Source organism: Tetrao urogallus (genome assembly GCF_951394365.1).
Source record: "Tetrao urogallus genome assembly, chromosome: 13".
NCBI lineage: Eukaryota > Metazoa > Chordata > Aves > Galliformes > Phasianidae > Tetrao > Tetrao urogallus.
Genome location: NC_136826.1, coordinates 16,354,240 through 16,425,832, shown reverse-complemented (window position 1 = coordinate 16,425,832; position 71,593 = coordinate 16,354,240). Strand labels below are relative to the sequence as shown.

Sequence of the window (71,593 nt, the reverse complement as noted above, 5' to 3'; positions counted from 1 at the left end):
AGTGAAAAATACTCAACAATGAACTAGCTTTTTGGGTAATTAGGAGTTGGAGTCACCATAGATAATGCATTATTGAAATGGCCAGTTCTATAAATATGTTAATAAAATTCAGAAGTGCTGAAAATCAAACTAATGAAGAATAAAGGCCCAACTGTTCAATTGGCCTCAACACAGACCCTAAATCTGTGTGAACAAATGGTTAGGAGTGAAATTAGCCCATTTGGCTATACAATCTGTGCATTCTGTACTTGCTTTTGTTTGCAATAAATGTGAACAAAAAGCATGATATTCTGTAGGCAAATCCAGGCCCTAATTCTGTAGCATATTTATTGATGTATAATGGATATTGGCACGGAGGCCAAACTTTAGACCAGTCTTTGAAACAGGTGAACTATAAAACAGTGACAAATCTGTCAGTTCTGGTTTCAGAAGGTCCCAGAAAGAGACTCAGCTTTCTCTGACAGCAGTAGGACTGGAAATACTTGGAAACCCAGGGCTAAGCACTCTCATTCCCAGTTTGATTTGGGAGTAACATTTTGTTCAACTGCAAACCTGTCATCTAAATTCAGTTTTGTGGGTGTGCAAAGATCCAAAGGATTCTTGAGTATTTCTCAGCTAGAAAACTGAGAAAAAGGAGGATTTTGTGGATCCATCCTGTCTGCTTCCCTCCTATTTGAAAACCAAGACAGAGATGGAAAAGGTGTGCTTTCGAATGTCAGAATGACAGATTTGATTTATGCTGAGTGCAAGGCTAAAAGAGTTGGCCGTTTTCTAACTAGAATTGTCATTTTCTGGTAGACAGTGCTGTGGTTGATTTGCTCCACATAAAAAGAATGTCATTAGTTTTATTTTTCAGCAGCAGAAAATACTCAAGGAGTTGACCCTAATGGGTCAGGATTTTCTGCCAGTGATTCCCATGAGTCAATCCCCTAGCTGACTATTCTTGAGAATGATCTTTCTGCAACATGGGAAGTCTCAATTATTGTTTTCAGCACAAGCTAAACAAGCTGCTGTCTGGAAGTAATAAACTGAGCTCAGATGTATGCATAATCCTACGCAAGCCTCTGGCCTTGGATGTATGCAAACTACTTGATGTACTGTGATGCTCTAGGGACTGTTAAGTGAAGAAACATTTCTTTTTGTACAAAACCGGTGTGAGTGATAAATGCCAGAATGACAATACATATGTGTGGATTCACATGTATATGGATGTCACATATTTGGGCTTTTGAATGTGCCATTTTCTATGGAAAGCATCAATTCCAAGTAGACTGGCAGACAGCAGACAACACAGTCGGGAATTAGTGTTGTTCTGCCAGAGGATAGAAAGGCACTACAGAGAGGGACCTGCATAGACTGGATCAATAGGCCAAGGCAAAATGTATGAGTTCCAAAAGGGCCAAGTATTGGGTCCTGCATTTTGGTCACAACAACCCCAGGCAACCCTCCAGGCTTGGGGAGGAGTGGCTGAAAGCTGCCTGACAGAAAGGGACCTTGGTGTGCTGATGGACAGTCGGCTGAATACGAGCCAGCAGTGTGCCCAGGTGGCCAAGAAGGCCAATGGCATCCTGGCTTGTATCAGGAATGGTGTGGTGAGCAGGACCAGGGAAGTCATCCTGCCGTGTATTCGGCAATGGTGAGGCCCCACCTCGAGTGCTGGGTTTAGTTTTGGGCACCTCAGTACAGAAGAAACATTGAGGTGTTGGAGCAGGTCCAAAGAAGGGCAACGAGGCTGGGGAAGGGCTTGGAGAATATGGCTTGGAGGGCTATGAAGAGTGACTGAAGGAACTGGGGCTGTTAATCTGGAGAAGAGGAGGCTGAGGAGAGACCCTATTGCTGTCCTCAAATACCTGCAAGGTGACTGCAGTGAGATTGGGTTGGTCTCTTCCCACTGCTGACAAGTGACAGGACGAGGGGAAATGGCCTCAAGTTGCACCAGGGGAGGTTTAGGTTGGATATCAGGACAAACTTCTTTACAGAAAGGGTTGTTAAGCACTGGAATAGGCTCCCCAGGGAGGTGGTTGAGTCCCCATCCCTGAATGTGTTTAAAATCTTGTTTGGATGTGCTGCTCAGGGACATGATTTAGCAGAGGGTGGTTTGAGTTGGGGTAGTAGGGTTAGATTGCGGTTGGACTCGATGATCTTTAAGGTCTTTTCCAACCTGAGCAATTCTATGATGCTGTTATACACCTTGGGCAATGATGTCTGCAATCCCAGCACTGCCACAGAATCAGAAGGCAAGGCAGAAATCAATGCAAGCTAAATAAACTTTTGCAAAGTACTGAGGACTCTTCCTTAGTTGAACCATAACTAACTGCAACACATTGAAAAAAAACGATCAGGTAATTACTAGAGAATAATAATGTTGTTAGGCTGCCTGGGCCATCCACCAAGGGGCTGTCAATCACGGTTGTCATGAAATAGCACAGCGTTTCGATGCTGTCTGTCATAGATGCTTGTAAAAGCCAAAGGACGTTAGGAATTGTTACGCCTGAATCCACCAAATGCAGAAATAACAAAAGCTCCTGAGTCTCATGCAGACTGATATTACAGTTTATGGAAAATTTCTTGCAGGAGTTTATCCCCCTATTCATCTGAAACCATCATATAAAACATTGGAAACTTAGGCTTATTTTTTCAGCTAGCTGCTTTTTTCTCACTGGCTTTTTTTTTTTTTTTTTAAGGCTTCTTGAATGTGTTAAAGCTGATAACAAAAAGTAACTTGTGTTGCACTCCTTTGCTGTAAAGCAGAAATGTCAGAGTTAGCAAACAGCAGAGAGCTGGTGCTGGAGCCCTTCGGTTTTCTGGGAGTTTCACACATTTCTGCACATCCAAAGCTCTGCAGCAAATACCAGCTGGAGAATATAAAAGGACTTGGGAAATCCTCAGCGTGGAGGTACTCACCCAGAGATGCTATGAGATATGGTCTCTAGGAGCCTGAGAAAACAGAGAATCATAGAATTGTTTTGCGTTGGAAGGGACCCTGAAAGGCCATCTGGTCCAACTCCCTGCACTGAGCAGGGACACCCACAGCTCCATCAGTGCTCAGAGCCTCATCCAGCCTGACCTTGGGTGTCTGCAGGGGCACCCAACCCATCTCAACCTGTTTATGAAACCTTGTGTCTGTTCACTTTTAACAGAATCCTTGAACACATTAACTTTCCTTATTTATACCAAAAGAAGGAATGGTTCGATTTCATTTATTTATTTATTTGTTTGTTTATTTAACCAAATTGAATTGTTTTATAGAGAAAAGGGTTTTTTGATTATATCTTTCTGTGACTTCCTGGAACACAACCTGTGTTTCCAAAAAGGGAATTTCCCCGTACTCTGCAGCCACCCCATGGTTTGTCTGAAGTGTTCTGGGTTGGTTTGGACAGGGAGGGATGCAGAGCACTACAGTAGGTCATGCAATGTGTAACTGAAGCTAGGCAGATGCTTGTGCCTGTACACTCAGCGTTTGCAACACTGTTTGAAAACCTGTTTGTTACTGAATAAATCATGGCCTTCTGCTTTGTTGAAAAGCTCCTATCTGGGAATCAATCTCATCCAGTTTTATCCCAGAAGACTGCAGTTTTTCTAGCAGATTTCTTGCTTCTCAGGGCCCTGCAGGAGCCTTAACATTGATAACCCTGGCATTATGCCCTGCTAAGCATTGAATTTTTACATGATTTCTTATTCATACCGAGAGCTCCACTTTACCAACACAACATCAGGAGCACATTTCCCAAGAGCTGACGCCTTCACTCCCTGCCAGCTCTGCTCTTTAAGGTGTCAGCAGCTATTGCTGCAGCGATGACCTCGGTGTTCTGTTGTGATGGGCATTTTATTAAGCACTGAGGAACAGAAGGAGGAGAAATAGGAGAAATGCTGGGCAACCTGCTCTAGGTGCTCCTGCTTAAGCAAGGGGAGCTCCCTTAGAATCCCTGAATCCTTTAGGTTGGAAAATACTTCCAAGATCATCTAGTCCAACCATCCGCCTACCGCCAATATTGCCCATTAAATCATCTCCACAGTTCTGGAACTCCCCTCTGGGCAGCCTGTACCAATGCCTCACCACTCTTTCAGAGGAATGTTTCCTTCAACTCAACCTGATCCTCCTCTGATGCAACTTGAGGCCATTCCCTCCCATCCTTCTGACATTAATTATTTTATAGTTTACTCCCTGTTCCAAACGGTTCACATTTCAAAAGGAAAATAGGTTAACTTACCCGAGGTCATCTAGTGAGCTCAGAGCCAATCCAACTCTTTGGCATTTGGATGAGGTTTGAGATGGACCTGGAACTATGCTACCTCCCATGGTGATGTGCCCACCTACCACAGCGATAAGCATCCTCTCACCAGAGCAGAAGCACGACTGGAAACTAATTCAATGATTTCTTTAAAACAAATGTTAATAATTAAACTCAAGTAGTTAATGAGTTTTTTTGAGGGGGAAAAAAAAGATCAAATTATACTCTTCAAACAGAGTTAGAATTTTGACTAATTAGAAGAAATATGTTTTTCCGTGTCGGGCAGTTGCTGAAGTGACAGTTTGGAGATTGTTGTGACAGCATTTGCAGACAAAGAGGAGAGCTTTTTTAGCATCCCTGGTAGCACAGTAGTTTCATTTGAAGGCATAACTGTGGTGCATTCTTTGTGAAGTTCATTAGGAAGAGAAAAACAAAAAGTTAGTATTCCATGAGGTTGGAATTTGTATTCCATGAAGTTGCTGTCTGCATATTTTTGTCCTAGCATGGGAGAGGAAAATATGTTGGATCCAAAGAGCAGCATGGTGTCTCTCTCCTTTGCTGCTGGCCTGAGGACATGGCCAGAGCCATTTCCAATATGGAACTATTTTTGCTTCTGCTATGATCAACAGCAAAATGAAAAAAACAATCTTAAGCTTCAGGATTATTGTTGCATTCAAATAGTGTGAATCAAACCTTCTGTATATTTTTGGCCAGTCCTTTCCATTGAGGAATGCATCAAAATTCTTCCCCCTCCCTCCAAAAAAAAACCCACAAAAACCCACAAACATTCCTGTGTTGGTGTAACACCTTTTTTGGCATAGAAGACGTTTCATGGAACGATTTCCAACCAACTCCAGCAATAAGCACACTTTTCATTGCATCTTAGCAGTTGCAAGCAAAACAAGTAAACAGGATTGCCAGAATTTATCAGAAGTGTCGAGATAAAGCAGATTCATTTTCTTCAAGCATAAGCAAGACAGCCTTAATGGCCAAAGATCATATGAGAGAGTAAACAATCTCTGCTCATCGTTAAGTGGATGCAGCAGAACGGAGCCCTTTCGTATTTGCAGAAGCCAGCAATTTACTTGTTCACACTCCTGCTTTCTTCCTTTGTGCTGTGGAGGAAGCCTGGCAAGTACAACTTGGTGTCCATAAATACAGCCCAACAGCAGTGCATCCTGTTGGATACGTTCTGAGTGGTTTAGCTCCTGTTTCAGGTGCACCCTGAGCTGCTGCGTGTTTTGTCCAAATACTTTGCAGCATCGACCTTGAAGCTGAGGGCGCTCTTCCAGCTTGCAGGAACACATGGTGAGAGCATTCTCTGGTTGTATTTTCTATCTCTAACTGTATGCTGTGGACTATGGAGGTAACACAGTGCCTGTGCAGTGTTTGCATTGGAAGAAGCCTGGTGGTACTCTGGGACAGCCAGCAAGGAGAAGGAAAAGGTGCAAAATTCTGTTTTTTCCATGTAGGAAGACAACGCTTGCCTCCGAATTCTGCCCTTAGCCCTCTTCCAGGAGCACAGTACATAACAGCAATTTGCAGCAGAGGTTTGTGGTGGCTGGAAAATAACACCAGCAGAAAGGCTGAGGGGAAAGAACACACACACAAAAAGCCATAGGAGGACTTATTCAGTCTTCTGGTGAAGTGATTTGAGGGCCATTTGTAGGGGATCCTGATGACATAGCTGTGACAGTTCCTGCCTGCTCAGCTCAGCACTAAGGCGGAAAAGCAAAGGATCTCCCTTCCAAACTGCTTGGATATAAGGAGTGCAAACAGATGAACTTTTTACTTTCCAGCCTGAGCTGTAAACTGGGGAAAAATCTGGCTTTTCAATGACCTTGGCAGGGCCTAGGCAGTGTTTTAGTAGTTCTACATCTCAGGAAGCAGCGCAGAGCTCAGTATTTGTGGAAGCTGATAAAAGCATCAAAAAATCTCCTTAAAATAAGGGATGGTCCTGGCAAGGAGCAATTCCCTGGTGGTCTGAGGCATGTTGAAACACAGAGGAAGAGACTGAAGTGCCCAGCTGCTGTTCCTCATAAATCAGGCCATAGCTCCTAAAAAATCAGCACACCTGGGGATGTATGGCTTGGTTTTTGATAACTGTGTGAAGAGCACCAGTGCAACGATGCTCCGTGCTGTCTGCATCTGTAGAGAACTTCTAAATAAGCAAGAAAAGAGGTAGGAATGTATTTTAATAAAGGCTTTTCTTTCCTTGTCTAGGCAAATTGTTTAGGAATATAGCTTCGCTTGTGGATAAGTTGTGTGCATTTGGTGTTTCTAAGAGCCTCTGTATTCTGCCTGTATAAAAATATGGAAATGGTGCAGTCAAGTGCCCACTGCTGGGGAAAATGTGATCAGGTGGCATAGCTTGGTGGGCTGAAATGGTGCAGTCTTGTCTGCTTGTTTATCAGCCCCTCTGTGTTAAGGCAGTGTGCCTTTTTCATAGAATCACGGAATCATTCAGGCTGAAAAGAGTTCTAAGATCCCCAAGCCCAACCTCCCCCCACCATGCCCATCCCCACACCCCTCAGTGCCACATCCTCACAGTTCTGGAGCACCTCCAGGGATGGTGACCCCATCAACCCCTGGGCAGCCCTGTGCCACTGCACTGCCACTCTTTCTGGGAAGTTTTTCCTTTTCTTGATGGAACAGTAGGGCAGACTAGGATTCGTGGGGTTGTTTTGGTGCCTATAGCTTCTTTCAGCCTTCTGTTTCGTACGGAATGTGTTTGGTTTATGGTTATGTGGATTATTGCTCTTTGGTTTGTGCTAAGTTCCTGCAGTGCTCTGTAGATGATAAATAAAAGCTTTCTTGTGAAAATGGGATCTCTTGGCACTAGCAAGGAGGGCTCAGATCAGGAGGGCTGTGTGATCCCCAACTGGTAGTTTGACGTGAGCTGGACAACGCGATGAACACTTCTTTTCCCACTCTGAGTAACTCACACTGTTCTTACTGGACTGACTGGACTTTGCTTTTACGGTTTAGGAGAAACAAATTAAAAATAACTCACTTAATATCAAGCAGCAGCAAGTGGGAGCAAGGTGCACCGTGTTTCAATGTTTGCCAGAACTATTTATGATAGGGAATGTCTCCCTGGGATATTCTCCTGGGAATAATCTGAATGATTTATTCAACTCTGTAAACTTTTGCTTTTCACATAATCCTAGAATGGCCTGGGTTGAAAAGGACCACAATGCTCATCCAGTTCCAACCCCCTGCTGTGTTGCAGGGTCACCAACCAGCAGACCAGGCTGCCCAGAGCCACATCCAGCCTGGCCTTGAATGCCTCCAGGGATGGAGGCATTTCTCAGTCTTGTTTGGTTTTTTTGTTTGTTTGTTTGTTTGTTTTGCTTTGGCTATATTGTGGTAACAAGCAAACCACCAAAGTATCTCCAGTTCTCAGCCCTGTTCTCCCAGCTCTCCAACCCTGCCCTCTCAGTCCCATTCCTCAGTGCTGCCACTGCCGCCTCGTGGCTCGTTGGCAGCTGGCTGAGGAGCCCTGTTCTGTAAGCACTCAAAGGAAGAGATTTTATTTCATTTGCCACATGAAGTAGCAGAAGCTGCTTTGTTCTCAGTGGGCTGCAGCAGCTTGCTGAGCAGGATCAAGGGGAGAAGCGCAGCACCTTGTTTCTGAATGAATCAGCCCGTCTGATTCAGAGCTGAGTCCTGCAGTGTTGTGGAGTTTCTGCACTGCAGCATTTGATATTTTTGGGAGACTAAAGCCCTTCAACACCCGGATGACTACAACGGTGCTTTTATCTAGAAAGTACAAAGTATTATGTCTTTCAGTTCTCTAAATGAATTTAATGCTGCAGAGGCCTCAGATGTGAAGAATTTGCTTGGTGCTGTTATGCCTTATGAAACCTCAATGAAGTTACAATCTCTAGGTTGTGGTGGTGATGTTTGTTGGTGGTTTTTTTTCTGCTTTCTTTCTCAGATCTTGAACAACGTCTGTCCTCCCACACAGCTTTGCTAGGGAAGTGAAAACAAGATTACTTTTTCTTCCTTCCAGAATTCTTCCCTTCTGGGCTGTGTTGCCTTCAGGCTTTGTGGGGCTTGGGCCCCATATTTAGCAAAGTTATTGAACCTTAGTAAGGCTCCTATGGCATCCTTTAACTTTAGATGATCTCTTTGTCCTCAGATAACATGCACTGGTACGGCTTGTCCAGCAATGAAACAGCTTTAGCACAACATGCCTTACCTTGTCCTTCTCACTGGCTCAAACTTTGTGTTCAACCTATTTTTTTATTTATAGAAAGACAAACTACTGCAAGACTTCTCTGGCTGCTTCAGTTGTACTGAAGTGAGTTTCTCCAATGTTTTAGAAGTGTTTGGTGTCTAACATTTTTGCATCTCAGCAGCTCTCCCAGCTGTATGTATGCTCTGAGACAGCAGCTATGTGCAAAATCTTCTGTTTTGCTAAGGAACTGCAAACTGGAACTTCTGTGCAGTGTGTTTAATGGCTGCTGGCTGCCTTTCAGTCCCAATGGTTTGTAACTGCAGCACGGTGCTCACACTTTGGTGAACGTCTTCCTTCTGTCTCCCTCCTTCCTGCTGCAGTGCTGCTGATGGGTTTTCCCAGGTGTGTTTAGGCTTGGTCTGGAATAATGCTCAGGGACCTCCTTGGTCTGTTTTTTGTTTTATTGTTGCTTTTTTTTCCTAAAAGTTCTTGCATAGTGTTGCCCAGCAGCACATCACCAGCATCATGCTGTCTACTGGTGGTCTTGCCCAGAATGGCTTTCTCTAGCAGAAAACACAGTCCTGTTTTGTATCAGATTCTGCACTGAACACCTTAGTTTTTTGACAGCTCAGCCTTGCACAACAAAGAGTGTGGGTAAGATTTGGGTTTTAATGACGCTGAGAGGTCTGTTAGTTTTGGAGCAGGGCATATCTGCCTAAGGAAATCTGGAAACAAGGAATCTGCGCACAAACTTTTCCTCCTGAAGGTCCAGATGTTCGCATAGCTCTGTGTTACAAGGATGGCAGATTGTGGAAGATCATTATACAAAGATCTTGTATCAATAGGAATGCGTTAGTTTTACATCTGAGAGTTACTGAGCGAGACTGTTAAAGGGCCTGCAAGCAGAATTGTGCTTTCAAGTCCATAAACAACTACTGAATTCCTTCCCTTTTCTTTGTGCAGCCCCCATATTAATGCTCATAGAATCGTTTGAGTTGGAAGGGACCCTTAAAGACTATCTGATCTAACTCTCTGTGCTGAACATGGACAACCACAGCTCCATCAGTGCTCAGAGCCCATCCAGCCTGACTTGGGTGTCTGCATTGATAGGGCACCACCACCTCTGTAGACAAAGCTGTGCCACTGCCTCATCCATCCCTATTGTAAAATACTTATGAAAAACTAATGCCTGTGCCACATCCCCAAGTCTGAAGGTAGCAGCTTCAGCCCCACAAACTGAGTGCTGTCACACAGCAGCATCAGTGGGATGGGATGTGCTCCTCTTGACCCCTGTGGACAAAGCTGGTTTCAGCCTGGCTCAGTATCCAGTGTTTCTAATTGCTATTTGTGCTGCTTTCATGTCAAAAAACTGGCAACTGAGAATTGTGTTTGTTACCACATTGGCCTTAGAGTGCAAATCTTCCTTGAGGGTCAGATGTGTATGAGAGAAAGAAGATGTCAGTGTAATTTAAAAATTATACTGTGAAATTTTTAATTCATCTGCACATGGAAGTCCATTACTGCCTCTTAATTAATGCAACTAGCATAATTGCTTCTTTTCCAAGTGCTGCCATTTATCAAAACGTGTTTGCAGTTGTTTCACTGTTGGGTGTAAAGTAACCTGAAATATTAGGCGAGCTGGCCTGATGCTGCTTTTTCTGGAATAGCCCTGCGACCTTTTATTGGTTGGTGGAGGTTTTACAAAAATGAAAAGAAAGTGGTAATTGAACTGTCTGAACCAGAGAGGTGTTTGTCTTGTCACAGCACTGACATACCCAGGCTCAGTCTGCGTTCATTCCACGAGCCAGAATGATACAGTAGGGAAGCCTTACCCAGAGCTGGTATGTGCAGGAAAAATGGTCATATAACGAGATCAGAATCCAGATTTCTGGTTTCTGCTTTATAACGTCCTTTCACTCCTTGTGAGACTGAATAAAATTCCTGCAGAACTGGGGTCAGTGGCAGAAATTCCCCTTCGCTGATAAGTGCATCAGCATCCAGTGTGAGTTTGTGGTGATACTGAAGCTGTTGGAGATGAGAAGTCAGGAGTAATGGACCTGCTCTGTTATTTTGGATGGAATGTTTTCCTCTTGTGCAGGGCTTGTTCTTACCACAGCAGCCTGGCTCCTGCTGGAATTATTCCTTTTTCAGGTGTGCTTTACCCACAGGAATAAAAAAAAGAACATGTTTTTCCTCACTTTTGACAATTGATGGATTTTAAATTCCTTCACTCTGAGCTGTTCACGTGGATATTACCTTGCTGACAAAGGGAAAGAAATTTTGTAATCGCTTTCAAGAGAAAATGACTCCATTAGAGTTCAGCTACCTTTGTTCCAGCTATTAAGATGCAGACGCTACCTGATTCGTGGATGAATTGTTTTGATAGTTTCCATTATTTTTCTCCAGTCAAGTTGATTAAAATGCATTTGACCAGCTCCCTCTGATGCTCAGACTGTGTAGGGAGAGATTGGTCTCCCTGTATCAGCTGCTCAAATCCGGATGGCTGTCTTTGGTTTTCAGCATTATATACTGGCCCAAATGCAGCAGTCGTTCACAGTCTGGCTGGAAGATGCTGCTGACGTGCCTGTCCAGTGTTACCCAGATAGGAGGTAAACATACAAAAAGTATTCCTTTAAAAAAGGAAATGGCTGCTTTGAATGTTTGAATGATGTCACTTGCTCTTTGCAGCACCAGAAACTTGACTGCTGTCTTTGCTGCAGTCCCAGCATGTATCGTGCACCATATTGGTGAGAGTATTTGAACTGCACAAAGTCCTTCTCCATCTGCAGGTTCGTAAAGAGAATCAGATCTGTACAAATTGCATTGGGTTTCACAGACCTCCCCTACCTTTCACGTCATGCTGGAAGCTGAAGTGTTTTCCATTATGTTTTGTCTCTTTTCCCTTCATTTCTCCTGACTCATTTGTTGATGTCGTAAATGACAGCTTGTGTCACTGCGATTTGCTTCCATGGAAATGACTCCTGCACACATGCACGTGGCATCCAAGTCCTCTCTCTTCACTTCTTACATAACTCGGGAGCAGTCACAGCTCTATCCCAATGTGCCCATCTGTCTATTCTCTCAGAGTTAATGAGCCTTTCCCTTCTCGCCTCAGGCATATTACACACCCTGACTCATTCATAGATGATGTCTATTAAAACAGTCAAATGCTTTAAAAATTAAATGATTACTCTAAATGAAGAGCCTGCTTCTGATCCCATTGAAGATGTTTCAACACCATTGGTCTTTGTCTAGTACAAGTCAAGGGAGACTATACCGATGTCTATCCGACAGATGATTAGGCCTTCTTGTTTCATGGAAGATGTTTATGATTTGCTTTAATGTAAGAGCTCAGAATCTGTCCCTGTGAGCTGTAGCAGAAGGCAGATGTTGCCCATTATTAGGGAATAAGGCATCCAGGAGTGGTCAGCATAGGGGATTGTTGGCTGTTTGCTTTCAAAGGGGGAGAATGTATGGGAGAAAAACTTGATGTTAATTAATAGATTTCTTAAAAGGATGGAAGGGAATTAAAGTGAAAGATCTACAGTTCATAATGGAGCTACTAAATAACTCTAAGGATAATTTAATGTGAGTTACAGTGAGTATGAGATAGAAGGACATTATCTGAAGTTATAGAACAGTAAAGCAAGTAGGACAAAAGCTCAAACTTACACAGTTGTATTCAGAAAATAAATAGAACCTTTAATTGATATTGGAATATATATTTTCCCCGGCACAATTTTGGGAAAAAACAGTCATAAGATTTTAATAGTCAATTTTTTTTTTTTTTTTTAATTAAATTAACCTAACACTGATCAAACATCCTGATTTCTGTCCACTTTTTCTTCCTCCCCACTGAGAGGGAAGAACCTAGAATAAAAGAAATGGAGCAACTAGAAAAAAAACAAGCTATCAAGATTTTGTTAAAGCCCAGCTAGTAAGATTTAGTCAAAAAGCCACAACAAATAATAATTTAAAAATAATTTGAAAAAAATATTATACTGACTACATTCAGTGCTGACAATGGAAAGCAGGCTTACAGGATGACTGCATATGTGTATAAGGTTGCATCTGATCAGAGGGAGAAGAAGGGGAGAATGTAAAAGGAGTGAAACGTTGGGTTTGGATCTTGGCCTGTGGGAGCAGTGCTGCTGGGTGTATCTGTGGATCAGCATCCTTGGAGCAAGGCTGGGTGAGTGCTGATGGGAGGGAAGGGCTGTGGGGTCCTCAGGTGCCACCCCCTAGTGCTGCAGGTTGGGAAGGAGCAGGACGGAAGGTGGTGGGGTGCAGCAGAGCAGGATGTTTAACGGTGTAGGAGTGAGGAAGAGTGGACGAAAGCAAATTGGCACATAGAAAACCATGCAATCACTTAGGTGCTAAAGGCTATTTGGATGATTGATGTAGCTGAAGAAGAAAATGTTCTTTAGTGCAAACACAGAACTTACTTAGAAAAGCACAGGAATACTTGGAATTCAGGAACGCTTTATGGGAGGCATGGCTGGGCTATTGCAGCACTGTTTGTGAAATCTCATTATTATAAAGCAAGACTTGTAGATATGACCGCTCCTCAAAAAAGCCCATGGAAAGAAATGCAGTGGGGACACAGAAGTGGTGGAGATGATCACTCTCACTTTGGTGGAAGCACCCTGTGTTGTCCCAGTGTCTGACCAGGTTGTACAGGCTGAGCCTTTTCCTTTTTTCATCCAAGCTTACTCTCTTGTTCTCTCCCACAGACAAGTGCAGCTCAACCATGCTTGCTTTGCCCAGCCTCTGAGCTTCTGGGTGTGTGCTGATGCTGGTTTGCATGCTCATCACTGTAAAGCACAGCCATCCTTGTTACTTGCACAACTAGTAGCATCTCGTTGCTGTGGTGGTTTCCTAGTGATGCCCAGCTAGGCTCTGCCATCCAGCCCCTAAGCCATCCAGCTTCTCCTGGCTGATGTTCCTGCCTTTCCCAGTGTGAGTGATACCTCCCAGCTTTGAATGACGAGTACATTTAATTCCCAAAGTAAAAGTTTTATCGTGATCTCATTAAAAGAAAAAAAAATTAAATGACTGTCAAACCTTGCCAATCTCAACAAGCAACTCGTTCCCAATCCAGGATTCAGTTTTTCGCCCTGATCCATTTTCATCTCTATGGTGGTTTCACTATCATGCTGTTTGTCTTTTTTTCTGGAGGACACCTGGTAATTTCCCTGGTGAAACCACATCAAGTGGTGTAATGAAGTTCATGTAAATTAGATGTGCTTGTTTTTTTCCTTCTAGAAAATGGGGTATTGGAGAGCAAGCAAACAAAATCCCAAGCCATCAAACCAGGCCATTACAAAGTATGTTTGGGAGACTCGTATTGCATTTTATGGCACTTTCTGTATATATCTTCATATATTCAATTGAAAAGAAAAATCCTGTTCTGAAATTTTGCACTCTGTAAGTTCAGCTTTGGAGGTTTACAGTTTGGTGGTTCATTTTTGATCTTTAATTGAAGACATCACAGAGATGAGTTCTTCCTACTATTTCTGTCTGATGTTGTTCTTTGTCTTTTTTTTCATACCTGTCATTAAGAATCATCTTTTCTTCCTACTCTTATTTTTAGGGTTTCCCTTAGTTCTCATGTACCAAAATACCCATCTGTGGTATATCTAGACCAGAGAAGTGCTGTGCTAACAGTTGTGCCCTGTCAGGTCCATATGGATCAGTTCTACTGAAAAGAATAAATATTAGAAGAGGAGGAAAAAAGCTGCATTTTTGCATTTTCTTTTGTGTGTTCTTATGTGTTTGTTTTGTTTTCTTTTGTAATTTATGAAGTTATTTAAATCATTTATCAGCCTTTGTCCTCCAACATTCCTAGGATCCAGTGGATTCCTTCTATTTTAAACAGCCATGTTAGAACCTGACGACAAAAAGAAACACAGTTCTCCAGTTTGTTAGGAACAATCTTTGTTATAAATATCTTCTGTTTTTCTTTGCTTTTTGCCTTGCTTATCTGATACTGTGATCTCTTGAAGCTCGGGAAGCGCTGACAGCAGGAAGGATGCTCGTACATATTAATAGTGCTGCTTTAGGTAGGAGACCTCTACTAAACAATTACTGCTTAAAATAAATACCTCTCTGAGCTTTGAATTAGAAGGTTCTGCAGGCTCGTGTGCTTTCTGAGAGAATCAATGCCAGGAGAACCAATTTCAGGTGAGGAGCAGTGACGTGTTGGTGATTTCAGCCGGCCCACATGGGGTCCGCGTGCAACAGCAAATGGAAGGTTCTCCTTGGATCATGGATGGCACGTGGAGCAGGGTGTGCCCCAAGTCACTGCACATTAAATCCCTGTTTCTTCGTTAGTAGATGAGCAATGATACAAACCTGGCATGCTTTTCTGAAGGCACAAAGATTTGGGGTGGAAAGAACGCTATAAATGCAACATCAAACCAGTTCTTGCTTGTTGAAGAAGATGACCTTCTTAACAAATAGATGAGTCACCACCATTCTCCCAAAAATGGGCACACGTTTGACTTCATGGTGTGTGCTCATTCGTGGCATGACTCATGGTTCTGCCCTTGCAAACGCTCATGTGCTTCCTCTCCAAATTGAACTGCTGCTCCCTATTACTATTGCAAAATATATACAGTAATGTAAAGCTGTTGGTTTCATTTTTATTGCATATGAGATGTCCTCAAAAACATCATTGGAGACCAAATCATTTCACAGTCTTCTAAAAGTACATATATTTCCTTGTGTACCTTTAGGTGTGTGCTGCCATGAGTGCATACATACAGGTAATGATTGCCTCGTGTATTCGGCACAGCCTGGGGTTGATCACTCAATGCCTATAGCAAGGGTTGGCCTTTCAGTGCTGACATGCAAGGCTTTCAGTCATCTATCAATAAAGGGGGAAGCAAAATGCAAATTTTAGCTCAAGTCTATGCACAGTAGAAGATAAACATAATGCTTGGTGATATACAGAGGAGATGGAGGGATGTGCATCTGGTTTTTTTGCAATGGTGAATTTCAGCCGCTGGGGACAAACTTCCTTTTTTTAAAGAGAAAAGATTACAACAATGGGGGGAAAAAAGAAAAAGGAGGAAGAAAATTTAATAGAAAAAAAAAAAAAAAAAAGCAGTTTGGTATTATATCTCCTTATAGAAAATGTGAATAACTACTTTGTAGTCATTCCATGAATATATGTATACGATCAGGCTCGGATTTATTCTGCTATGGTATTTCTGCCAGTTTATCATCAGAGGGAGTGATGGAGTATCTGCACCTCCTCCTGAGTTTCTCAGGTGCTCTTCCACCAAGGGAAAATAAAAAACAAGGCTGCTAGTCTGGCTGCTGGAGGGTAGATTAAGATGTCTGCTGTGTGCTTGTATTTCCTTGAAATGTCTTTAGAAGAAATGAAGGCCTTCCTGACTCAGTATGAGAGAAGTGGAGGAAATTAATGCTATTTGGTTTTGGACAGAATGGTAGTGATTCACTATTATGGCCTTAAAGAATGTAATTACTTGAACTTGTGTCTAAGAAAATCCATTTTCCTCTTGCTGTGAAAAAACATGAAATATGCTTTTTTCAGTTTGCAAGTAATTTAGTAGTGATTTTCTATGTTGGGATTAAAAACAGTGGCAAGATCTGTGTTTGAGGAGGTTTCCCTGAGGCTTTATTAAATGTTTTGTTTTATTTTATCCCCTGTGCCTACTGGGAAAAAATCCAGAATTTCTTGTATAACAGAAGAGATGCTATCGGATATTTCTTTGGAAAGAAAGTTCCTGCCCTTGTCAGGGGTTGGTGATGCAATCCCCAGTTCAAGAGCAGCTTTGGAAAGTATTTAAGTGCCTGAGATTTGGCATAAGCACTTCTTTGGACTGTGCCTTCAGTTAATTTTCGAGCAGGTATCTGCAAAATAATCATTAGGTGTTGATTTTCTTTTCCCACTGGAAAGATTGTGAAAGCGTATTACTTGGGCACAAACACTGCTTTCAAAAGACAGGCAGATTCCCTGTCACTGCCAAGTGCCTGCAGTGAAACAGGGCTTTCTTCCATTGCCACTTCTCAGGAAGCTCTTGAACTGTACTTTCCCCAGACTCCTACAGGTGATCAGAGGTTCTGAGCACAGAGGAACAGGTGAGGACACAGCGTTGTTGTGTGTATCTCCACCATGAGACAGGGGCATGTGTTGCTGGAGGGCCCTCGCACCCTGTTACGGAGTTGGGAACCTCGTGATGATACGGTCACAACCTGGCCACATAGGAGGTTAACAGGGAAAAGAGGTTCATGTCTTATCCTTGGCTTGAGTAGGGATGAATTGGACAATTTTCCTTCAGAAGGACATCCCTGATCCAGCTGTAGAATTATTCAGGCTGGAAGTGATCTCTCAGAGGTCCCTAGTTCAACTCCATGCTTAAGGCAAGACTAACTTCAAAATTGGATCAGGTGCCTCTACAGTAACCCCCAGCTGCATGTCAGCTATCTCCAAGAATGGAGACGCTAAAACTTCTCTGTGACCCGGATTGTGGCTCTAACAACATTCACCATGATTTTTTTTTCCTTTAATCTATTTTTTTTTCTTATGTGTTGCGCATAATTTTAGATGACCCAAGGAGGCTGTGGATGCCCCATCCCTGGAAGCATTCAAGGCCAGGCTGGATGTGGCTCTGGGCAGCCTGGTCTGGTAGTTGGCGACCCTGCACACAGCAGGGGGTTGGAACTGGATGAGCATTGTGCTCCTTTTCAACCCAGGCCATTCTAGGATTCTGTGACTCTATGATCTTCTCCAGCTACAGGCAGTGAATACATCTGTTCTCTGCCTTTTCCTCGGGCTGAAGCAATCCTGATGCTGAACCAAACCCACTGTTTCAGGTGCTTCTGCCTCAGACACACTGATGGTCTCTGTCGGACTGGCTGGGCTCTCATAACACCATCACAAATAGGTCTGCACAGAAATAGTTGTGCTCATTGTGATGCGACAAAAAGGAGAAAGATTAGCTGTAGATGCCTAAAAACAGAGATCTGTTGCAATGAGAAATGGGAATGAATTTAGCACCAGTTTAAAAAGGATAAATAGGTAAAGGCGAGAGTAATGGGGAATATGGAATTAAAGGTGAAGAGCAAAGCCTTAGATCTCCTTCCGGAGCATAAACTGTGTATCCTGTGATATCATTTAAAGTTATTTGCCATTCTGTAAGTATCTTTGTGGAGCTATAACCATTTACACCAGCTGACTCTCTGGCTCACATAACTGTGAACTATGTGCAACTGTTTTCCTGTCAGAAATGGCAGTACTCGCAGTTCAGTGTAATCAGCTTCAGATTTATTTTTAACTTGATGGAAATCTAGGAGGAAGTTTTTCACACACAGGGTGGTGAGGCACTGGAACAGGTTGCCCAAGGAGGCTGTGGATGCCCATCCCTGGAGGCATTCAAGGCCAGGCTGGATGTGGCTCTGGGCAGCCTGGGCTGCTGGTTGGCGACCTGCACACAGCAGGGGGTTGGAACTGGATGAGCACTGTGCTCCTTTTCAACCCAGGCCATTCTAGGATTCTATGATCTACCATCAACGCCAAGGTTGAACAAAAACGTTTGGCTTAAAAATATATTTTGAGCGTTAGCAGTTTGTGGACGTTGATCTCCCTACCAATGAAGCCTGGATGAGGTTCAGAGAATTCTGTGGCACTGGTAGCTGTAGGACAAATGTCCTTTGAGGCACTGGACAATGCTTATTGTCCTGGTGAGGAGGGAGCTGCTGAAATTCATCACTTTGGATCATGAGGTACTCCCGTTTCTTTTACTACAATACTCTCTAATAATTAATACGAGAGGGCTGCTCCGAAAGTAATGCCTCCTGTTTTATGTTGTTAGCACACAGTGTCAGGGATAGATAATGGTGGGCTGGCAGCAGAGGTGGAACCTTCCCACCAATGTTATGTTACATTTTTGTTGCCGTGTGACAGATGGCAGCAGAGGGGCGGTCTGGCAAAATAGCAACAGACATGGCAGCGCAGATGAAGCAAAGGGGTGGAATTAAATTCCTCCATAAGCAAAAAATTATGCCTTTTGATGTTCATCAGCGCTTGCAGAATGTTTATAAAGCCCAATTGGTGGATGTGGGTGCTGTGTTTCAGCAGTGATGATGGTGGGGCATCTTGTTGGTGCAGATTTTTACAAGCTGCATGAAAACGCACAGCTTATGGTGATGGCGGTGTTGAAAAATAATGCTTTATAGTTGAGAATGTGCTCTATCAAGCTGTGATATTATGCTCTTTATATCTGCTGTTGTTTCTATGGAAAAAAAAAATGAGGAGGCATTACTTTTGGAGCAATCTGCATATTATTCTCCTCTCAGAGTCTTTGTGAGACTGCTGGCTCTTTTTTTTTTTTTTAAGGCTAAATGGCCATTCTTGATTTCTTACCCAATTTTAAGCTCCGAGTCCCAGAGAGTTGGAGCAGAAAGGATTTATGGGAGCTCGGCAGCTCCGTGGTCTGGCTGGGGGCTGCCGAATGCCTCGAGTTGCTCAGCAGGCAGCTGATTTTCTGTAGCAAAAAGAAAAACAAAAAATTGTTCTGAGTGTTGAAGGGTAAAATCGCTAAAGATGAATGCATTTAATTCGAAGGAAAAAAAAAAAAAAAGTTTTCTTTCCAAGAAAGTGGTATTTTCTTTTCTGTTTTTCCTTTTAGCAATAGAGCAATAGCAGTACATGCTCTCCAAGGTGTGTGAACCCCCCCATTGCCCTACCAGTAGAGACTTATGAACTGCCATAGCTTTGGTTTCCCTTTGACTTCTCATTCTGGAGTATCTGGAAGTGTTGGTGTACCCAACTCCTGCTTTAAATAATGCATGTGGGTTTGATAGAAGGGAAACAAGAGCTGTTTTCTAGCTTTGGTTTATCCTAAAACGGACTTGAAGACAGAAAGGAAAAGCCCTGCCCAAATTACTTGCTTCTCACCTCAGTCAAAGATGAGGAATTCAGCTTTGGCCAATGTTTAAATTATCATCTTAAGGGCTGTCACTGGTAGATTGAATCGAAATTGATGATTGATCACAAAATTTAGCATACATGCTATCAAGTTAGCTAGCGGAAAAATGTGTGGTAGGCACAGATTTTATTTTAAAATTATGGAAATATTCCTTAAACATACCCAGAATTCATGAATAAAATGTGAATTATTTTTCTGGTACAGTAATGTGCCTAGAAGGCTGTGGCTGATGGAATTAGTCATATAAATGTAACTTGTGCAGACTGTGATGCTGTGAAAAAGAAAGCTAATGACTTCCAGTCAGAATCCATGTAAAAAAATAAAATTAAATGTACTAATGGAGCAATAAGGTTATTAATTCTGAAGGTGGAGCTCTGTCTTCAGCATTGGTGTTGTGAGACTCTCACGTATCATTATTCAAAACGAATACAGGCAAAATCCTTCCTCTATTGATTTAAGGATGCTTTTCTTTCTCTAAATGATAATTTATTTTTACCGTTGTAGTCTTGGATAAAACCTGTGCCTCTTCTGAATGCTCTCATTATCCTGATCGCTCTGGTTGTTCTGGCTACTAGAGAGCCTGATATTGTTCTGGGATGAATAGCAGCAATTCTACAGCCAGTAAAACTGGAGCAAGGTCAATATCTTCCATCCACATCAGCCATGGCTTGGGGGGCTGTAGGGTAAGGCAGAGCTCCTGCTAGTTCACTGCTTCTTTTCCATACTTCTTTTTCTGCATGTGTATACAGTTATTCATGGGATTGCACTTTGGATCTTCCGAGTGCACACAGGAAAATGTTTTTTTTCTCAGGTGCCTTCCTGTTTTCCCTCTCTTTTGCTTGCTCTCTATTGGCACATGAATGGGAATGGTTCTCTTTGAGTCACTCTGAACAGTAGACAGGTGAGCGGGCCGGCTTTTAAAGTAAGTTCTAATTCCCGTTAATAGAAAGGACCAACTTTGCATTCTGAGATTCATTTCTGTCCTCACAGTCCTAACTCTGAACGTTTCATTTCTGAATGCCGTAGCGTAATTCTACTCTTCCATGTAGAACACGTGCATGTCAGGAGCATGAGGATGAGGATCACTGGGAAATGTGTTCATTGTTAGAACAGTGATTTCTTAGCATGCACCGGGCCTGCAGAACTAACTTTGTGCAGAAACCATTTCCTCGAGTTCAGACATGATCTTTCTTCTTGCCCTGCCCAAACCATTGGTGTGACACAATGGCCCAAGAGCCAGAGAGCCAAAGAGAGAGCATTTCTGGATACCAATGGGGGTTCCCATTGGGGCTGTGCTGCACAGTACAGCTCAGGTGCTACGATGCTGCTCTGTGCCCCCAAATCACTGTGCCAAAGTGAAGGAAGAGTGTTTTGTTCACAGCTTTGCAGCGATGGCTGTGTTCTGAAAAAGATACACCCAAGTCTTTGGAAACTTTCTATAGATTTGTTTTAGACTGGAGATGTTGGAAAAATAAATGGCCCAACGGTTACTCTCTAATTCATCCTCATATGCAGCTGTGAAATTATTTTCTGTGCACATAGTGCAAAAACTTCTTTCTAAATATGAGGTTTAGAGACCCTTGGGGAGTAATTAACTATAATGCAGAAGCAAATCTGGGTTCATTGTACACACTGCTCATTTAAGAAACGTTTTTCTGCGTGAAGCCCATTAGTAAGTTTCCAAAACCTCCATAAATGTTAAACATTTTATTATAGGACTCTGAACACTTCTTATTTTACGTAAAATCTCATGTAATCCCATACGTTGCATTTAGCTTTTGATCCCTGAATAGCAAATTGCTGTGTAACGCAATGTAATCAAGGAAAGGGCTAAAATCTGCCTTTATATATTTGTTTAGTAATGACAGAGTCTCTTTTCCTGTGGGTTATACAAAAAGTTCAGGGGGATATTCCATGCTATTTGATTTATTCTACCTCGTGGCCTTCTTCTATGCAGTGCACGTTTCCTTCTTGTGCTCACTGCTCTCCTTCTGTGCTTTGGGTCCTACTCTGTACACCTCCAAGTCTTCCCCGTTGTTGGGATCTTGGATTCTGACGTGCTGGAAATGCACTGCTGTTTTCATCTGTTGAATGCTATTGGCAGCCAAAACAGTTGTGTTCCTGAGGATGTGATTTAGCCAAGGCTGGGAACACACCCTCTTTACGTTATCTTTTTGTTTGGAGAGGTTGGCAACCTCTGTAACCCTGTAACCCTGTAACCTCTGTAACCCTGTAACCCTGTATGCTGTCACCTGATGTATATTGGCTTTTCTGTACCGTTTGTTTCCAAATAAGACAGAGTGTGGTCTTCATTATTATGGGAGAGTTCATCTCTAACATCTGAGTGTTCTACAACAACGGTGTGTTTTTTCCTCAAAATATGCAAAATATATCCAACCACTCCCAGCTTAAGATGGTTTACCCTGTGCTGTACAGTCTGGGTTGGTTGAAATTTCATGCAATTACTATTTTACACAGTGGCAGAGTATCTGTGAAGTGGCTATCAACTGCAACATATTTTGTTTTTCGCATTTGCCTTTGCAGATTTCACAAAACATTTAATTAGTGATAATCAGCTTTTAACCAGTCAGAGCACACTGATGTGATTCTCTCCTTCTCTCCCCCATGATTATAGGCATAGTCTGTACCTACAAGATAAATTACGTGCAGTCTGGAGAACGTCCTAGCCAGCAGGAAGAGAGAATAAGAATGTCACTTGCATGAGGATTAAAAAAAAAAAAAAAGGTGCTGTATGCCCTGTGATTTCGGTTAAGAATGCAATTTTTCTTTCCTTTTCAGAATGGTGGACCTGGGATTCAGCTGGAGATTGCAAAGCCTACTGCCCCTCAAGGCTGTTGGTCAGCCTTCCGCAGCTCCCAGGGGAACCAGAGGAGCTCCGCGCTGACTTCTGTAAGGTCTGATTCACCATGGGAGATCAAATGATTTCCTGGCTCAGGTTTTGTGAAGTTCGACGTCTGCTTTGGACCCACAATTTGGAAAAGGGATCGCCTCTGCGGCACGGTTAAGAGACAGATAAAGCAGTCCCAGATGATGAGCACTTTAAGTAGCACTGGAATATTACTCAGCTTGACAACAGTGTCTGTTACGCTGGATTTTAGCTTGCATGGTGGTCTGATGGCTTGGTCTTTAAGCACCAATTTGACTCTGAATCAGAGTTTACCTACATCCGATCCTCTCAATGCCTCTGAGAAGGGTGAAGTCTCTCGGATGTCAGTGAGAGAGAAGAACTGGCCAGCCCTCTTGATCTTGGTCATCATCCTGCTTACCATCGGGGGCAACATACTGGTAATTATGGCTGTGTCCTTGGAGAAGAAGTTGCAGAACGCCACAAACTTCTTCCTGATGTCCTTGGCGGTGGCAGACATGCTGGTGGGTATCCTGGTCATGCCCGTGTCGCTCATTGCAGTGCTGTATGGTAAGTGGCTTCCCTCCTTATTGGCAATCTCTTCTTGTTTCCTTGCTGCCAGGAATGACACATGCACAGCGTTGGTGTTGGTTTTTATTGCCGAGAACGCCCTGAAAAGCTGCAGCACTGAGTCCCTTTTTTATCTTCTCGGTGGAACTGCCCCCAGGTTGGCTGGGAAACCAGAGCTTTGGGAAAAGCAGGGCAGTGTGGTTGGAGCTGAGGCAGCTCTAAGTGAGGTCAGTCGGTCCTTGAGCTTGAATCCCACTGACACAAATGGGATTTGAGCACTAACTTAGAGAAGAGTTTTGCACACGGCAGTTTGGGGCACTCAGAAGAAAGTTCTTGGCATTTGTTCAGCTTGCCCTGTGCCTTTCAGGGAATCATTTTGCTTGTCTGTGCCTCAGTTTCCCTATTTCTAACCCAAGAGCAACTTCTGTTTAAACCCCTGTGAGACCTGCACGTGTCGGTGTGAGCACTCATTACTGCTTCCCTCTCACACTGGGGTCAATGCATTTGTCCTGCTCTGTGGGAAAGTAGTGATAGGAGCCATGGTTAGCACTTCAGAGGAGTGAAATGCCCACCACATCCAACTCTTTTATCTGTTTGAGACTTCGAACCGATTTCTCGGCGCGGTGCTAGGACTCTCCATCACTGGGTATCACAAAGGGATTTGTGTTTGCTTCTCCATCTCTGATCACCACATTTGTACACGTATAAACGTAATGGGTGTGCTTTTAATATATAGTGTTTTATCTTTTTTCATGTCTGTTTTGAGACTTTCTTTGAAAACTATTTTAATATTGATATTTGTTGGAAGCAAATAATGCTGTTTACTTACTGATTTGATTAGAAATTGGTTAACTGTCCTGTAAAGTAAAATGCAGAGATATTTATGTGACTTCTTCACTTGCTCAAATGATTAAATCAGCCAGAAGTTCATTTTGAAAACGCATTGATCAAGGATACATAATTCCAAAGCGTATATAACCTGTCTACAGAGAGTTTAATCAATATGTGATTTAGATACCGACCTATCCATTGAGTTCTCATGCATAAAACCTTTTATTTTGGGCTATCATAATAGTTCCATCTCTAAATCTTCTGCAAATTACAGCGCAGGTATTTTATTTTTAGCACTTTGCTGTGGATCTCCAGAGCTTGACAGGGAGCGTATAAACACAGAATTATTTGACTGACCTGCTCCTGCATAAATTCTGAGTTACCCAGTGACTCTAAAAGGTGAATTTATGGCAGTGATCCTCAACATATATACTTTCTGAGACTTTGGAAACTAATGGAAATGGATTTTCTGTTGTTCCTAGAAATTATTCCTTAAGGTCATTTAAAGGTGTAAAGTACACTGCATATTTAAAGGCAAGTAAATATCATTGATTTGAAGAGGAACCGTAGTGATTCCTTTTTCTTCTAGCAGAACAGTAATATTAGACCTTTAGGAAAATCCTTCCTTCTCCAGCAGCCTGCAAGCACTTTAGGCACCACCATGGCCAGGAGAACACTGAAATTTATCTTTTTTTTCTAAGTGCTACAAATCAAGAAAAGTTTTAAAAAATGCTTTAATAGGTTTTGCATCGTTTGCTGTGGTGGTATAGATATACCCAACACCAGCAGTGATTAAGGGGAGGGAATATTCACACTTCGCCTGAGAGTATCTGGGGTTCACGGCCAAAGACATGGCTTGGAGATGTAGCTGAGAATGAGGGGTCATTTTTATCCTGAACCATAACAAAAAATCCAGTAGATGCTCTCTCTCCACATATGCTTCCCTTTCCTGTGTGTGCATTTGGTTTTGTTGTGTTGGTTTGTGGTTGGTTTTTGTTGTTGTTTTGGGGTTTTTTTTTGTTCTTTTTTTCATTTGTTTGTTTTAAGAAGGAAAAATCAAGTTGCCAATTAATTCCAGAACTTAAGTACAAAGGAAGTAATGGCAGGAGGCATTATGCTGGGTTCTTCACCTTTTAGACAGTGCTCTGATGTATGTATCAATTAGTCTTTCTTGAATTCTTGTACTAATAGTTGAGTTGCTTTTGACAACTTAGTACATTTTCCACGGCATGTAATTCCTAAAGAATTAACGAGCTAATTAATGAGCACGCATCAGAGAGAGTAAATGAAAAATTAAAGCTGTGCTTAATCTCAGTGGAGAAACTTTGGATGTAACTAAAGATACGGGCATGACCCAGGAGGGCATCAACTGTTCTGTACATAATGGAGCTTCTGACAAGGTACTGAGATTTTTTCCTTAGGGTGATTTGGGGAAAAGCAATGGTAGATTTGCACTGTATCTAGTGGCTATGGGCAAGAGAAAGCCCATAAAATAGTTTTTGCTTGTATTCCTTTATTGGAATGATCAAATCATTAAGGTTGGAAAGGACTGCTAAGATCATCTAGTCCAACCATCCACTAAAGACCATCAGTCTTAGACATCAGCTCTTCCAAGCAGAAAGTCCAGAAGGTACTGAACCTTTCTTTACCCTAATGACTCCAGACCAATGGGTTAACAGCTGTCACTGAGTTGCCAGTGTGTCCAGCTAGTAGCCAGCACATCTCCTGGTCTTCACATGTCCAGGCTTCAGGCTTCTGCCTGAGATTCAAACAGCAGCATGAAGCTGGTGGCCCAACACAGCTTCCAGCAAGGCTGCTATTAGGAGCAGCTTCCATTAGCACCAAGTGCTGGAGCAGCTTTACATCCAGATTATTGTTATTACTGCTAATTATCATCATTATTATGCAGTGACAGAGATGTGCTGAGTGCTTGCAGCAGCCTTCTGTAGAGGAAGGGTGGGGGGAGCAGGAGGAGCTGTCAGTCCAACAGCTGCCTCTGCCATCTCCTTTCACCCGATCCAGCTCTGCCTTTCTGCAGCGGTGCTGCCCACAAACAGCAAGCAGCTTGCAGGGAGAGCTGATGAGGCAAGGCAAGGACAAGGCGTTGCTGAGTAAGTTACTGCTCAAGTGAGAATCAAGTTTGGAGAGCTGAAACCAGCATATGAGCTGAGGGCTGCAAATGATGGCATCTGGCAGGAGGAGGGAGTGATGCTACGTGTCCTTCCTCAGCAGTGATCGAATTTGGTCATTTGTATTAGCATCAGTCTGTTCCCAAACCATTTCCAGAAGGAGCCTTTATCTTTTAATCATTATATTGAGGGCTGGCCTTGCTCCATTCACATAATTCTTAGTTCTTAACTTCATTTCTGATCTCATCAAAGATTATCCATGCCTTATTTTTACCTTTTTATCCCGTTCTTAGTTTTTCTTAAAATTTTTGTTTTGGATGTAGCACAATGAAGACTGGAAGCCTGGCTGGTAGGGAAAGTGCCATCATCTGAGCAAGGTGCAGCACTTGGAAATAGAGACCACAATGCTCTAAAGTATTTTTGTAGTCTTCTTGCTGCCTTTTTAATGCTTTTATTAATTTGACTGATTCTAATCATTTGTTATCCCTTCCCATTACTTTGACATTTTTATATTTATATTTTGGCTGAAAACCTCAAGACTTTTAAATTCTTTCGTAATGAGAGATGTGAAATCAAATCTGATTCTTGCAAAATGGCACCAATATGGGCTGGATCCGTTCAGTTGGGGTATTTTTTGTTTGTTTAACTGATGAGTTGGAAGTATTGGGTGGACCAGGAATGAAGAGGAATTGATAATAAAGCATTACTTTGGGTTTACTGGACTTGTGAATTAAATCTCAGCTGAAAGTTGGGGAGAGCAAATATTGCTACTGAAGGCACCCAGCTCCCTGGGGAGGTCTTGTATCATTTCTAAGCAACATCTGCAGGATATATCTTTCTTCTAGGAGAGAAAATTACAACAGCTTTCAGTGTCTGACCTGCTCTCAGTTGTTTGGGCAGATGGTAATGTCCTTTAGTGGCAACTGAGCTGTTTTTATGTGTGTGCTGCAGCTTCACAGGCAGATTTAGAAAGCCTGTCACTTTTAATATAATAGGAAGCAGCCCCATAAAAATTCAGATTTTAGTAAAACCTTGGCTTGCGTTGTAAATTTTTCCTAAATAATTTCGTGGGACCCACTTTAAATCTTCGGTGTGGAAGCTCTTTTCTCTCCCTTGGGATGAATCTGTCCCTTCCTCAGCTGAACTGTGAGCATGCAGAGCAACAGCAGCTGCTAAATTTGCAATGAGAAGCAGTATTATCATGGCAAGTGGGCTGTGACTGACACAGAGATATTTCAGAATAAGAGGAGGGAGCGGAGCTGGCAGAGCTTGCTGTTAGCACATCCCAAGCACTGGTCTGAATGGGCCCCCTCAGAAATCCTGTGCCCCACAAGGAAGGTGGGAACAAAGCCTCTTGGTCGGTTCTTTGGCCCTGTACTGAATGAGACTTGTGATGGATCCGGGCTGCTCCTTGTGTCTGAATTCCTGCTGTGTTTGTCTGGAAGGAAGATTTGAGTCTTTCCCCAAGCCCCCAACCAGGCTGTGCTCTGCTGAGTGCAACATGTAGGGGCCAAAGCCACAATGAGTTCTGTGGGACAACGATGCCAAGGAGCAGCCAACCATCACTATCACCCAGCCCCTGTGATATCCTGATATCCATCTTGCCTGAGCTGCCATCTGTTTCCCAAGGTAGGACAAGTGAACTAGGTGTTAATAACCAACATAACAAATGCACAAGTGTCCCTCCTCTGCTCTCAGCAAAGCTTCATTAACTCCAGTTGCAGGAATGAAGGTTACATGGCACAAGGTGTGCTTGCATGCTCTTTCTGTTTGAAAACGCGTGCTGTTACTCGTTACGTGCTCTGGAAGCAAATGCTCCCATCTGCAAAGCTGCTTCTCCTCTTCCTGCTCTGCTGTAGCCCATGGAAATCTTGTCTCCATTGTGCTGTGTACCCAAATGTCTTTGCCATCCACCTGCCAAACCCAGTACTCAGGAGTCCCGTCAGCTCCGGACATGCACAACTCCCCATGATGACATATCATGGCAGCTAGAGATGCTTCAAATCCTTCTGTGTAAATATAGTTTTTAAACTAAAATATGGTGTGTTTCCGAAACTGAGAACTCTGCAGAAGTGTGTTCATTTCTACAGCATTCCACCCATGGAAAGCTCGAAGAGGATCAGGATTACCCTCATTGCTGGTGGACTATTTGTGTAGTATGAGGGAGTTTGTGTCCCCATTCTGCGTGCTCTGCAGTGACCTGTTGTGTTAATCATGATGGATTGGCAGTTGGGCTTGATCTTGGAGGTCTTTTCCAACCTTAATGATTCTATGAAATATCAAAAATGTAGCCACTACCGTAATCACCAGGGCCTTCCAACTGTATTTCAGTCCCCTGAATGCTGCTGAGAAACTTGCATGGGAAGTGGCCAAAGCTGTGGGACCAGAAGCAGATCTCTGTGCTCGGCTGTCAATCAATGCCAGCTTTATGAGAGCTTGAATTTCTCTTCTCTCCCCTGCTATGCATACAGCCCGGCGGTTTTGTGTCAGGTCCTTATTACTAATTTAAGCTCACCTATAATCCACATTGTGGAGCAGCGGTTTGTGGGGCTCTGAAGACCAATTTCTGCTGTCAGATACAGAGGCAGAATGATCACCCGTAAATTTTTTACTGCTCGCCTCTTTCATATTATTTCTCTTCTCTGTGCTGCCTGTGTATCGCTCAGCGTTGGCTTCATCCTTCTTCTTTGTGTAGGCAGCAATATTTATTATTATCCTTCCCGTGCTCGTTTCCATTGACAAGAGGATCCTGCCCACATGCCAGCTTTAGGAGAAAACACCAGAGAATAATATTTTCTTCCTATTTGTAAACATGCTCTTTTGCTCCTCCTCACCTCTTGCTGTTAAGCAGGGGGCTGCGTTCTCTGCTGTGGGTTAATGGAGCCTTCGGCCCCCAGTCTGCTGCTGTGCATGGACTCAGCACAAGGGAAAACAGCACCAAACCACCCACAGCTGCTGTTTGTGTTGGGTTGGGTTGAGAGGCCTGATCACACAGAGGGTTGCACGGCTGCTTTGAGGCAGATGTATGCAATCCATGCTTGCACCACCCAATAACCTCAAGGCATTGCTGAGCTCATCCTGGACCTGATTTCCCTAGGCTCTGAGGGATGCTGCACACTCATTTGCCCTGAGGGTTTGGCAGGCTCTTTGGAGGATGGTAGCTCCTGCAGGAGGGCCTGAACAAAGCTGGTTGTGTTCATCTGGTAAATGCTGCAAGGAAGCATGAATTCATGTATCTTAGATTAAAGGTGAGCTGTCAAGTAGAAATGAGAAGAGCTATTCCTCCCCTTTCCCTTCCCTTTGTCCCTCTTTTCCCCTCTAAATGTAGAAAAGTGAAACAGGAATGCTGAAGAACACCATGGATCTTGTTGTCTAAATGTTATTTTGCTGCCTCCTTTATTGTGATCAGTGACAGCAGCCTGCAGGTTGGTGACACTGTGTGATTTTCCCCATGCTTATGGGTGGATCTGGGGAATGGCTTCTTGCAGAATGCACCAGATCCTGAACACAATAAGGTCAGGGGAAATATTGGCAGCTTGTTCAGACAGGCTGGAGCTTTTGCCAGAGTTATTCTCTGCCTCCTCAGTCCTCTTTACACTCCTCCTGCCCGGTGACAGCTGCACCTCTTGGCACAACTACAGCAGCATCCTTCATGTAGAAGGCTCCCAGAGGTTTTGCTGGTCTCCTCTGAGTATAAGGAAATCTCTACCACTACAATGCACACAAAGCATGGGTGACTCTCCCATTAAAAGTTTGTGATGAATGTAGGTAAAGAGCAATGAGCTGGCACTTGTGGCAGTAAAACAGCCTAACACACTCAGTGCCCTGGAACGTTTCTCAGACTGCAGGTCCTGATCATAGAATCATGGAATAGCTCAGGTTGGAAAAGACCTTCATGACCACCAAGTCCAACCACAACCTAACCATACTGCCCTATCAACTCACTGCCAAATCATGTTTCAGAGCACCACATCCAAATGGTTTTTAAATGCATTCAGGGGTGGTGACTCATCCACCTCCCTGGGGAGCCTATTCAGAAAGGAACAGAATAGGAAGGAATGTTTCCAGTTTCAGTGGACATTCACTTTCTTTTGCATTCAGGAAGGTGCTTTCTTTGCAGTCCAAGTGTAGACAATGGAGTCCAGCTTCAGCCTCTCCCCAGATCCCTAAAATGAATGGAAAAGGTAAACCTACTCTCAGTGATCTCGATGGAGCAATTCCTACTTGCACCAGCTGAATTTATGGCCTTATAGTTTTCTATTCTACCCACAACACATAAGCTGTATCCAACCAGGGAGCTATTAGTTATATTTTAGACTCTATATTTGACAGGCAGGTCTTGTCTGCCCAGTGAAGTTTTAGAGTTGCCCATCCAAAAGAAAACCTGTGTGTTCAAGTGTGGCTCATTAGAATGTGTCTGAATATGCACCTTGAAGTTCTGTTATTTAACACAAGTAAGGATTTCGATCTAATTCTATTTTTAATTTCATCCTTTTGCTACAAAACGTTTGGAAAATGCAAAGGATTTTAAAAACAGCAGCACTCTAAGGGCTTGATAAGGTAAGTGGAGCCCCAAAACCCAGAGTGAGTATAGTTACATCTTTGTTTTACAGGAGAACTGATGGCAGTTTAAATACAGCAGCAGTTTTAACGCTGTCAGTGCAATCATCTCATGCCCAATTTGCTTCTAAATCAGTGAAGCTAAATGTGCTTTAAAATGCATGAATTTTTTGTTTACTTTTTATGACAGTAGCCTGTTAGCTCCAGTAGTAGCTCAGTAAGTGCGTTGCCTCATTGTAATTAACTTTTACGAGTTGAAGAGAAATATAAAGTTACATGTTTTGTAGCAAACCAGAAACTGATAGAAGACACTGAGAGAAAGCAGAATCGTTATATAGGAGCAGAAAGACCCTGTGACAATAAACAGCTCCGGAGATGAATTTGCTGCTTTGTAAAAGTGCCAGGCAGTTTGCCAGGCTCACCAGTCAAACCAAGACAGCTGACGTGTTTCCCATGGGCAGATGGAGCCTCATCTGGGAGGGAGAGAGCAGCACTGCTCTTGGGTGAGGCACGGCCACCCCTGGGTGTGTTGAAACACACGTCTCAAAATGAAGGGAAATGATTTAATGAGAATTCCAGGCGTTTTGCAAAGGCTGAGTTCATTTTATCGTACAGCACCGCATCTGTCTGTATATCTTAACCTGAGATAACTTCTTGCAAAGACTTTCTTGGCTACGAACGCTCGCCCCAACCCTGGTGGCCCTTTGCAAACCTCAGCTGCAGCTCAGGCCTCCCTCGTTTTCCAAATCTGTTGGCCATCTGGAGAGCAGCTCAGTTCATGTGTTCCCTGCCTCTCTAACTGCACGGCAAAGCGTGCAGCTCCAGCAGCAGCTGCTCAGCAAGGAAGGGAGCTGCCTGCGGACTGACATTTGCTTCTATTGATTTCTGCAAACAGAGGGATTCCGAGAGAGAATAAATTCCATAGAATAGCAAGGAGAAATAGTCACTTTTCCTGACTTTTTTCCAAACATTAAGTTAATTTAGAGATGTGGGAAATGCAACGTCCTGCATTTACGTACAGTGAATATGTGAGCTGGCATTTAAAACACAGGGATGACCACGCTAGGCTGGCTGGTGCATCTCAGTGGTTTCATCAGGAATACCCCACACCAGTTACTACAACCACTCCTATTTTCTGTTGCCATAAAGGCCCTTGTTTCCCCCAGCAACACTTTCACACACTAAATATTGTGGACGTTTTATCTCATGCTGAGCTCTTGCTCCCTCCTCTCACTAACCTCAGCAGAATGATACTGGGCTGAGGAGCAAGTTAGCTGTGTGCCTTGCACTTGCTAACAAGCAGTTACATTTCCAGGAACGGTCCTACTTGCCCTCTGTTGTGAAGATTAACATATGGCTCATTTTCCTGTGCTGGCTGTAGCTGCAGATATTGGAGAGCTTTAGGGGCAAGGCTGAACCACTCCAGGCTTGGTCAACTGCATTTCTGTACTCGGTCCTGACTTGATGGGTAACCAATAGAACTGTTTCATCCTTGTTCTGTGTGGGAATTACACCCTGCGTTCACTGGGGAAGACTGTTGTTGCATGTAGGTATGTGCTTCCTGCCACCATTTTGTTGTTTTGGGGTGCATCCTATGATATTTGTTGCTTTCACGGTGCTGTGTTACAGGCAGGGGTTTGTGAAAGTTGGTATGGTTTCTTTTCAGCACGTGGTGTCCTTAATGCTCTTTGTGTGGTAGATGTATGTATGAAAATTTCTTGCCTTACGGCTCCACCTGAGTGATGGTGATATGCCAGGACCCCAGTGAAACATTGTCAGTGGAAGTGTACGAAATGGATCAACAAATCTTTTGAGCTTAAAAGCATGGAAAAATCACTGCTATTGTTCAGGAGGCTACATATATAGATAGTATAGACCTCTGCTGTACAAAGGAAAGGAATCATGAGAAAAGCAAGGCGAAACCTCTGAACAGCACTTAGATCTACTGTAAGATAAATATACCCTTCTCATACGTTTTTTGAATTATGAACTTTTCCAGGATAGTATGAATTAACTCAGAATTAACTCAATTTTTTCTACTTCCTTTTGCATCTGTCTGCTGAATTGATATCGTTAAATTCATCAGAGCAAATGATTTTTTTAAAGTCTCTAATTCACGTGGCACATCCCTGGAAGTTCTGACTCTACAGTTCCCTAATAATCATTAAAATAAGCACAAATACCCTTGTAGGGTAGTTCACCTCCCTGAGACATAGTAGTAACAGTAGCATTAAGTTCCCACTTCTTGTTTTATCAGCACATGCTGGGAAAGAGGCTCTGATGTGATTCATCTGCTTGCGCAGTAATTAAATGGAAATTACATTGATGGAAAAAGGGCCACATGCCAATTTCTCTGCCTTGCACTAATTTGCACACAGCCTTATTGACGCAATACAATCCTTTTCTGAATGGGCAACTCACAAGAGAGACAAAATATAATCCTCTCTTTCTTTTCTGCCAAATTGTCATTAAAGATGCTAATGAGATGAGGGGAACTTGTGCATGAACTTGTCATGGAGCCTAGGCTGTGATTACCAATATGTGCTGTATCAACACTTTGGATTCATGTATTAGTTTCAAACATATAGTCCACTTCTTCCAGTCTCTTCCGTGTTTTCACTTTTTAGTAATCCTGTCATGGAATCATAGAATGGCTTAGGTTGGAAGGAACCTCAAAGATCATCCAGCTCCATACCCCCTGGCTGACTGTTCCCCACCAGTCCATGGCCTCGGGCACCTCCAGAGATGGAGCACCCACAGCTCTGGGCAGCAGTGCAGGGCCTCACCACTTCTCTGTGAAAAATTTCCCCAACATTTAACCTTCATCTCCCATCTTTTAGTTGAAACGAGGGGAATGGCTTTAATCACCCCTCTAGTCATGTAAAAGGCGCAGTATTTTGTGGGCAAGACAGAATTGTTGGTAGAATTCGGCTGATTCTCAGTTGTTTCTTGGGTGGTGTGATTTCTGTTCCTGTTGACGTGCTGGCTGCAGGCTCTCTTGTCTGACTGTGTTGGAGATATCGGAATAGACCAGTTGTTACCCTGACCAATTCATTTCCACCTTCTGATCACGTATAATCTTTTGTGATGTGTTTATTTTAGGTAAGTTTTAGGTGTTTTGTTTGTTTTTATAGAAGTCTACTTCCACCCACAATCAGACGCGACAGCTGTAGGAAAAGGTCTTGGTGTTGCTGAGATATGGAAATTGTATGACAGGCTTTTACCATACCTATTTGGCACCCACTGGGATGCAGAAAATAGTAAATGCATATCTGACAACTATTAATATTGATGACTGGTTTTAAGAGGCAGCGGAGCTGCGTCCTCGTGTTTGTTCTGAAAGGTGACTGCTTCTCTTTCTACTGTGTAAATTTTGAGTTTGTTAGGTAAAATCCTGAACCTTTTGTTTATCCCTTTTGATCAGCTTGTCAAAAATGAGGGCAAAGAGAGATTGCTTATCAACACAGCAGCAGATGAAAGTTGTGAGTATGCTTTTACTGTTAAAATCTAAATAGCTGCCTGCATCCCAGATGCACAAATGTGGAACAGGGTTATTTGTTGTGCGTAACATGGCAAGTTGATGTTGAAAAGCACAAACATGAGAAAAACAGCTTCCAAGATGAAGCTTTTTAAATATACCCATTTCACCTTACTTTATCTTCTTTCCATATAGATTCTTTTTCAAGTGTTTCCTAGCCCACACTGTGTTAAATATCTTGGAAGTAACTATTCTACTAGGGTACCTATATCACTCTCTTACATCTGCCGAATCTATGGCAACACTTCATTACGTTTTGCTAGATTATTATGTTAACATGTTATTTTATTATCATAGTTATCACTGGCTTTGATTTGTAATCAACTGCAAGTACATTGTAATAACAGTATAACGATGATAATAGAATAATGTTGCACTTGATTGCAAAGCAAAAACAAGTCTATAAAAAGAAAACAATCACACAACTTCACTAAATATCATTTCTTTAGTTTCCTTTTCTACCTCATGAGACCACTATAATTTTCTGGCTAATAGCATTGTTTCTAATACATCAGTACGCCCACACCTCATTTACCCATATTAAATTAAACTTCAACTTCATGTTACTAGAACTTACGATGGGCCTTACAATTTCTGCAAATCTCAAAAATGAAGGAGTTCAGTTGTTCCCAAATGATGGTCATATGTTAAGTTTCGCTTTGTCTCTGATGTTGCCTGTGTGCAATATGTTCTAACATGCTGAGATGTTGTTATGTGAAACAGGATCACGTCCTGCAGTACTGCTGTCTTTAATCCTTCTCAGGATTGCAAGCAATGTACCTACGTTGAGTCTTAGGGAGGGACGTGAAATCAGGATTAATTGATCATAGAATCATGGAACCGTTTGAGTTGGAAGGGACCCTGAAAGGCCATCTGGTCCAACTCCCTGCACTGAGCAGGGACAGCCACAGCTCCATCAGTGCTCAGAGCCCATCCAGCCTGGCCTTGGGTGTCTGCAGGGATGGGGTATCATCACCTCTCTAGACAACCTGTGCCACTGCCGCCCCACCCTTATTCAAATAACTTTTTCCTTCTATCCAATCTAAATCTCCCCTTATGTAGAAATTATTTACAGTAATAGTAATCTTTAGCATTCTATTTTGTGGTTGCAAGTTGTGCTGTCAAACCCAAGGACTGGGTAGTTGCTTGGACTGAAGGGCTGATTCCAGCTTGTGCCGTGTCAGAAATCCTACAGGAGTGGCAGAAGTTCAGTCTGTTGTCAATATCTTGCTCCTGGGCTGAGGAGAGAGTCAGTCTGCAGGCTTGTGAATATGAGAAAGGAAGAAACATTGCAACACGCCAACATGAAGTCTGCAAGCTGTCTTCTCTCCGAGATTTTATGTAAGGATGTCTTCAATGTGGTTCTGTTTGTAGCTCAATGCAGGCAGGCTCGATTAGATGAGAGCTTTTAAAGTTGGAACTTTCTTCTGGTTACAGAAGTGGAGCAGATCACACCAGGGGGTCTCCTCTTGCATGTCTGTGTCCTGCAGCTGTCGGGGCTGTCTAGGAAAGCTGCTGTGCTGCTGACAGAGAAATGTGCTTTCCAGCAAGCACCACGTTGCTAATATTGCTTCCAGACCTTGTCCTGCTGTGGAAAATGATTTTCCAGGCCTGTAAAAGGAGCCTTCAGTGTTCCTGTGTGCTCACAAAATGGAGAAGCACCAAATTGCTGGTGTCACTGAGCTCTCTGGGTTATACACTTCCAAATCTGGATGTGTAGTTTCTTCAGGCTACTTCAGCCTGCACTTTCAAGGGAAGTGCCTTCATTCCCTCCTGTGGTTGCAGAGCTCGAGCATCCTGCATGGGCAGCTATCAACAAGCTGTGTCCAAGTTAAACTGCTCCTCTGCTCTGCCATGGTGATGTTTCTGGGGCTGGAATAAGTGAGTAGTACAAAAATCATTGGGCTAGCAAATTATTTCAGCGTGAAAGCCACCAAAGATGTTCTATCACTATTCAGGTTCCTACAGCAGAAGTTCTGAAGGGGTGAACTCCAAACTGGTACTTCTCCCACAGTGAAAGGTACATCTGTTCTCATTCAGAAGCAGCCAGGGTGTGGTAGTCAAAAAGGCATTCAGTGGTTAGAGGACAGCAGGTGGCACTCATGGATTTGGAGCAGAACTTTTGGGTTTCCTAGAAAACCCTAGAAATAGTATTGTGCAGTTGTTTCTTTGGAGCATTCCCAAAGCTGCCATTTCTGTCTGTGCAAGAGTAAAGAATCAGACATGGCAATGGGCTTGGAGGAAGTTAAAAAGGGAATGCATTTTGCAAGTGCTCCTGAGATATTTGGAATTGGAAATAGACATCTCTGAGCATGACCAAAATACAGCTTATCTCTTTTGCTTGAAGTGATTTCTTGGCTTTGTCAGTTTTACTGAGCACACTTTACCAAAGACTGCTCGTGCTGGCTTTTAACCTCATCAGGCAAGAAGAATGTGACTCACACTGGCAAGCAGCTCAGCCAGATAATTAACCCACTGTCCCTAATAGCTGTCTTGTGGTTGAGGAAGGTGTGCTGCGCAGTAAGAAGCAGAGCTGATTTACTGGACAGCTTTGATGTTCCTAAATCCATCAAAGCACTTAAGCGCATGCTGAACATTGCATTGGGACTGGAGTGCTGTTAGCATGCCACCACACTCAGCATAGCCAAAATGGTGGCTGTGTCCTGTTCCCATTCTGTAAGCAAACAGGAGGCAAAGCCAGTGGCTGCTTTTGAAATTACACATCTCTCTTTGGCCTCGTGTTATGCCCTGTTCCTTGAAAAGTGTTTCTTTTCTTCCTTATAAGTAACTCAGTATTGAGGATACGGGGAGAAATACTGACCATAATGCAAGGTGTGCCAGATTGAGAAAATACCTGAAAACACCTTATCTGGATAAATTTGTGTCCTTTCACCAGCACCAGAGCTAGTCCAGGTTCCCAAAGTGGGACAGTCTCAAATTATTTTTGGGGGAAGCATTTCATTTCAGAAAGAGTGGTGAGGCACTGGCACGAGTGGAATCACCATCCATGGAGGTGTTCAAGAACAGCAGAGATGTGCCACCGATGAACCTGGTTACTGGGCATGGTGGGGAAGGCTGGGGTTGGACTTGGTGATCTTAGTGGTCTTTTACAGCCTTAATGATTCTATGACTTGGATGTGGGCTGTAGCACAGACACAAGCAAATCCTTTGTGTAGTGTGGCACCATAGCAAAATATCATCTTCTAGGTGCAGATGTTCAAGCGGTGGTCACAAACATTGTGTCACCCTCCTTCTCTTTCTTGGTCAATTCTTTTACCTTCCACTCCCTTAGTGATCATATTATCTGAGAGCCCACCCTCTGCTGAGCATCTGCTGGGACACTTGGGGGCTCACAGTATTGGAATATAGAGCCTGCTCAGAGTATCTGTGACTACATCTGGAGTTTCTCTGTGTGAACACTGTGTCCTTGTGCTTGGCTCTGACCAAATACATGTTTGTTAAGGGACTTAAATAGCTTTCTCCAGATAAACACAAACTAAAAGCTTAAGCTCTGATGTAACCCAACATCCAGTAGTTCAATATGTCAGAGAAACATCCAATTCCACCCTGTTGGTGATGAAATCAGAAGTATTGGCACTGCTGCCCTTGAGATCAGCTATTCGTACAGCCAGGAATCTGGGTTGCATGAGTGTGGTCTGTTCTGTGGACGTGGTGATAATCTCTGAGAACTGTATGGGTTGAGCAGGACGTTCTGTACTTTTCAGGAACGTGGAGGTTTTCGACACGGCTGGTTGTGTGACTCTCAAGATGATACAAACGTCTCTCAATCATTTCTCTACATAAATTTGAGGGAAATAAATTAGCAAAAAGGAGATATGTAGCTTTACACTTGCTGATATGCTATTTTGGTCTAAGGAATACTTCACTTCCTAGATAAGAGAGAGAAGACTAAAATCATTTAAATTCTTTAGTCCCTTGGGAATAATGCAATGCAATAATGTTAAAGCCCTAGCTTTCTATTTTTGTGAAGCCTGTGGCTTCCATGAAACTTTGTAGTGAATATTGGAAAGTCTGCTTGCATAAAATGCTTTAGTAGCAACAGGTTAGTGGTGACTATGGGATAAAGCAACCTTCAGCATAGAATCGTTAAGGTTGGAAGAGACCACTAAGGTCATCAAGCCCAATCATCAACCCATCTCCACCGTATACCACGTCACTTGGCCAGGGGGCAAAGGTTGTTTTTTTCCACAGCCCACAATAGTGTATTTCCCTGCAGTGGGTAAGAGAATCTTGAAAAGATGCAGAATCTACCAGAAAATGTCATCTTTTGGCCATGCCTTCCGGGCTGCTCCTCTCAGATACACCAAGGTAGCCTCAATGAACACATTATAGAGAGCCCATGTTTTGTTGCCATTTTAACAGCTGGGAGTGATGCACGGTGCTGGGATTGAGTTTAGTTCAAACATAATGACTTCCTTCCATTTTTTATTCCCTTACTTTGAGGCTACCAGTAGTTAAAATGAGGCAGTACGTGCCAGAACCCCAGTGTAAGAAATAATCCTGTGATTTTTAAGTTTTGATGAAGCCACCAAACAGCGTTAAGAGAGGCTGTATCTGAACTGGTAAGCATCTTTAGTTCTTATTCTGCACCTCTTGGTTTTGTGTTTTTCTCAATGTGTGCTTTATATATGTTTATGTATATGTATGTAATGCGTATAGATCTATACGTGATTTATATGTATATACTTATTTATATAAAATGTAATCAGGAGCCTTATTCTTCTTTTTCTGATTTTGAAGGGTATTTTCCCCCTTTTATCTGTCACAACAGTGACAGAGCACTGGCCTAACACAATAAATTTCTTCTGAAACCTTTTCCAAATTCGTGTTTACAGCTGGAAAAGAAATGACTGCTGCAGCTCGCTGTGTTTGCCATGAACAATTTTTGAAGTGACAGTGATGAATTTTACATAACTCTTTGCTTTATTGTGATGTAAGCAGGTGTTTTGTCACCCAGCATCATACCAGCTCTGCCCTGAGCATTGCATTGCCTATTCACTGAAGGTATCCTGGGGCAGACTGTGCTATAAAGCAGTCAATATGTACAAACAGTAGCAACTTTTCTAAATGTAAATAGAGTGGGCAAGACCATTTGTAGCGTGGGGTGTGTTTGTGTGTGTTTGCCAAATGGTATCTACTCCAGCTGAGCACAGAGAGCTGTGGAAAGCTCATGAGATCGTTTTGGAGCCTTTGGGGAGGAGGAAGAAGGGGCTCTTGTATCAGCTTCAGTCTATTCTGCAATCCCACAGCCATTTCATCCACAGGTTCAAATGCTTTTTTCGGGTTCAGCTGTTCTCCTACAGCCTGGATTAATTGTTTTACCACTGCACGTGTTTAATGTTGCTCTCATGTGCTGTGTTTTGGATTGTTCAGCCCCCTCCTGCTGCAGTGGCTCTAATTTTGACTCTCGTGCACAATGACCATGACAACGATGTTATGCAACGCTTTTAACCCATATATATAAAACCTCTGACAAAAGCAATTAAATTTAATTGCTGCCATCTTTGTTGATGGAAAGCGCAAAAAAAAAAAATTAAGGGCACTCTCATCTGACAGGAAATTATCTGCAGACAGAGATGGTCTACAACTTTGCCAGAATGCTTTTGATTTTCTGTACTTTGCTGCCAATGTTTAGTGCCATCTCAGCTGTTCGTTGACACACGGGAACTGCATTTTGCTTGTTCAGCTCATTGAAGTGTGGGAGGTAAATAAAAAAACCCACACCATGGGTTTTTACCATGACTCCTGCTTCAATATGAGTCTTTTGACCCATGTTTCCCATGAGATGAGGAACCTTGGCCACTTGGGTTCCATGAGGTGCTCTTCAGCACTGGAAGCTGAAGATAGGATACATAGGATGGGATAACAGGATTCCACGCATTGGTTTTTTATCCTAATCAGAGCCAGAACCTCTGATCTAGAAATAATATCACTGCAATAGACTTCTATATACTTTTCTCTATGAATTTGTCCAGTGGAAACTTCTAGCATCCATAAAATGTCTGGAGGCAAAAAAATCTGCAGTTGGTTCATGCGGTAGGTGAAGAAATATCTCCCTTTGTTCTGGCCTGCTAATTTCCTTCCATCAGGTTTACCAGCCAATGCATTTAATGTTAGACTGATTTCAGTGGCAAAGATTAATTCAAAGCACAAAACTCAGAGTTTCTTCCAAAGAATTTGGGTGTTGCTATCCAGGTGCTTAGCACCGTTTCATTCTTTCCAGAGGCAAATTTAGACTGAGATGCATGCTTTCAATTGGAGATGCATTTACTAAAGCTTAGAAGAGCTGTGGTCCAAGAATTCATTGCACTCAGTGCTCTGCAATTCTAATTATATGGTAATTTCTATCATTTGTGTATGAAATTCTGTGAAATGAGAGAAAATAGAACTAATTAGAGAAATGTTACCTTCTGTAGATAGAGCCGTTTCGAGGATAAGATTGTTTTAAATGTATAACATTGCTTTTTTCAGTCTTTGCATCTTAACTCAGTCACGGGATACGTTCCCTATGTTTTGTACGTTTATTTCAACAGAAATAGCATCAACTTTTTTTTTCCCTTGGCTCAGATCGCTGGCTTCATGCTCTGTGTAGGTGTTTTTCAAACACACACACCATGCTTGGAAGCAACTGTGTTCTGAGATAGGATATTATGTCCTGCCCTTCACATCAAGGTGTAATCATGCATGACAAACTGCCATTCTACACATTTCCAGACATTTTATTATCACAGATCATTTTAAGAAACTTCCTGGGAAGGTAAAACATCTCCTCACTTAACTGCCTTTTCAGCCAGAAGCACAACGGAGTGGCTTGGGATGCAGACTGAAAGGGTCAGCCATTAGGAAGGCTCTCAGATCACCTTTGTCTTTACACACATCCTGACAGCTTATCTGGGTGCTAACTCTGGGCACCACTGCTCTCATCTGTTTGCAGCAATGTGTGAGAAAGGACTTTGCTCCAGGGCAGGTGGTGGTTCATGCTGTGCCAGAGCTGACAGCAGAGCACCTCAGCTCTCCCCATGAGTATAAACACGGCTGCTTTTATTCCTCTAAATTCTTTGGGTATAGTGCCATTGCCCAGTCTGCAGCAACAGCAGAAGTAGTTCCAGTGGGAATCAGCTCTGGGAAGTGTTCAGCTAGCTGAAAGGAAGGAACAGAGGCTATTCATCATCCAACAGCGATGGAAAAGTGGTTGCTGTAGAAACCTTTTCCAGATCTGGTAACTGTCAGGAATCAGAAGGTGCCTGCTGCCGTGGCAGAGCTCCCACACACAGGGCAGCCTGCAGCCTGCTGGGGACACCTGAGGTGTTCTGGCTGCCTGGCTGGAGGGGAGACCCAGCCATCCCATTGGCATCCCTCTGGGCAGAGAGTGCTGCATAGCCACGGTCGCCCCAAATGTGTTTCCCAGTACTGCTCCATCCATCACAGCACATTCCCCAGTGCTTTTCTTCAACTCAGATGCAAAAGCAGCAAGGGGACTGAATGGATTTTAGATTGGGCGGGAAGCAAAAGCTGTGCAAGAGCACCTGTACCACCTGCAGGGGATGAGGCTTGCTCTCCCCTGGAGCATTCATTGAAGTGTGCAGCAGTGCGAGCCTCCTGCTGCTGACAGGGAGCAGAACTGGAATTCAAAGGACATCATTGATAAAACAGCAAATCAGACGTGTATTTACCTAAAGTTCTGAAAATTGCAGATTAATGGCAATGATGTCCTAAGCTCATTGCAACAGAGAACAGGAGGCTTGGAGTGCGATCATAGCTTCATGAAGTCACAATTTAACCAAGCTCAATGGGTGTTTAGAGCAGAGGTGCTTTTTGAAGTGGAGAGGCTCCAGCTGCACAGCACTTAGTTTCCTTTGGTAAGGATCTCTTAAATGCTTGCTGCTTTCATATCCATCCAGTGTCAGTTTCCTATCCATCCAACGTCAGTCCCTCTAGCAGTCGTGGTGCAGAATTGCTGGAAGAGCAAGCGTATCTCCCCAGGCCTGAGCTCTTCTGCTGTGGGTTTTGTGAGTTACTCAGAAGTTCTGTGGATTTCCCAGTGCTAAATGAGCTCTTGTGTTTGAGCTGTTCTGCTCTGCTCCCTGAGAAGTGTTCATCGGCTCCATCAGGACAATTCTTAATCATTACCTCTGCTTCCATTCATCTTATGTTTTTGCATATAAGGTAATATGGGTCTTTCTTTGTCTGAGTCATTTGTTTCAAAATATGCTTTCTGAGCCTGATATTTCCCTCTTTCCATTTGGGCTTGATAACATGAAGTAGCAACTTTCTTACTGTAACAGTGGTTCTGTAGTGTGACGTCGCTGGTCCTTGGGGTAGACTTCAAGATTGCTTTAGATATCTGTGTTCTGAATGAAGATACAAGAATATCTCATTATGCAACTATTATGAAATCTCTCATGTTTCCAGCTGCTGTAGATACTGTTGATTTATTTTGCTATGTGTGCTAGAAGCCCAGTGCTTGGCAAGGATGCACAACTGATCTCACGCAATCCATTCTGGGCATTAGCACACAGGAGTATCGTCCAAAAATCAATTTTCTCTGAGCTTTAATTGAAATACCAGTGCCTCCTGAGGATCTCTCTGGGTCACTTTTATTCTCAAGCCGTGCTTCAGCCCTGAGTAAACTAATTCACAAACGCAGGCTCCCAAATCAGCTGTGTGCCAGCTGCTGTCGGACGTGGCTGTCAGTGCTCTCTATTGGTCTGCTTGTTCCTCCAAACAGTACCACTCAGTTCTACCCCCAAAGCAATTTTTTAGCTTTAGCCACTCAATCCCAGCTGCTACGTGAGGCAGCAAGTATTGCTCTGTTTTTAAGGGAAACCAGCTGGGGAGAATGTTTAAGAGAAGTAGCAAACGTTGGCTGGTGGTTGGACTGTCAGTAGGAGAGCTGTTGGCTACCTGTCTCCTGGGAAGACAGAAACTAAGAAGTAGAATCGATCTGATTAAAGCTCATATCACCCAGCACTATGTAATCCATTGAAAAACTGTGATTAACCAATGATAATTAAATGGAGTATTGGTAGAACGTGTGGGGAAAAGTGCAAAAGGGGACGGCAGTGGGAATGGTCACCTGGAGGCGTTGCCCAATTAATGTCTCTTCATGTTTAACTACTGCCACAGTGAGTCTTGGAAAACAGCTGTGTGGAACTGGCTGTGGGTTTGTGGAGCTGGCGGGATGCCCCCAGAGGGGTTTCCTTGTCTGCTCCTTGTGCACATACCTCTTTCTGGTACTGTAGAGTGAAAATACCCAAAAGCTCTCGGAAATGATGGCCTAGCTTCCCAAATTATTTCCTTTTCTTTTTTTCCTTTCATTTCTTTTCTCTCTATGTTTCAGATTATGCTTGGCCTTTGCCTAAACAGTTGTGCCCTATATGGATTTCCCTAGATGTGCTCTTTTCAACTGCATCTATAATGCATCTCTGTGCCATCTCTCTTGATCGGTATGTAGCAATACGCAATCCCATTGAGCACAGCCGCTTCAATTCCCGCACCAAGGCTATTATGAAAATTGCTGCAGTTTGGACCATATCCATAGGTAAGCAATGCGGCTCACGATCTTAACTGTGTCTTAATGAATAACAGTCTTCCTCCGATTTTCCTTTAGGATTTTTAAGGGGTACTCAAATTAATTTACCTGGCCTGCATGACTGAATATTACAGATGATGACTATGAAATAGAAATCTTTCGTTGTGGTTGGTGGGTGCCAAAAGTAAGTGGTCGTTTTCCAGAATCCCACCACTTCTCATGCAGAAGCATTGCTGCTGTGTGCATATCAATATGCCAATAACAAGGGCAACACAGACGAATGGAACTGTAACACTGCAGTGTAAACAAAGCAGAAAATAGCATTAGCAAAGAATCTGAACATAAAACCCGGCCAACACAAATGAGGTCTGCGCTGCTGTTGCCGCAGTTAAACTTCTTGCAGTTTAAGTAAGGCAGTGTGGATCTGAAGGCAGCTAACTGCCAGGTATTTATTGCCTCTGGTGCAGGCTTTATAGCCTGTATTACATTCCACTGCATCCAGATTGTTGCTGGGGCTGAGCTAGAGAGTTGGAAGTCGTAGTGAATGAGGAGCAGGCATAAAAGATGACAATTTTGTGTTACCTTGATAAGACAAAAAAGAAGTGGTAAATAAAGCAGCAGTAAAATAGATAAGAAAAGAAAAAATGATAGCAAGATGATGGTAGTATTTTTTATTATGCAAAGAAAAACATTTGGGGTAGAATTATTTCTATGCGGTCTAGAAAAGAGACATTTGGGGCAAGGTGAGAAAGGTTGGATGACCTCTTCCTTCTGTTGCATTGCCTTTTCTTTTTTTTTTTTTTTTTTTTTGCTTGAGTAAAAAGCAGTCTGACAAGTATTTAATGTTTACCTTTCCTTTCCTAAAGCAGTTGTCAGTTCCTGAGTGGTATTTCGAGGAAAACAATGCTTCAGGTGCTTGAACTTCTCCTGGTTTTTACTTTCCAGTTGTAGTGTGATCCTTGATGTCTGGGTGCTGCAGGGTCTGCTTCTGAAGAAGCTTGTCAAGGAAAATGCTGATGGAAACGAGGAAAAAAAGAGAGGAAATACACCTTCTCTCTTCATCAGTGTAACAGGAACATGTTAGGAACACGTTTTCATGTGGTACAGGCCTGCTGTATGTGTAACGTAACCCGCAGTGAAATTGCATTGGATTTAATAAATTTGTTCTGGGATAGGAAAGAAAGGTGCTGAATTCAGTGCATGAGCGTTTGCATGCAGACAGCTTCCCCTGCAGGACCCTCAGGCAAAGCCAGCTCTGAGCCCATGCAGCATTTTGCACTGGAGCTCCAAGAGAGCAGCCAGCAGCCAGCAGGGCCCTTCATCTGTCAGCAGCATCAAGCAGCACATTGCAGAAGCCCACGGATGAGACCATTCTGCTCCCACTTCTGGAGCAAACTTGCACATTTTTGCCTGCATGCTGCACATGTATCCTTGGTAAGCTTGCTGCTGAACGTGGGCGCCTGCACAAGGCACTTTGAGGGCTGAGCTGTGGTTTGGATGGTGGGTCCAAATGAAATCAGATGAAGAATACTTTGTGTGTAGTTCACTGAGTAAGCAGACTGGCACACAGCTCTGGGGCCTGAGCAAATAGATGGAAAGCAGGTGTAGGGCTGCTTCTTCCTGGAGTTGTGAGGGTGGGGATGGCTCAGGATGATGGAAATCAGGAGCACTGCAGGCTCTACTGTTCTCTGAGGGCAAAAGTACTGAACTGGGAAAGGTAAGGTGATTTTGTTCTGTTGTGGAGTTGAATTGCTTCACTGCTGCCTAGATGTCTTGTGTGATGTTGAGCACTCTGCATTCACAAAAGGATGTGAAAGGAGCTTGGAAAGGAGCTGGAAGGGCACTTTTCTTTTGCCAACGCATGGCTTCTGAGCCATCAGTGAGACACTGGGTGCTGATTTAATCCCCAGCATCCAAAGGCTTTTAGGAAGAAGCTGTGAGCAATCTCTCAGCAGATGTTTGCATTGTCTGGATTCTGGTGATGTTTTGCTCATCCCTTTTGCTGTAGATACAGCTGATCCATGGAAGTCTTTCCTTGCATGCCTTTTTGTGAAGATGGAGTCAGAATCAATAATTCTGTTCAGGGTGTGGAGCAGCAGGGCACTGAAATGCTGCTGGTTTTCCGCCCTCCCCAATTCATGTGATAGCATTTATCTATCTACTCAGACTTTCTCAATGAGGTTGTATTAGCAGGGAAAGAAAAGCACTCTTGGTACGTCTCTAGCTTATTTAGCATAACTATTTTTACTTCATAAACCAATGCAGAATTGTGACAGACAAAGGAATCAACTGAACATGAAATGAAAGAGAAGAACCCGCCTCAGGTTTGTTACCCACCAGTTCCACCCCACCAGTCACTTGTTAAGACCTGATGAAAACACGCCATTCTCAGGAGGTTGAAATGGGTTGAGCAAATTCACCCCCCTTCAGTGTCAGTATCACAAAATAATCTGTGCATCACAGCAGGAAATCAAGTAACAGTTCCTAAATAGAACAAAGTTCGGACCAGTCAGTTTGTATTTCCCAAATTCTGCTTCAGCTGGACCAAAGAAGCTTTTAAATATATCCCAAGTAAAGAATCCTGAATTCCGTTCCCCGATCAGAATTTAAAATCAGAAGGCAAAAGCATGGCGTCTCTCTGAATAGAGGAGTTCTGCATTCCATTTTCCTGAAATATTAATGCTGGCAGCAAAATATATGATAGAGGTTCTTTGATCACTGAGCTATGAATTTGGCAGGTTGCACAAGGCGAAACTCATGGCTGGGTTTTGAAGCAGAGGAACACGAGAGGTCCTCCCGTCTGTTGGCAATTGCTTTGCAAATGGATCTGTTCCAATGTCCTCTTTGTTCTGCATCTAAAGTGCATCACAGTCAGCTGCCCTGTGTCTGAGCAAACAGAACCAAAGCGACATTCTGTGTCTGGGTGGAGAAAAGTGGGTGCTGTGGAGTGCTGGGCTGAGTGCCTTGTGAGCAGGGCTTTTGTGACAGCGCTCTGCAGAAGCTGCAAATAGAAATGTAGGCAACAGAAATGGCCACACAATTGAAAGTGAAAATAAACTATGGCGATGAGCTTGCTGGCAGAGTTGGGATGTTTCCTGGCTTCGGGCTTTGCATTGTTGCAGGTGGAAAGGTTTACACTAAAAGGTGTACCTGACTCTCTTATCCTGCCCTGAGAAAGGTGACTTTGGGCCATTTTTCCTGTTAGATTAAAGAGAGAGAGGAGATCTCCATGCAACATTCAGAAGGGGCAGTGAGGCAGCCAGACTCTACATGCACAGCTCATGATAGAGGGAAAAGCATTAAAGCACCATCAAAGATGCAGGCTGTGCAGCCTCCTTCATACATGTCATCCTAACAGTGTCCTTACGGGGCTTTCAGCTCTCAGCTGAGCCTCTCCTTGTCTCACTTGATGGAACATTTTTAGAGTGGCATTGCTGGTATTAAAAGGAGTTGTATTTTTCTTACAGGCTAAAGACAGATATTGCATGGAAATGATGGCTGAGGCTGCTAGGAGCTGCCATTCAGCTGTTCTTGGGGATGAGATCGCACACCCATGTGTTTGTTTGCAGACTTCAGGCCCCAGATAGCAAACAAAGCTTTGGACACGTTTCATGGAAAAGTTGGCCAAAACACCACTAATGAGGGAGTCAACCAATGGAGAGTCTAATGCACTCCTAGGATTTTGCTGAGGCCTTTCTTACTAAGCAGGATTGTTCTATTTGTGGCCTATCCCTTGGTCATCACCTTGCTTTATGGCTTAGAATGCAGCACTAAGGCTTCTTCTGCCTTCGTTTCCCATCTGTTTAAATTGCCTACAAGGTTGTTTTCTCTGAAGCCATTCTGCCTGAGCTGCTGTAGCTTGATTCCCAAGAGAGCATCAATCTCTCTGGCACATCAGCAGCAGTTATTGGGGTGATGAAGACCATAGCAGTTGAAAAGCTGAGTTTGTAGCAAGGGAGCTGCCTTGGCATTTCTTTATGGGCGCTGAACTTAGTTTATTTTGACATCAAACGCCAGTGAAATATTTTACCATAGAGAGCAGCAGGTGGTGACAGTCTGTGTTTTGTGCAGAAGATGGATTGACCATCCTAGCAGATGCACTCCTGGGCGAAAGGGAGATACTGCTGTGTCCTACTTGAGGTTGCTGCTCCTGGGCATGAGGTCAGGAATTGCTGTGTGATTTTTGCGAAGCAAGAGGACTAACTTAGCAAAATAGAGGGGCAGGTGGGAAAGTCATTTATTTCTTTTGTCTTCTACTGGCATTTACTAGTTTTCCTTCTGGGCTTGGGTTGTTCAGCGCTCTTACAAGGTTTAAGTAAAGGTCAGCAGCTTGCTCAGGCACAGGCAGTAATTGCGTTCCTCTGTTTGCAGTTGTGCTCTTTGCAGGCAGGGAGATCCTTCAAAGTTCTGCCCTCTTTTATCTTTGCCTTTAAACCAACACAGGGCTGGCACCGTTGTTCTGTTAGAACACTTTGATAAAATCAGGCCTAATCCATCCCTGAAGGTGCGTGGTTGCTGCATTAGCACATGAAATGCACTGCAATTAGTCTGCTGACATATGGGGAATATGGAATTTGTATGTTTTTGAATGCTTCAAAAGATGACATCCTTCAATTTGCCGCTGAAGAGCTTGCTTCCTGAAAACCAGTGCCTTTTCTTTCTTAATGCAAGTCAAGAGGCTGCTGTCTGCTGGGGTTTGTGCTGCTCACTGTCTGTTAGTTATTATTAGAGAAGCATGCAGGCATTTTGCAAGACACTTCTGTTAAGAAACCAAACAGAATTATTTTAGTGTTCTTTTTTTCTGAGAGTCTTTGGAGAGTCCGTTCTTTAATACTAATGCAAGGTTACAGCAGCTGCTAACATTTAGGTCAACCTACTAATAAGTATGAGGGCAAAGAAATGGACTTAAACAGGCAGCATTTAGCATGGACAGCAGTGTTCTTGCCTTTGCAGCATAGGCAGCTGTTGTGACAGCCATAGGCTGTATGCCTGGCACACATCTCTTTCTCTTTGTTTCACCTGCAGTCCAGACCTGGGGCCCTCAGTACAAGAAAGATGCAGAGCTCTCGGAATGAGTCCAGAGGAGGGCCACTAAGATGATCAGAGGGCTGGAGCACCTCTCCTGTGAAAGAGGGAACTGGGCTTGTTTAGCTTGGAGAAGAGAAGGCTCTGGGCAGACCTCATTGTGGCCTTCCAGTACTTGAAGGGAATGTATAAACAGGAGAGGGAATAGCTGCTTACGAGAGTGGATGGTGATGGGACAAGGGGGAATGGTTTTAAACTGAGACAGGGAGGCTTAGGTTAGATCTTAGGAGGAAGTTTTTCACAGAGGATGATGAGGCACTGGCACAGGTTGCCCAAGGAGGCTGTGGATGCCCCATCTCTGAAGGCATTCAAGGCCAGGCTGGATGTGGCTCTGGGCAGCCTGGTCTGCTGGTTAGTGACCTGCACACAGCAGGGGTTGGAATTGGATGAGCATTGTGCTCCTTTTCAACCTGGGCGATTCTATGATATTCTATGATATCTTTTCATCGTGTGCAAATGCCAGGAGGGTGATGGTGAGGGCCAAAGCCCACCTGCGTTAGCAGAGCCCTCGCCATAGTTCACAGCAGGCTTTGGATCCAGTTCTGACACCAGAAGGGCTCCCAGCACCCCCAGCTACGAGCAGAAAAACATGACTCCACTTGTGTTCAACGCTGAGAATCCCACATGTGGAAAGGCAAAGTAAACAGCAGGCTTATGTTTCCTTTACTGAGATTGTTATCCCTGAAGGAAATCAAATCTCTTCTCATACAAGAATGTTGTGAAACAGAATGAGAATTATTTCCTTTCTTAGCGGAAAAAAGCCATGAAAAACTCCACCTTTCCAGTAATCTCTATCAGTCTCATAGGCTTTCATGAAAGAAAACAAGTTACTGAACACAAACACAGTATTGTTTTTCATTTACTCCTACATTTCGTGACTGTCAGTTGTACATTCGGATTTTTTTACCTGGCTTTTTCTGGAGCACGTTGAGGAAATGTTTTACAAAGCCATATTGGTAATCATTTGGGTTTCGTTTTATTAATTGTGAATCTGTGGAGAGCATCTGTTACTCTGTGTCTGCAGCATTGTCTTGGCCCTGTTTGATGAGCTGCTCTGCTGGCTTGAGAACAGCTCTGATGATGACAAGAAGCAGCAATGGTAGAACAGCTGTAAGGATGGTGACGAGTGTGCCAGCTTGGTGCAAGGATGAGGTCTGGGGAACGTTCTGCAGCAGGGCTCGGAGCTGAGCAGTGGTTGGCTCAGCCCCTGTGCTGGTGGAGTGAGGTTGGCTGCCCTCTGAGCAGATGATCTCTGTTCTTAAACTGTGAACGGTGGCAGCTACAGCATTAGTACTGTGGGTGATTCGGGTCAAGAGGAGTATAATGCCTTCTCTGTGCTCGTTCCAACAGCTGAATTGAAACAAGGCAGGGACTCCTGCTTACCTTCGTTCAGATGCCACAGGGATGCTTACTGGTATACGCAGCACATGGTGATCGGGGTAAGCTATTAAAACCAAGGTCAGGCTGTGAGCTGTGGCTGCAAGGAGAGATTTGTGTATTTGGGATTGTGGCAGCTGTGATGTTGTAGAAACCCTCCCACAGAAGGAAACCTCTCTGGGGTATCTGAGACCTTCACAGCCCTTTGCCTCTCTCTGCTGGGGGTGTAGAGTTGCTCCCATTGCCCAACTGACTCGGTTCCCCCTGGGGATAGATTGTGGGGTGAATCAGTGATAAGGCTCATATTAAAGAGTTCAATTTATGAAGCCATGATTAAAACATGTACCTGCTGTAACGAAATGAGCTGCAAAGGAGAAGTGTGAGGCATTTGAGATGAGATGAATGCTGCCTGTTCATCAGTAGTGCTGTAGGATAGCCGGCAGCTGAATGAATACAAGTTGGCAAGCTCCTTGGAGGGCATCTTTCTTCCTCCTGCTGCTTAATAATGGGATTTTCCTGGATAGGAGGAAGGAGCAAGCAAAGGCCTGGTGATCACTCTTTTCTGTGCTTTCTCTATTTTAAATCCCACTTTGTTATGAAGGAGGTGGCAGGCATTTTCCCATTACCGCTGCTACCTCCTTGTTCCCTGTGGTCACTGCTGGGGAATCTCATGCTCACGCAGAGATTTAGAATGCCATCAGCACTCCTGACTTGTATATATACTCATCATACCCCAGAACTAGATCATTCTTCCTGAACGTACTTTGTGTGTGACCATGAGGTGAAACCTCATCTCATTTCCTTTGATGAAAGCAGTAACACTAAATTCCATGATGAATACTTCATGAATAAGCCTGTATTCCTTTCTGTGGTTTGTTTCAAGGGATGTGTGTTTTACAAGACTGTAAAGTATAAAGCTACCCATGTAAATACAATCCCAGCATAATGTCATTGATTTAAATCAGATTTTTTCTTTGTGCAAAGGCTGTTTGGTCCACCTCCCACCGTTTTTGGGATGTCTGGTATTTGATGGAGCCAAAGCATCGGAAAGAGGCACTTAACAATAAAGAGTCAGTGTCATGATTGGCTGAAGGTTATTTCAGTTACAGACTTGGTACAGGCAAGTTAAAAGATATGTTAGAGAGGAAGCAAGTACCTTGCTAAGGGTAAGCTGATAAGCATTAGTGGGATTATCACTTGGGTTAAGGAGTGCATGCTGTAATCACAGGAGGCATTTATATTCATTACTTTTCGAGAAGAAATTCCTTCACTGACTTACTGGCAAATGGTAATTATATGGTAATGACAGATTGCAGATGTATTCTTCAGAATCTTGGAAAACACTTAGCTGGAATGGGAAAAATGCCCTGGTTAATATCTTTAGCATGTTACTCTCTCTCTCTTTAGAAATTCAGACTCTCAGAGGAATAGCTCTAAGACATGTGCTGCTCACAGCTATCCAAAAAAAGCCATTCAGACACAGCAGTGACCTCAACATCAGTTATTGCTGGGGAGAAGGAAGAGCATGGCCAGCCCTACAGATATGTGTAGAAGGAGAGCCCATGGCCAGGCAGGAGCTGTGGGAGAAGCAATGGGGGAACAAGAGTTATTCTGCTGCTCCTTTCTGCTCATTCTGAGCCATGATGATCTAGCTAGATCTGGCCCACCATGTCTCTTCTGACATGTATATAGGTAAAGAGATTCCAAAACATTTTGTTGTTGCTTCTGGCTATGTGTAGACAGATTTCCTTGGAAGGCTTCAAGTCTCTTCTGGTGTGGGACTGTGATCCCACGTGCCAAAGAGTTCAGCAGCATGGACACAGCTGTCTGCAGAGACCCTCTGGGCAGGACTCCTGCTGCTGCTCCAGGTCTGCCTGATGTCCTGAAATCCAGGACAAACCAGCTGCGCCTTTAGTAGGAATTTGAAGTAGGGTTGCTTGTGGTGCTTATCAGTTTCATGCTGTTCGTGGATGAATGCCTGGGCAGGCAGGGCATGCAGGGATCACTCTCTGCTTGCACCCCAATAAGAACCCAGAAAGCTGGGAGCTTTTCTTTCAGATGTCCATGTTGTCGTGGTAAAAGTAGCCATTTTTCTATCAGGATTATTTTAATGTCTTAACCAAACGTGTTTCCAATTCTTCATTCTTTTGCCTTTTGATCATTTTCTTTTGTAATATTCACTAATATCTACTCTGCGCCCGTGATTTCAAAAGGCCCCAGAGCAGCGTCCGGCTGTGACACAGCAATGGAATGACTGTCATTTCTACACCAACGAAGACTAGAAAAAGCGCTTGACAGAGCAGTTGTGTTGGTTTTGCTGTGTTGCTGTGGAGCACAGCGAAGTTGTAATGGCTCCCAGTGAAGGGTGCTCACGCCCTGGAGCTGCACTCTGTGGAGTGTTGTTACATGAGGCTTTACCTTCCACGTGGAAGTAATAACTTCTCTTTCAGGCAGTCTTAGGCAGTGGGCTAAATGCATGCAGGATGTGCACCTTCTCTGCTCCCTCTTTGGAGCCCTGTCTGTCCTGTTAACCATCTCTTTTTCGTTCTTGTTCTTCTAGGGATATCTATGCCCATTCCAGTCATTGGTTTGCAGGATGACTCCAGAGTGTTCATCAATGGGACCTGCGTCCTCAATGATGAGAACTTTGTCCTCATTGGGTCTTTCATGGCGTTCTTCATCCCTCTCATCATCATGGTGATCACATATTGCCTGACCGTCCAGGTGCTGCAGAGACAGGCCACAGTGTTCATGTGTGGAGAGGTGCCCAAGCAGAGGAGAAGCAGCGTGAACTGCCTCAAGAAAGAAAACAACACAGAGCACATTTCGATGCTTCACAACCACGAAGGGGCATCGCATTTGAACTCTCCTGTGAGTAAGGAGGCAGTGCTTTTTCGGAAAGGAACTATGCAGTCCATCAACAATGAGCGAAGAGCCTCCAAGGTCCTGGGCATCGTTTTCTTTTTGTTTCTCATCATGTGGTGCCCATTCTTCATCACTAACGTCATGTCCGTCCTTTGCAAGGAAGCCTGCGATAAAGACCTCTTGAGCGAGCTCCTCGACGTGTTTGTTTGGGTGGGGTATGTTTGCTCAGGGGTTAATCCCCTCGTATACACACTCTTCAATAAAACCTACCGCAGGGCTTTCTCCAGTTATATCCGCTGCCAATACAAGACCAGCAAAAAATCAGCACTGCGACAGAATCAGTGCCTGAATGTTGCTTCAACAGCTTTATATGGGAAAGATCTGACTTTAACTAGTTATCGAAATGGCAATGAGCTCAACAGCATGGAACTAGATGAAGCTGAGGAGGGCCTTGAAATGCAACCAGGGACCTCAGAGCTCTCCATAAACAGCTGTAATGTTGTGAGCGAAAGAGTGAGCTGTGTGTAAAGGTGGCTCACACACCTTCGACTACGGGCCATCTGTGGCCAAAACACATTGTATAAAAATGTAAGCGTTGGTCAATGGACGATGTAAATACTGCATTCTGAACAAAGATTTTTTTTAAGGAGAAAAAAAAAAGAGATTTGTCTTTCCAGTCCAGTACTTAAAATCATATATATTAATATACTGCAGTGAAGTTTAAGGTTCTATATTTACTGTTAATACTAGATCAGATCTAGTTACTTTGCATATGTCATGGACAAAATGTTTGAATTCTTCTTCCAGTGCATGAACAAAAATGCTGAATATTTATCTCAGGTGGCATTTGCTGGAGTCCAGAATGGCACGTTAATAGTTATATATCAAATACATGCTATTAGACTTGGTCAGTATAACTTTCTTTTTCAAGTTGACAGTAAATATATACTTTAAATCCTCACCCCTATTTGTGCCGTGTAAAGAGTGTACAGAAACCTGGCAGAGACAGCACGAGAGCTGTAGGCAGCTGGCCAGGTGTGTCGTGGTAAGAGTCGTGGCTCGCTTGCATCCTGGGGCAACATTTCACTTCTAGGGACCATCCTGCTGCTTCCTCTCCATTCACCAGTTTGATCCTAGGTTGGGAATGTGTTTCTGGTGTGGTGTTGGGATCGCTTGCAAACTTGGAGGGGAAGCATGGGAAAGAGAGCCAACTTGTTATCTGCTTTATCTGCTTTGACCATTTTAAAAATGGAGGGTGTCAGATTTGTAAAATGCCCTCTCTTGTTCTTGTAGACTCCCATATACTCCAGGATTGGGGAAGCAGTACTCAGAATGGCTGGCACTGCCTTCAGAGGACCGTTTGGATGATCAGGTCATTGGTTGACCTGGAGAGGAGAGCTCTGGCTTTGTGAGAGCTCACCTTCTCCATCCCCTCACTTCTTTAGTTGTTAGCTTGTTTTGCATTTATTTTTCCAGAGACAGGGATGTGCAGTGCTGGGGGTAAAACAATGCATTGGATGTAGAGCAAAATGTGCCGTGCTCTCAGCACAGGTTGGGAGGAGGCTGCGGGATGAGGGATGCTCTTCCCCAGGGGATGCTCAGGAGAGAGGCATAAATGAGGATCCCTTTTTTCCCCAGACTTGGGAGGGGTGTGCAGAGCTGGACAGGGTGTGTGGCTGGAACGGTTTGCTATAGTTTAATAACGAACTATGATCAGGGACAGAAAGGAAGCAGACAAGGAATTACAACTTGGAACACGTCTGTATGGAAGATTAATCTGGATTATCTGTTCAGTTTGATTTACTCAATTTCACTCCCAAAGTAAATGATCCTATATCATGTTAAAGCCACTTATATCTTAATGAAAACATCCACATCATGTTTTAATGCAATTGAAGTAATCTGCTTTTAATTCACACCATAAGCAATTGGAATTAATTCCTCTCTGTGCTGTGTAGACAAACCCTGAAAGGCACCAACACGTCCTTCTGGCACAGTGCCTGTGGGCGATGCCACTTGTGCAGTTTGCCTTGTGCAGGGTGCTGTGCGATGCCAGATCTAACCCGTAATGTTTTTACATCTTCATTAACTAACACACAAATGCTGCAGTCATCCATCTAACGTGGATGTATTTAGCACTGCTAACAGCCTCTGCCCATGCAATTCCTCAGAACAAGAAGCGTACATGAGGCAGGGATAAGTTGCATTTTACTGATGTGAACTGCTTGCACTCTAAGCTTGCTGTGCTCATCCCCTCCAGAACCCAAGTGAAGGAGAAACACAACATTCTGAAAGCACACTGGTGCAGTGTAGCGCTGTTGCTTTGCTGTGCACAGCAATACCTGGCTGAGGCAGGTTGCATCTGCTGCTGGTTTATGTCTAGCTTGATTCAGTGAAGCTGGTGGCCCTCTCTTGTCCTTCATTCTGTCCTGTGCAAAATCCATAGTACTTCCATGCAGGCAGGCGAGGTATCCGAGCAAGGTGCATGGTGTGTGTGCTGATCTGCTGATGATGGTGCTGGTTGAATGCTTGAGAATGCACCCTGCCTGTCCAGAAAGGTCTGTAACCCACAGGAAAAGCACTGTCCAGAGACACAGACTTGTGCCTTCGATGACTGCCCTTTGTTCTGTGTCAGATGTGGATATCTCAAGTGGTACAGAAAAATCACAAAGATCGCATTGCTTTCAAAATTCTACTTTTATTATTTTCCTTGGGTGAATTCACAGCTCATCTTTTACAGCCATGTATTTGTCTGTGTGTATATATGTGCGTGTACATATATATATGCATGTATGGATAGAAGTCAACCAGACATGGAAAGCATTTAGCAATAAGTTGAATTTCAGTAGCTTCTAGCACTCGTGTGATTAGCTCATTGGCCACAGCATCCTCCAACTTGTACCACACAAAGGTGTTCTCTTTGCATAGGAGCCTTCACGTCTTACCTCTGCCAGTTCTGTTGTATGGGCAAAAAAGGGCACCTGCTCTGTTGGATGTAAATAACAAGACCTGAACTGAGAATTTACAGAGTTTTTATAAATGTTTTTAAAATAATTCAGCACTGGGACTGTAAATATGTCGAGCGTTGCTACACAGCTGGACCCGTTCTGATGGATGTTCTTTTCCAGATAACCAGACAAGGGGACTGCCTTATAGCCTGTGTTATCTCCCTGCCAGGGGCTGATAACATTTTTGGGAATGATTAAACACTGTCTCTTACCCAACTTCCATTGGGTCATTCACATCAGGGTTTTGTGATGCTGCTATTAATTTATTAAAGAAAGATTGTTGGTTTAATCACTCTTTTTTTTTCTTTTTTTTTCTTTTTTTTTCTTTTTTTTTCATGGTCTATTGGAAAATAAATAAATGGACATGCCCTCTTTTTCTTTCCTATTTCACCAATTAAAACATATCCTGATCAAAAATACATCTGACCAAAGTTAAAACAACAGCAAGAAATGGAGATAATGATCTTTGTTTCTCCTCCCCCTCTCAGGTCATAGCCTGTGGTTGTTTCAACCATAGCAATTAGTGCAGAAAACCCAACATTTCTACCATGCTAAACAAAATAATGCTGAAAAACAGCTGTCTTCCCCCGCTTCTCCTTCCTTCCTCCAGGAACATCTTTTGAAAATGATGTTTTAAAAATTGCTTCAGTTTGAAGAGTTAACCACCATCACCTTGCTCTCATAGCAGCTTTGCTATGCTGAATTGTAGCCATTACCCACAATAGCGCCTCAGGATTACCCTCTGTGGGCCCTGGGTCAGTGCTCACATCTCAGCTCAGGTACAGTGATGTCTTCTGTTTGTTCTGCCTTTTGTGTTCTTTGAAGAAGAAAAGCAAACCACAAGTAGCTCTGCGTAAGTATGATTTAGCTTTTAATGAGGAGTGTTTGGTGTTCTGGCAGGCAAATGATGGTAACTCGGTGTTCCAAATGTGGCATCCATCATGTGAGAAAGATGCAGATGTCTCTTGGACAGGTTTCCTCCCTGGGTCACGGTATGCTGAGCTGAGAACTGCACCTGGCTTTGTCTCCATTTCTCTCCGGGCAAAGAAAATTGTCAGAAATTCTTCCTGGGAAGGAGCTCCCAGAGGCCACCGAGACTTTGGGCGTTGTAATGGAAGTGTATTGGTGAAGTTGGGGGTACAGGTGGATGGCTGCAGACACTCAAGGCCAGGCTGGATGGGCTCTGAGCACTGATGGAGATGTGGGTGTCTCTGCTCAGTGCAGGGAGTTGGACCAGATGGCCTTTAAGGGTCCCTTCCAGCTCCAACGATTCACTGATTCTAAGTTGCTGTAACAAAATATGCTTTCATTTCTTTGTGCCTGTGAAGTTGCTATTGACTGTTTTGTCTCTCCCTCATTTTTCTTCGAGTCCCAGGCCTCCTGCTTTTGGCTTTTACCCACGCTCTGAGCTCATGCTCTGGAGCTGTCAGGAGCTGACAAATACCTACGAGGTGTGTCATTCCCTCTTGGCTGTGCAGGGATGCTGCAACCCCAGAACAACACAGAGATGGAATGTCCTCAGGTGAGAGATTTTAAGTCTATCTGAGACAGACAGTCAGTGCAGCAAGGCATGTTTGCCCATTAAACAAGCACACCAGCAGATCTTCAAGCAACAGTTACCCAAAAAGTTAAAGGTAGATTAGCATGTGAATGCAATTTTGCCAGCAGGTTGCTGGGGCAATGCCTGCAGTTTTACCACACCAGCATCACTTTAGTAGTGGGGGGACTGGAGAAATGAATCAAGCAGCATCCAGCAAGGATGAGTTACACCCACTGTTCTGAGCTTTCCTGTGCTCCAATTGTAATTACCTCAACAACGTCAGATAAATTAATATTTAATTAAAATACAGCCAAAATATCAAATTTTAATAGGATGTAATTGTGGCATTTTGAGTTATTTCAATTGCTGAAGCATTAAAAGCAATCTGCAGGCTGGTGCCTGTTAGACCACTGCCTGGTTGCAATTGCTGAAAGTGAAGGCAGTTTTACCTTTGTGTGTACCACTGCTGTGAGTGTCTCCTCCTGCAGAAACGAGCAGCAGAATGGGATGGTGCTGTGCTGGGTGTAAACCAGAGCCACTGAAGATTTGAATCAAGCTCCTGTTTGCTGACTGGAGGCTGGAGCAGCCCCTTGGTGACTTTTCGGAGAGGAAGATTTGGGATGTGTCATTCAACTTGCTACAAAGCAGGTAATGCAGCAAACCATGGTCAACAAACGGTACTTCTCCATAGTCAGTTCTGTGCTCCTTGAGAGTAAATGAGTAGGATTTCCTGTTGTATCGCAGTCAGTTGGCACTTCTGCTTTAAAAAGTTTGGACTGGAATTAGAACAGTGCTGCAGTGGCACAGGGCTGCCCAGGGAGTGGTGGGGTCACCATCCATGGAGATGCTCCAGAGCTGTGGGGATGTGGCACTGAGGGATGTGGTGATGGGCACAGTGGGGTGGGGTTGGACTTGGGGGTCTTAAAGGTCTTCCCTAACCTGAATGATTCTATGATTCTGTGACTGTGTAAAGCCTGAGCGTCCATCCTAGGGACAAGCATGGGGAGGGGTCACAGGATGGGCACTGGGTAGAAGTGGCACTTCTACCAGTATGAGAGTACAGATCTTGGCTTGTTCCTCCTGGCAACCAAAGATGGGGGAAGAAAGCTCTACAGGACATCAGGGAGTGCTTATTCTGACTAAGGAAGGAGAGGAGCTACTTGGGCTGAAGAACATTGGCATATAAAAAGGGACAGAAATAAACTAGGAATTAGAAGCGGGCTTCTAGCAACTGCAACATTCTGGGTCTGGAACAGCACTTTCCAAGGAGGGAGCAGGAACAGCAACTAAGAAACCTACAGAGGGCTCAGCCCTTGCCTTCCGACAGGAATTTATGCTGCAGGGGTGCAGTGGGAGGGCACAGCTCAGTGCCTGCTCTCCCCAGCCTGCCAGCTGGCACTGCTCAGCTCCAAACCAGCCATCTGCACCTCTCACCTCCTCGGTGATGCATCCCAAAGCATGGGAGGAACAAACATCTCGAAGCAAGAACACTCTTTTTATACCATGGCCCTTCCAAGTCCTGGAGGAGAGGCCGTGCCAAGGCAGTGCATTCTCCCCAGGGAAAGCATCATGAAATCAGGGGGTGGTGGAGGCAGTGTGTTCCCAGCCCTGAGCCCCGCTCCAAGTGTATGAAGCAATATTTCTTTTGCACATGCAGAAGCATCCAGAATTAACCAGTTTGGTTAGCTCTAGCCTGACTTGCTCTCAGCCACATAAGTAGGCTTTATTTACCCACAGGAGCATTTTTCAGGATGCTGAGTTTTATTCGACCCAATCTTGGTCTCCTCTGGGGTGCTGCAGTGTTGAGGTAATGTCCCATTGGGTTGCCTTTGGCTGATTTTGCTCAAGATGTGTTAGTGAGCAGCTTGAGGGTTGGGAGTCAGACAATGCAAGCTCTATGTCTGACTTTTTCCAATGCTTTCCTCTGTTGCTGCATTTCCAGCTGTGCATCCAGGAGCTCCATGCGTTTGATCCAGCAAAATAGTGAGGTTGGCCTTTAAAGCTCTCTGTTGTTAAAAGAGGACTCAGCTGAACCTTGCAGGCAGAAAAGTGATGGTTTTCTCAGCGTGACGTTTCTAAACAAATTGGCAGCATGGACAAAAATTTCTGGGTGGCTCCCAGCCAAACTGATTGAAGAGTCTCAAGGGATGGGACATATTTCCAGGTCAGCAGTTCAGAGCAGGAACAGCATCAGATAAAAGCATGGAGAGTCCTCTCCTGGGCTTTATGTGGGAGATGGGGACCTCTCAGTGGCACAGAGCTCTCTCCAGCCCAGCTAACAGCAGACAGACCTCGCAAAGGATGCTCAGGTGCAGCATCTTCAGTTTGCATTATATGTGTTTCAGTGCAAAGCTTCTTTCCAGCTGTGGGCAGATAAACAGCTCTGCAGTGTACTGAGCCATTCCTGGGTGCTGAGGGACTGCTGTGTTTTCAGATAGCCTTGAAAGACTGATCTTTTCCCAAGAACATCATGTGTCTGGTATTTGTGTTTTCTCTGCCACTGTGTTAGTTCCAGTGAAGAACACTCTGCCATCCTTTGTGTTTTGAAAGATATCTACATAAGTTAATTCTGTTACAGAACGAAGTTCTTCCCAGCATTGAAAAAAGAAAACAAAGCAAAAGATATTTATCTTTTTTTTCTTTTTTCCCCCTTAGTGAAAATGAATCATGCAGGTCACTGATGGCTTTAGAGAAGTGTTTTGGAGCCTTCATTCAAACAGAGCCATTGGAATGGGGAACATGGAGACTGTGTTAAGGATTCCAGCTGTCAGCTGCTCAGTGCAGGGGAGTTGGATTAGATGGCCTTTAAGGATCCCTTCCAACTCAAATGATTCAGCCATGAGAAGCACACATCCTCCTGTGAAAATCTGGCTCTTACAGAGACACAGAGAACTTAGCAGTGCTCTCAGATGTCCCTCAAACTGTACAGAGAGCTGCAAACCAACCACAGCCCATGGAATTCTTTACATTTACTGATGATTCTTGGACATCATAGAATTACAGAATTGCCTAGGTTGCAAAGGAGCACAATGCTCATCTGCTTCCAACCCCCTGCTATGTGCAGGGTCACCAACCAGCAGACCAGGCTGCCCAGAGCCACATCCAGCCTGGCCTTGAATGCCTGCAGGGATGGGGCACCCACAGCCTCCTTGGGCAACCTGTTCCAATGCATCACCACCCTCTGTGTGAAAAACTTGATGGGTCCCTTCCAACTGAGGATATTCCATATGTTACAGCATTTCTCTACTTAACAGCACAGAGAGCAAAATGCATCGTTTTCACAGTGAGAGCCACTGTTACCTCGATTTTCATGCAATAGGTGCTGAAATCTGGTGGAAGTGAGGCTGTCCCTCTCCTCTGCGATCAAGCAGGGATGCTGACACCCAGTGGCCATGGAGATGGTAGCGGCTGTATGAGCTGGGCAGTCTCAGCAGCAGTACCTCAGGGCGGTGGGATGCAACTTCTGCCTTTTCGTGTCCTCTGTGGACATGAAGGAATGAGTAGCTCCTTACAGCCTTATTGGCAGGTTATAGTATTTGCATTTTGTATTCAGAAAAATGAAAACATATAAAGCTGGCAAATGAGCAAACAGAAGGTAGATTGGTTTTCAAATTCACAGAATCATAGAATGGCTTGGGTTCGAAGGGACCTCGAGAATCATCAAGCTCCAGTCCCCTTGCCGAGGCCAACATATCTAATGCTAGACCAGGCTGCCCACCTGTTACACAAGACCTCACTGAAGTCATACTGGAGAGCCAGGTGCTCAGCTGGGGACGTGGACTATCTGGTGATATCACAAGCACTGTGCTTGGGGCCCTGGCTGCCACCAGTGAGGGCCACAGCTGTGAGAGCTGTGCAGAAGTGTGGACACGCTGAGTCAGCCTCGTCCTGCTTGGCAGTGATAGTGCTGGTGGCTGATGGATGTTGCTCAGACATCGGTCTGGTACGTTAGCTGGAAGGGAGGAGGACTGCAGCTGTTCCTTGGTAAGCCAGAATTGGTTTGTCAAACATGTGAGTCGTACCAGTGCATCCATTGCAGCAGTAAAAGTAGATGATGGAGTCTTTTTCATGTGTGCTTCAAGATGTATAACTGTTAATGAGATGGAGGACAATATTTGCTGTGAGAAGTCATGGCAGTTAGACACAAGTTGGATCTAGAGTTGGCACAGTTCTTGCAACAGCTGCTTCCAAGACACTGCCCTCCTCGAGAGCCTAAATTACATAAAAAGAAAGCTGGGGAAAGGCTTATTCCTCATGATTCTTCCCTCACTGATACTTTCTGTAGGCTTCCTGTCCAAGAGGACATTTTGGGGATCCAAACAGTCCAAGACTGCAGCCATCTCTTTCTAAGAGTGAGGAATTCCTTTGTAGAGGACCCAAACTCACTCTAAGTACCCCGTGTATCAGCAAAGAGATGACTGCTACTTCTATTTCTACTCTGTCTGTTTTAAGGTATGGTTGGGTTTCTTTGGCCTGGATTTTCTTCCTTTTCCTCGCTTTTAAGAGAAAGGGCTGGAGCAGGGGGTGACCTACTGGTGATGTGTTACCATCATAATCAGTGGGATTCTGCACTCGCTGCCAACAACCTGGGCTAATGGCATGGACACATTTCAGGCTGTACTCTTATTTTCCTTTGTGGTTTCCTTTTGCTTGCAGAGAGACAGCTGTCCCTTCTGCCACTGTGAAGTGGCTCTCGGGAGTGAACAAGTCTGCCAAATGTGGATGGAAGGTTGCTGTTTCAGCAGGGACTGCAAGTTCAGGCACATGAGAATTGATGTGTTTGCCTAAAGATGTGCTCTCCAACTTAGTCCACAAAACCACTTTTCATTGCTATAGGTGAGCTGAATGCAATTCTGCAGGCTAGATATATTTGCTGTGAAAATCTTAGTGGTTTCTGTTTCTAGAGGGGCTGGGAGGAGGTAGGGGAGGAGAATGCCTTAGGTATATCTTAGCCAGAGATGTTTGCATTAGGTGCCAAAGGCATTTTCTCCCCAGATGCAAAAAGACCGCATTGCTCAGACTCCTAAACCTGTGGAGCAGGCTGGTAGGAAAGAGCAGGCACTGCTCTCCTGCCAGCATGGCTTGGATATGGTCTGTCAGGCCTTCTGTGTCCTGGATTTCTTCAGAGCAGTTTGTTCTGGCTGCTTGGAGTAGTGAAGGGTGTGGCAAGAAATGATGGTAAAGAGCTAAGGTTCTGCCCAATAGTTTCTGATGACTTAACTATGGCATTTGAAGCCACTGTTTGTCCCAAATAATGGTAGCATTTTGCAGGTGCATTGGTTTAACCCACTGAACTGAGAGTGCCTGACTCCTCTACCTGAAGAATAAGAAACCAAAATATGCTGAGTGGTTACAGCTTATGTTGTAAATCTGCTCCCAGATGTTTCCTTTGATGATAAATGACCTGGAGCGCTGCATCTCTTTGCAAACCTCGTGTGCCTGTTTCCATGGCCCTTCCTTTCTTTCTCTCTTCAGAAGAGGCACAGTGAGATTCCCTGCTTTTGGGAGAATCAGCCAGGAGGCTGTCAGAAAGCCCACTGCACTTTTCTTCACCTGAAGGAACGCAGTGGGAACGGACCGACCGTACCACCGAGCAACGGTGAGTTTCTGATGGCATGAAGCATGAAAGACTTAATTTTGAATATTACTTCTGAGTGGGTGCAGGATGTCAAGTAACCGTTCATTGGGGAGTGCAGGGAAGAGTGATGATAAGTGAAGTACTAGTTTGTGTTTTGGCTGTCAGAATAGTGGTGGGCTTTTTCTGGAGAGAGGTAAATGCATTGCAGGACTGTAGAAATGGCACAACATTTGAGCAGTGGAAAGGCAACTGTAAGAAGCAATGCTTGAAAATGCGAAGCTTGTGGTTGACTGTGCTGAAAGCTTCCTCCAGAGAGATGCTCTTCAATTATTTCTTGTTTTCTTTCTGCCAGAAGCTGATGCAAGTGGCCTCCCTGTGAACAGTGGCCTTGCAGAAAGTCTGAGGAACCAGACAGAGGTTGAGAAGGCACCAAAGAGAGGTACAGGTACTAAACAGGCATCTGGGTTTGATGCACTGTCTTTCTACTTAGATTTCCTGATTGCTCTTTCCTGGGACTGTTCTCTGCAATTGACATCCCAACTTCCTCCCATGGCCTGGCTGGACAAAAACGCAAGAGATCTGAGGAGAGGAAGGGAAAAGCAAAGAAACTGCCTTGCAAGAAAAGACTTAAAGGTGAGCACAAGGAGCTTGTTGCAGCGTCTCAGAAAAGTAATGCTGTTGCTTAGGATAGTTAGGTGTCAGAGTTTTCCTTGCCCTGGATTAGTACTGAGTGCAACTATTGGGTTTCTTTGTTTGTTTTTATGAGTTGTTGGTAGATAGAGATGACTGTGTGGAAAGCATTGCTGAGAATCCTGGACATGGCAATGTAATTCCACTGGTCAGATGTATTAGTGGAAGGGCTGTGGGAATGATAAGAGAACGTGAATCTCTCTTGAGGCACAGCAAGACTGTATCAGCAGCCTCTTCCTTTTACTTTAGGTGGACACGAGGTATCTGTGAGGCCTATGGACTGGAAAACCACCTTCCCCAGGATACAGAGATGGAAGCAAAAGGCAGCAGAGATGCATCTGTCTGTTGCTGAGGACGTGGATGAGCCCCCAGCCAGAAAACCACCTATGGTAAGAACACTGGCAAAAGCAGTAGTGGATATGGAAGGCTTACATTGCCCTTGAAGAAAAGGTAGAAATTTCAAATATTCTACTGGTCTTCTGTTTCCTTTGAAGGCAGCAGATGTCCCACAGGGTATTGGAAGCCCACCCAGCCTGGCCTTGAGTGCCTCTAGGGATGGGGCATCCTCAACTTCTCTGGGAAAAGAGGTTACTTAGGAATTTTTTACCTGTGCTTCATACACACTGTCTTGTTTCTTCCTTGGCGATTCTTGCTTCTGTCCCACCTGAATACACCTTGGTCAGGGTTGAAGTCATGAAACTTTCAAGCAGCTGATGACCACAACTCGTTGTTCATCAGTGCCATTTTTCCATTAGACATAAGTTCTTTCACATCAGGGGAAAAACGGGGTGTTTGAGATGTGTCATGGCATAATCCAACAAAGGAGGAGGTCATCTGAAATAATTTAAATTGCTTACTCAAAATCTCTGCTGAGTATGTAATGGGGAAAAGTAACTCAGTTAGTAAGAAGGTTTTTGCAGAGGATGACTTCTTGACATATTTACAGGCAAACTAATGAGGGTGGCAATGTGTTTTTGCTACAAAACCTGGCCCCTGTTTTCTAGGCTCAAACTGCTCAATCTGTACAGATAAATTCCCACTATGAAAAATGTACCAGCTGGTTTCTTGCGCACTGAAGGCAGCCTCAGGTTAACTGAATCCTCATCCCTGTGTGAGTGTGAGGTGCAGGAGGGGTTAAATACAGATCTCAGAGCTGGTTTGCTGGAAGCGTATCTCCAGTTAGAAATGTCATGTACTGGTTGTTCTCTTCCTTGTTCTCCTAAGTCTGGAACTGCTTCCAGGAAGCCAAGAAGACTCTGTGGCACAGTCTGAGGACTCAAAACTCAACATCCCATTCCTCACGAGAAGCAGGTGAGGCACAGCAGCTGAGCTGCACAGAGCTGAGGGAAGCACTTGTCGCTGAAGATGATGACATTGAGATGTTACTGATGGAAATTGCAGGAGAAGAACTGGAAGAAGAAATGGATGTAGACTGAGAAGGATGCAGATGAGCTCCTTCTGGAACTGGGATAATTAGCAGTGTAATACCATAGTCTGATTTATGATGTATATTTTAAAACAAACAATGACAAAAAACAATTATAACTAACCAACCCTTAATTTTCTCTTGTTGGTTTTTAGATACAGACCTCAGTGAGAGGAGAGCAATGTTGTATGCCCAGTTACTGCTGTGACCTCAATAGCCACCTTCCCTGCTTTGTTTCCCAAAAGCTGTTGCCAGAATATGACAGATGCAAATGGATCCTGCATTTCCCTGCAGCACATGCAGGTTTGTGCTTTCACATGTTTGACAACTATTGACATCCACTGGGGAAAATATTCTGTAGGTTGCTTTTCATTCCCTGACAAACGGCTCGAAGACTTTATCAGTCGAAGACAGAAAGGAGTCCCTAAACTGGAGGTCATTTAAAGGAGCTCTCAGTGTGTGTTACCAAGGACATGCTTGGCCAAGCACAGGGGAACCCAGACACAGGAGGGAACAGGAGGAGCACAGTGTGTCAGGGGATGGATTTTGAAACGGATTTGCTATAAATGTTAATTATGGACCTTATCAAAGGAAGGACTGGGAAGGACCAAGCCCAGTGTCTGCAATCAAAAGGCTCCTGTCGAGCAACAGCATACAAGTACTATAAGAGAATGCACCCTTTGTTACTAGGCAGGCTTCTAGGCAGGCTTCCATCTAACTTTTATATTTTGTAGTGACAGAAATAGCTCTGATCTTTTGGGGTTGAGTTTTAGTCGGGGAATACGGCATCCATTCCTCCTCCAATCTCTGCCTGTGCTTGTTCTCATTTGTTTCTCTCCTGTTCTAGCTGAGCTTTCAGTCTGCAGAAGGCTCTTTGCTCTGCTGAGGTCTCTGCTGTGCCTGCTGCCACTAGCCACAGTAATGGAGCAGAGCAAACTGCATCAGCACACAGGATGGGATGCAGTAGCAGCAAGAAGTTCCAGGGTAGCATAAGCTGCAAGCCCACATGTGGATGGCCAAATGCTTGTGCATTCCCGTGGGCTAAAGCAAGTGAAGTTCCATCTGCACCAGCCTCTTTTCTTGCCTCTCCTTCACACAGATGGCTTTCACAATGCATCAGTGTTGAAACAGTTTAAGGGCCTGGCAAGATGTCAGAGACCAACTGTGAGGTATTCCTATTAACAAGGAAACCTCAATGGGATTCTTTCCAACAGTTTTCTTCAGTGCTTTTAGTCGTTACAAAAGGAATAACTGTTGCTCTGAGGGCAGTTTGGAAAAAACAGAGTCTGGATAGCATCTATCTGGATGTGCCCAAGTCTTGTGGCTCCTGCAATTACCATGCAGAGCTCAGAATGAGCGGGACTGAGCATCTCTGCTCATCTTGGGCTCAGAGGTGGAAATCCAGGTGTGCTCCTGCTCTGCTATGATGCCCCATGGATACCCCAAGTTTGACCTCAGGAGCAAGCTAAGCAAAATGTCTGAGCTATGTGATGCAGGGCTGTTTCTCTTGTCCTATCAAATCCTGCCTGGAGACCAGACATGGAAGGAAGGGGACTTTGCACAGGGCAATATGCAAAGAGCTGCTCCCTTCCATCACCCAGAGGTAGTGAAGGGTAGAGTTACATCTTGCCTAAATACCAGCAGTTGAGAAGCTTCCTTTGTCCCCCAGTCTGTCCATAGACCAGTTGGTTCTTTTTCTAGTGCCTTCCTTCCTTGATACATCCCCAGATAAGACTGGGTTGGTACCCACATAGCATTGGAAGCAGCTGATAGGGATTGAATAATTTTGCACTTCGATGTGTAAGGCAGCACTCAGTGTGTTGTGGCTGTTTGGATTCACCCATCTCTTTATAGGGCTGATTGATGCAAACTTGATTTTCCCTCTGAGCTTCCTCTGTTCACAAGAAATTCCCATCTTGAATAAACACTCCTGCAAGAGGTTGGGGTTTCTGGGTTGTTCAGATGAAATGAAACATAACTAAACATAGGGGTTTGAGCTCGTTCCCTTTTCCGATAAAAGGAAATAAAAATAAATAAAAAATAGAAGCAGGCTTGGAGAGCAGCATCTTGGTTGGGGTTCTACCCAGCTGTAGTGCACGTCTTGGATTTACTTTTTAATCATTCTCATGGGGGGCATCCTTAAATGTCAATCAGCAACTTTACCAGCTGGGTGCACAGTGCTGAGAGCCATCCAGGGTGCTCCATTGAATGGCAGGAGCTATGCCCACTTCTTGGAGGAGTTCCCTTGCTGCCTTTGCAAAAATAACCTTCTACTTCTCGTAACCACATCCCTTCCAGTGGTTGGGAGTGCTGTAGCAAAAGTTTCTCCCACGCTCTCTCACCACTTCATCTTTGCAGCAGCTGAGGCATAACAGTTAATGAAACGATTGCAATTAGCTCAGGTACAGCAGTGAAAGGAGGAAAGGAGAGGTGAGGAGATGCATGCAGGCCTTGGTACCCAGCTTCAGTGTATGCCCTGCTATACAGCTTCATGGAATCCTTAAAATAAATTACTAACCAAATAACATGTTGCTCTGCGGATTCTATTTATCTTTATTCATCACAATTTCCACACCTCCTTTTTCTCCTTTGCCTTGTTATTAGAAACAGTTTGCTCCAGTCAGTTTACAGCTCCTCCCCTGTTTTCCTGGGCCTGTTGAGGATTGCATTGTGACTGCCAGCCTCACACAGCACAGGGGAGACCCACGCTGGCCTAGAAAGCTCCGGGCTTCTTGGCTGTCCTTGGGATGATGTGAGAGCAGCCCATCAAACACAGCAGCCATGGGTGCACTTAGCATCCCACCAACGTGTGCAATGGTTTTCCTGCTGGGGATCTGCAATGGGAACAGAAGGTCACTGCCAGTACCAAGGAAGACGATGGCATCCCCATCACACATTGCCTCACGGTGCCAATGCAGGAAGCATTTGTTTGCCACAGGTTTATCACTAGCATCTACACTTTGGGGCAAAATAATGGCATTATTTCTTCTGCTTTACTCATGTAACAAGTAACTGCTGCATTTAATAGCAGTCTGGCTATTTATGGCATGTTGGGAGGGAGAAACGGCCACACTCGTAAAGCTGTTTCCTCAACATAAAATGTCTTGTTTAGTATCTGATTATAGCTCATCTTATTGATACGTGCTTGTCTCTTAGTATCTTGTATATTGTTTTATTTATACCCACAGGCTGAGACCTAAGAGCACATTGCATGGACAGGCTGCTCTAGCACTTACCTTTTCTTGCATTGGCCAATCAACGTAAATATTAAGAGGCTACTTGACAACCCCAGGATGACCGGAATGAGGATAAATAGCTGCTTGACTTCTTTTCTGCTTACTGCAAAGAGAAATAATAACAAATAAGAAGTTCCTGTCTTGCAGAACAGGTTGCATTGCTTTTTAAAACCTTGGGCCCCATGCATTTAATCTTCTTACTTCTTACCCTAAGTGTATTAATTTTTTCACTACAGACAAAAACTGATGGCTGTTGGTTCCCTACCAGAGAAGCACTCCTGTGTCCATTCGCTCCAGAAGCCCTCATCAGCACAGAAACTGTTTGTTCTCCCTCTGACACGGACACAAGAAACACGGCTCTGATTTGCTCTGGAGATGGTGAAAGCAGTTTCCACTTGGGTGGATATGGACTGAAAAAGAAAACGGAGAGTAGTGAGGAGTTCTGAGCAGCCAGAGGTAACTCTCTGGCATGGCCTGATGCTGCTGAACAAGCTTTGCAAATCCTTGGATTACATTTTGGCAGTTTGGAATGGTTTCTTAATAGCTTTGGACCATCCTGTACTGGTAATTATTATGGAGCTGAGCCTCCTGAAAGCACAGACACTCATGGGGCCCCTCTGTGTATGGTCACTGTTTGTGTCTGATCATTTGTGAAGCTAGCTATGGAGATTCATGTGTAGAATGCGACACTTAAAGAACGTTTCCTCCACCCATCCCCTACAACTGAATGATTCTTGCTGTTAAAACCATCGCTGAATAACACAGAAGGAAAAAGCCCTATGCATCAACATATGCTGTGTGCCAGGTCGCTTCTCTGGAGCGCTGAGCCTTCACCCTTTCACTGGATCATGTTGTGCTACCAGATTCAAGGAAACAAACCAAACCAAACCAAACCACGTAGAGGCCATATATACACACAGACAGGCCCCCACCTCCCCACCCCACAGCAGGCTGCTTGCAGCCCTGTGTGCTCCCTACCGCCCAGGCAGCCTTGGCTTCCCTCTGCTCCTCTGCCAGCTGCACCTCGTACTCCAGGCACTGGGGGGGTGTTTGGCCACCAGGTGGGCTCCACACCACGCGGAGCTCCTCAGCTGCAGACATGGAGACCACCAGCTGCTGGGGGGGTGAGGGCTTGGCTGGGGGAGGAAAGAGAAGAAGAAGTCAGGAGGTGCCACCAACCAGGTCCCGGTGAGAATGGCTTTGGGTTATCACTACCAGGCTTTGTCCCATGCTCCCACTGACGGGGTTTGATGGGGTTTTGGACTGCCATGATGCTGCAGGAGCAAAAGCTCCACTTGGAGGCTGGGTTGCTTGTTGTTATCTGGATGTGCAGACAGGGCTGATGGCCAAATGATGTGTTTGGCACGCTGTTCTCACAGGGCAGCCTGGACCCCTGCAATGCATCATTGCTATTGTGTTGTCCTGACACTGCATTCTTTATGCCATGTGCCCAAAGCCACATAGGACAACACAACATCCCTGATTGAATCCAGAAATCCTGCTAATTAACCCAGGAGGGTAACCCATTTATCCTCTGGCAGTTACATGTGGGTAAATGTTGCTCCAAGCACCTAATGGAGCTGTGGCTGTTCCTGTTCAGTGCAGGAGTTGGACCAGATGGCCATTAAGGGTTCAAATGATTCAGTGGAATGCATCAGCACAGGAAGTGCCCATAGCAAAGAGCTAGCATGTGCATCAGACTGTGTCTTTAGCTGCACTTTGCTTTGTTTCCCCATTTGTAGTAGGGTGTGGGGGGCTTGAAACCCACCTTTGTTTTTTGTTCCCATGGCTCTGGCAGACCACACTGCACCTTTCACTGGACTCTCCCCTGCCCCTGGCTTGCTTTCAGCAGCAATGCAAGCAGAGCTCTCCTGTGCTTGCAGGAGCAGAGCAGTGGCTTCAGTTCCAGCGGGAGGAAATCAAGCCACATCTGCAATTGTGCTGCTGGGTCCAAAAAACCCATAGCTGCTCTGCTCTCTGCCCAGCAGCCCACTGATGTGAAGTCATCCAATGCCAAGCAAGGCACTCAGCAGCACCTAGTGACCTGAGCGCTGAGCAGCATCACCTCCTGAAAACACTGCTGGAGAATCAAGTCCAGCAATGCACGTCCCCTTCTCCATTTGCAAGAGCACACATTAGTTTGAGCCCCTCATGCAAGCCATGGGCCTTCAGTGGCCATGCAGGTCCCCCACGCCCTGCTGCCCTCCCACCAGCCTTACCCAGGTTGTGAAGGCGCAGGGTGGCATACAGAGGCCTCAGTGAGGTGGCTGCCACAGACCCATTGACACAGATGCTCAGGTCTTTGTATTCTGCCTGGCTCAGGTTTTGCAGCATGCAGCCCACGTTTATACCATGATCCTGGATATAGTTGTCACACTGCACTGCGTGCTCCAGACCCTCATACCTAACAGGAAAACATTAAAAAAAGGCAATCAAAGCAATAGAAATTAGTTTGGGGTAAAGCCTTTTTCTGATATTTTTTTTTTTTTTTAAGGACAATCAGATAGGAGCAAATGGACTTAAACCATGAGCATCCCTTTTGTCCTGCCTGCCCTACCCACCAAAGCACAGCGTTGTGCATCTTTCCTGCTATGGGAAAAGTGTGGGGAGGAGGGGAAAAAACAGCTGATTGTAATGGAAACCCGAGGGATCAGTAGTGATTGTGTAAAAGCAACCCAAACCACCTCCTGGCTCTGGAGGTTACAGTCCTCATGCTGGTAATGCCACATGGGGCTTCCCATTGCCTTAAGTGACTCTTGTTGGGTTGTTGCCATTGAGGCAGAGCTGGGTCTGGCCTCCGTACTCTGCTCCTAATGAAAGTCTCTCTGCAAAGCACGTCATTACGTGGGGAAAGAAATCATGTGGTAGCACTGTGAAAGTTAACTCCCAGGGATCAAAGGACAAGGCTGTGTTTCCACCCATCCTTCTTATAAAAGAGGACTAAGATCCAAATGCTGCTTTGGTTACAGGCAGTTAAATAACAGCAGGTTTGTTGGTGTCTTTTTTTGTGGAATTGGGGTTGGTTTGTTTTCAGCAACAAGTAATGAAATTTTCCATGGTTTTCTCCAAGTAGTTTGTAAATTTGGTGTTTTTGCTTTGAAGAATATTTCCAAGAGCCACACAGAAACTATTTTTAAATAGCTGCAGCTATGCTTTTCTCCACAAACAGCCTGAAGTCACAAAACCCAATGGCCCATCATTCTCACTATAACATCACAGGAAATGAAGCACAGGTTATATTGGCCAAAACGCATAATTCTGGCTTTGTTTTTCTTGCAGAAAAAAAAAAAAAATGTTAAAAAAACAATAGAATTAACTGAGAAACGTGCGTTATTACTACTCCCATGGCACTTTCCATGCCATGTAAG

At 44.2% G+C, this 71,593-nt stretch overlaps 2 protein-coding genes across 3 annotated transcripts in view; one reads left to right on the top strand and one right to left on the bottom strand.

The window, feature by feature from the left end:
• Positions 1-22,421: 22,421 nt before the first annotated feature.
• HTR2C (5-hydroxytryptamine receptor 2C) lies at positions 22,422-53,275 on the top strand (the record flags this gene model as incomplete). Its single annotated transcript, XM_079541753.1, has 3 exons — positions 22,422-22,809; positions 43,229-43,429; positions 52,443-53,275. 3 exons carry the CDS (start codon positions 22,422-22,424, stop codon positions 53,273-53,275), a joined length of 1,422 nt encoding a protein of 473 aa, XP_079397879.1.
• A 14,505-nt stretch (positions 53,276-67,780) lies between these two features.
• Positions 67,781-71,593, bottom strand: part of IL13RA2 (interleukin 13 receptor subunit alpha 2) — a gene marked incomplete at both ends in the record, with an annotated part of 8,144 nt that continues 4,331 nt past the window's right edge. The window contains 5 exons of one of the 2 annotated variants that reach the window (XM_079541957.1): positions 67,781-67,823; positions 68,226-68,328; positions 68,491-68,635; positions 69,204-69,361; positions 70,445-70,629. In XM_079541957.1, coding sequence (XP_079398083.1) covers positions 67,781-67,823; positions 68,226-68,328; positions 68,491-68,635; positions 69,204-69,361; positions 70,445-70,629 — 634 coding nt within the window. The remainder of the gene's footprint in view (positions 67,824-68,225; positions 68,329-68,490; positions 68,636-69,203; positions 69,362-70,444; positions 70,630-71,593) is intronic. The other variant, XM_079541958.1, reaches the window with a different exon arrangement.